Genomic DNA, 69,302 nt, shown 5'->3' on the forward strand with positions numbered 1-69,302 from the left:
TTTTTTTTCAAGTGCTTAAAAGTTTATGAAATGACATGTGGGGTTTGGTAAATATATCAAAGGATGCCTAACTAATCTTATTTTAGTTTACATCATTCAAATTAGCGATAAGATGTTTCTATTGTTATCGATTAAACTTTGATAAGATATTTTTATTGTTATCGATTGAGCTTTAATAAGACATTTTTTTCTTGAAACAATAATCATCTATACTATATCAAATGAAGTTGTGATGAATAATTTTTATTTATTTATTTATTATTATTATTATTTTTTTGTCCTTACATCTTTGTGATAATTTTCACTTTGACCTTATAACCTTTCAAAATGTTTTAAATCTTTGTGGAAAAAAAAAACAAAGAGATGGTGTCATTTCAACTGTTATAATTTTTAAAAAAATAAAAGAAAAGAAAAACAAAGAGGTGAGTGCCCTTTAAAATGTTAATATTTTTATTTTTTTAAGAAACGAAAAACAAAACCACGGAGAGGTTTAAAAATATTTGTTTTCTTGAAGATAACATGGAGATGAAGAGGGGGGGAAAATCTTAAAGAAGAATAAAGAAAGAAAAAAATAGGGAAAAAAAAGATGCCTAAAACATGAAAATTGAACGCAAAGCTTAGTTAGAGCCGGAAAAATAGATGGACCAAAATGAAATCAAATGCAAAATTCATGGATAAAATTGTTGTTTTGGGGCAAGTTTGAGATTGAATTTGGAATGGTTAAAAGTGATTAAAAAAAATCTTAACGGTTTTTATTGTTGACAAAAAGATTGTTAGTAAATCACTTTTGAAACACGCGTTCATTTCTTAGTATCTTTAAAATCTGATCTTCTAAAAAGGAAGGTTTGGGTTCTTAGAGCTTATTTGATAGGCAATCTAAAAACATAATTTTGAAAATAAATGATTAAAAGAAAATAGAGTTTTATTTCATGTATTCTATATATGTTTGGTAATTAGTAGATTTAGAAATTAAATTCCAATTTAAACAAATTTTCAAAATGTGTTTGAAAATATATTTAGTTACTCATTAAATATTAAGTTGAGTATAAATTATTACTAATTAATCAATGAACTTTTTTATATTAAAATTTTGTATAATTATTATTTTGTAATATCATATAATATATAATATACAATATATTACATATTTTAATTTAACAAAAATAATTGAGTTTATAACATAAAATACTATTTTGTTATTGTTTTTATGATTTGTAATATAGTTTTGTATTTTAAAATTTTGAATTCAAAATCTGGATATACTGAAAACATAAAAAAAAAAAAAAAAAAAAAATTGTTTAAAAATTTATACAGTTTGGATCTTAGAATTCGGAAACAATTTTCGAAAACAAAATCCAGACTACCAACCAAATGCATATTTACTGAACTCAGTGAAAATATAAAACAGAATTTTATTTGCTTACGAAACAGACCATTAAATATTGGAGTCCATTTCATGACAAAGTGTCTAGTAGTTCACATACATATTCCAAAACTTAAAAATAAAGTAATTAATAGTTATTTAAATTTAAAATTTATTTTGTTTATTAACCATGATAAATCTTGTAGAGGTGAAGGCAAGCTGGTTTGGTTGGATTAAGGGTATTTTTTGGACCAATTCGATTGGATTGAGAATCTAAAAGGTCAGAATTTTATTCTCTAATCCAACCCAAATTTTAAAGGTGAGAAATTATAGAATATGTCTAAACGTGGCTTGGAATTAAGAATGTCTATTTTTAGTTTTTAATGAAAAATGTCTAAACGTGTGTAGTCATTTATTATGTTTTCCCACTTTACCCTTTTTTATTTTGAAAATGCATCCTTTTAGTCATCCCTAAAAATATCTCTATGGAAGGTGTATTCCTAAAAAATCTCATGATTTAATAAAACTTTTAGTCGTTAAGTTCAAGGTACTTGTGTGCCTTACATGATAATTATATACTCAAACAAATATTTTAACCATATATTTACCTGACTCAATATGAAGTTGCAACATTATTTATTTTTTAGTTCAAAATATTATTCTTCAAAAACGAGATAATGTACATGATATGATTTGAAAGGTTGGTGGAGGAATTTATTGTCATGGTGGTCATATGCCAGGTATTTTCTTTGGAGATTCGGGAATGTTACATAATTTTTCGTGTTTTTTTTTCGAAAACATTATTTATTTTTCTAGGCTTTTGGTATGGGTAGTTTACATTTTATTAGATATTGTTTTTAAGTTATTAGATTTGTTTTTAAAATATACCATAATCATAGGGATTCTAAGAGTAAATCTATCCATTTGTAGATTTTAAAAAAGTCAGTAAATTTAGTCATTTGGCTAATTTTCCAAACTAAAATAGTTTTGGCCATTTTTTAAAAACATCATCATATTTTGATCAATTATCCAGTCGACCTATTTTTTTTAGCAAACTCGAGACCTAACTCAATCCAACCCTTATAGTTTTGGTTGAGTAGTCTAAATTGTTCGGGTTGTCGAGTTTTTTGAAAAATATTGAAATTTATTTTTGAAAATAAAAATAAAATATCAAAATCATCTAAACTCATAATAAATAAATGAGTATGAAGGAAATTAGATGTGAGGATTTCCATGAGCAGCGGAATGATCGTTTCAAATTCCTCTCGAAATTGAACAATAACAATTATAGTCAAGAAACGGAAACTTACAGGTCATGCTCATTATGAAATTACAGCATGCTTTACAATAAGATCAAGGGATAACAAATACATACCTTTTAAGACTCATACTTCAAATGCCCTCGATCATGAACGCTCGTTCAATCTCCAAGACAGCAACACACGAACGTTGGAATACAACGACCGCAACACAACACGATCAATCAGCAAACATGAACTCAACGAACTCCAAAATCACGAATCCAACGAACAACCTCAAAAACCTTGAGTTGAGTTGAGTTGAGTGAGGACGCCACCACAATGGCTATCTTGATATTCTCGGTGTGAGAATCCAGAAGTGTGGGCTCTGTGTGGACTTAGTTAGAGGAAGATATCGGAGGAATAACAATCGTGTAGACGATTAAGCAAGTGGGAGATGAGATGTGTCTATCGTATAAACTAATGCTCAATCGTTTAGAAGAAGACAAGATATCGTATAGCAAAAGGCCTACGATCGTTTAGCTACAACCAGCTGAGTGAACTATCTTGTAATGTCACTCCACGATCGTTTAATCTCTCTTTCAGCTATCGTTTAGTGAAAACAATTCTAACTTGACAGCAATCTGTGAGTGATTTCTGAGAATAGAAACTCTTGCAAAAAATCAACTAAATTTAGGAACACATTTTTCCTTTTATCTCATGATTACCATAAAACCACCAATAACCTCCCACTCAATTGGTTATTAGAGAAAAAGAGATAATTATCCAATAATTAATATTATTATAAATATATATGATAATCAACTTACCATATTATATTTATAACCTATAGTTTTAATATTTCATCTCATGAAACATATAACCATAGCTCTTTTTCTATTTTATGGTACTTAATGTAAATCTCATTTACATTAATCCTCTACTTGATGTATCTCATACATCACACTGATCATATCATATATAATCAAATTTCCTCTTATCAATTTGAACATTTTAAATCAATACCAAGAACTGATTCTCAACTTAGATCCATTGAGCTACCAAGGGGACCTTATGAACCTGTAATTTAAAGCTCCAACAGTACGTGAATAACTAATTAAACTCTTTAGTCATGGGATCCACCATCCGTTAACTGTCAGACACTCCACTAAATACCGACAACTGCATTCTTCTTACTACGGATATATTTTGTATCACACCCCATCTCAGACAACCCTCTGAGCCTAGGAAAGGACGTAACTGCAGCAGTTATTAACCCTTTCGTTGACACTTACTGCCTAAAAACTCTTTCGGAAATAACTTTGATACCAATGTACATATTGAACAATCAACTGATTAAGTAGGCCCATTTTATTTTACAACAATGTAACATTTAAAAAAATCCAAGATTTAATTACGCTACCGGAGGGGGGGATAAAACATAAAACAATAAAAAGTCCTCACATATACTTTTGGGAAAGCAATGCATAGTCAACAAGAACATTACCACAAGTTCATTATTATTTTCCAGCCAAACCGCTGGACAATCCCCAGCTCGACCGCTGGTTAAAACAACCAACTCCAGCTTGACCACTAGTTATCACATAATATAAACATCCCCATTACTTTCACACGTATACTAAGACAACAACAATTCCTGTGGAAACTTTCCTTGTACCCTATTATCCCGCCAATGTGCACATCAACTATTTTTCCGCTAACTATGCTTAAGTGACTTGACTATATTTCTTGTCGGTCGTCACCGACTATCATTTTCCACTGACCGAAGCCGACTATATTTTCCCGCCAAGTACCTTTTTCAAGCGTGCTAACTATGTATCCCGGGTACAATTTCAGTTTCCAAAACAAACATACAAGCAACATCTCAACAAGCATATTAATCAGATAAACATAATGTCGCAACTTTCCTATGTCTATCCAATCTTATATGCGTTCATCTAATCACACATATGCGTCCATCAAAATGCCGCAACTTTCCTATGTCTGGACACCATCAACCGACGTATGCGTCCATTTAATCTTTCATTGTGCATCTAATTGACACAACTTGGTCACTTATGCTAGATGCTTGCAAGCTCATCTTTGGCCGCATATCCTTTCCTTTCGCATGGCTTACCTTTGCTCTATGCATTCAACTAGGATAATGACCAACACTCTTTCAACGCATACTACTAGCTTGTCCTATGCGCCTACAAGCCCTCAGATGTCCAACGCATAGTACATGTCCAACGCATAGCACCTCACCAATGTATAGTGTTGCCACATACCATCGGGTAACACTGCCGCATCCATCGCTGCATACCATCGCATAGTACTGCCGCGTCCATCGTCGCATACCTCCATCGCCGCATGCTATCCATCACCGTATGCCTTGCACCGTATCACCGCATGCCCTTGTATCATCGCATGCCCTTGCATCGCATTACTACATACCATCGTGTCCAATGTCCAGCGCCCTTGGATGCGCAACTTGAGGCTGTCGCATGCATTGTTCTAACCTTTCAATATATTTGGCTGCCGCATGCGTTATTCTAACCTTTCAATACATTTTGCCGCATGCGTTGTTCTAACCTCTCAAGACATTGCATGAGTTTCTCTTGGCCATACTTTGGATTCCTTCAACGTCCCAAATAACCTCTAAATGATCAAAGTCAACGCATGGACAGCACTTAGTCAATTTTCTTGCTTCCAACGCATGGGTTATACTTAACCAATTTTTCAAGCTTTTCCCCAAAAGTCATGCTTTCAAATTCACACTTTTCTTCTACATTTTCACCCTTTTCTCTACAATTACACATTAGTTTCCACATCAACCTACTCATCACACTAGTCTCAGTAGGGTACATACTTAAATAGAGAAATTAGGGTTCAGGGTTCACATCTTAGCCTTGAGGCAGCTCTGGGTGCACGTATGACCTTGTGATTTAGTTTACACTGCGGGAGGCATTCTTTGTTCAGAGTAACCCGCCGTTTTAAACGAGTATTTGGGTACAGAGTTGGTATGGTTTTCAAATAACGACTGAATGCTTTATAATGTGCTTATGAGAGTTGATCATGCCACTTTTTTTTTTTACTAGCACATGTTTGAGATGATGCTGAATCTTTTATACTTTGTTCAATGATTTGATAAACTTTATTGATGATTTAGAAAGCGATAGCTTATGTTTATATTAAACTACCACTCACTGGGCTTTAGCCCATGCCTTCCATATTTTATGTTTTTCCCCACCCCCAGGTAGCGACAAGTTCCTGGTGCTTGCTAAGTCGTCAAACGCCACTAGTGTTGTTAAACATCTGTTGTATTGTTTGAGCATGTATTTGAGAGTATTCCAAAACAGCTAGAATTTGTGAGTTGCATGTCATGGGAGGTTTTATTCAAAATAATCCTTACTGTTGTTCTGTAATATCTTTAAATAGTACTGTGATTTAAATTTAATCAAATTCCTAAACTCTGTCAATGAACATAGATTATTTTTTGAAATGAGTTTGGAAGTCTGGGTTTGATCTTGAGTACAAGATATGTTAAGAGTTGGGACGTTAGATGTCATAGAGAAAAGTGACGTTTAACGTTTTCACACTTCGTTCTAGAAGTGAAGGGAAATCTAGAACGGGGTGTGACACCTTAGGCTCCCCCTAAGACAAAAATCATCTTTAATGTTTTACACTTATCAATCGATGAACTTATAAAGCGGAATACAATGAGCAAAGATCAAAATACAATGTTGCACAATTCGGGCAATATACATCTACTGAGATTTTTTAGAGTTGGAAATAAAATATCCCACATATAACTTTTAGATTAGGAAAGAAAAATGTTACGTAGGAAATAGTTTTGTATGAAATAGGTGTTAAGACGTCATTTGAGACAACAGCAAGAACCACCACAAATTGCCTTAGAAAAAATATAGAGCCAACCAACAAATCTCCAACATGTCATATCAAAATAAAATCTAGATGTTTTAAGATTTAATCGTTGAACAGATCACAAATACTTCAATTTGAAATATGAAAAAGAACTTTCTACTTATAAGGTGGCTAAAATCTAAAAGATAAATTTCATATTCTAATGTGGCGGGGACAATTTGAGTAACAATTTGAACATGTTTTTTTAAGGAGAAATTGGGGTGGGTAAAAGAAAAAAAAATGGATAAATTAGAATCTATTTAACAAAATAGACCAAATTGAAAATTTTAAAATGAGTAGATCAAATTAAAATTAACCTCAAATCATTAAAATTAGACTCTAAACCATTATAGGAACTAAATTCAAAATTATGCTCCAAACTAAATGTATTAAATTCAATATTTAATAAACTAAAAATGTGTTTGACATACTTCTAGTTATTTTTAATTAAAAAAATGTTTGGTTTAAATATCATTCGGTTCACATATTTTCAACTTTGTTATATTTAGATCTTATCTTCAAAATATCTATTTTAGTCCTTCAACTTTTTGAAGAGAATAGAGAAGGGACAAGAGAGTGATTGAGTGGAAAGAAAAAATAAAAGGATAAGCACCCAAGTTTGAAATAATATAAACTTGACACCTCATTAAAAATTACTATATCAACCAATGATCAAATTAATAATATTATTTAAAAACAGTTTTCAAATTTCAAGGACAAATAAAATCTTAAAGACCAAATAAATACTATTTTTAAACCCAGAGGCAAAAGTCTATTTACAAAAGAAAAAACTATAAACAATTTAATATATATGTTACTATAAATTCAATAGGGTATGATTTAAAGAACAGTACACTACATACTAAAGAAACTGTGAAGAGACAAATGGAAAAAAAATTTAGTACTACAAATTCCTTCGATTTATTATCTAACATGTCATTAAATAATTTATTAATTTATTATTTATTTATTTAGTGCATTCCACATAATTTTTAAATGTCACTATTGTGGCAAGCTATGAATGAAGGTACTATCGTAGTATTAGAAATTTGTTAAGAAACAAATCTTATTTTCAAAAAAATTGAAAACAAAAAACCAAATCAATATTATCAAGGTTTAAAAGTTTCAATATAGTCTTTATATAATTTAATCAAATCTAACCATCATTTTAGGTTGTTGCCATATTGATAAAAATTTTATGTAATAAGGAGCTAAGGTTGGTTTTGTTGGTTTTATATTATGGTTTGAATGTGAAACCCTAATACTAAATCCAAGGTAAAAGGTTATTTGGAGAAGGAAAATCTTAAGTAATAAAGATATTGAGGCAAGGGTGAAAGCATTAGTACTAAATTATATCAAAAGGTGGCAAGTGGGCCAACACATATGGAGGGCTTAAGCACATTGAACGCAAGAGTGCATAGGAGGATGGAAGCAAGAAGACTTGGGCAATGGTTGTAGGCTTGTATGAAACTAATGCAAGGGCATGCGGACACGGGCAAGGCATTCGTTGGAGGCATGCGTCGAGCAAGCATGCCAAGCACACAGCCCATGCGTTAAGCCGAAGGACACAGCCTATGCGTCGAGCAGGTATGCCAAGCGCCCTTGCCTATGCGTCGAGCGGGCATGCCGGACGCCCATCCTATGCGTCGAGCACTGTCGAGCCTGTCGAGCAGCCATGCGTCTATGCCTTAAGCCAAACACACAGTCCATGCGTCGAACGGCCAGCCTACGTTGCGAGCGCATTATTGAACGGCCATCCGTCGAAGAGCCCTGCCGAGCAGTAATGAGTCAAGGCACGCCCATGCGGCCGAGCAAGCGAGTGATGATCAGTGCCTATGCCAAGCAAGCCGTGCGGACATACCTAGTGAACCATGTGTCGAGGATGAGCGGCCACCCTATGCATTGGTGATGACTGACTCATGCGATGGCTAAGTGGGATTTCGATGGAAGTGAGTTGGCTTGCTATACGTTGTGGACAAAAGAAAGGTTAATTGATGGGGAAAATAATTCCAAGGGGAGATGACAATATTTATGAAATGTGTTGATAAGCTTAACAAATTAGATAGATGAACATGTTAAGTATTTAAGTGATTGAGGTGACAAAAGGAGGTTCACACAAAGCTCTAAGCATGAGGTGGACAAAGGAGATTACATGCAAAAGAGGTCTTATCACCTTAAGCAGGAGGTTACATATAAAATGGGGATTTTGGCTGGAAAATTAAGGTGAGAACAACTCAAGGTTGTGCTGGAATAGGCTAAGTGTTGGCAGCTTCAAAAAGGGACAAATGGGAGTTGAGTTGTCACAAGGGGGTGAGTTTGGGATGGCTATAAATAAAAGGGTAGGCGAGAAGAATGCATTCATGCCATCACCAAAAATCTCTGTGTTGAGAGCTTATTTAGAGTGTTACGCTTGAGTATTTAGGCTGCCAAATTAATTGGGGTCTGAAGGAGTTAAAGTTGCATTGGTGAAGCATTGGAGCCAGCCCGAACGCACAGCTAGCCAATGCATCCAGCACACAACGCGCACGCCTTGCGCCTTGCAGCACTGCATCCGTCCATCAACGCGCCTCGCACGAATGCATCACGCAGCCAGCCCAATGCAGCAGCCACCATGCGATGCATCACGCACGCCTAACGCAGCAGCCCACTGTGCGACACAGCACGCCCACCTGCACACAGTCAAATGGCCAGCTACCTGCCACAATCCAAATAACCTCTAAAGGGGCTAATTTTAGGATTTTGACTAAGTTTGGAGTGGGGTAAGCTAGTATTTTCATTACATAATGGTATTTTGACTATTTTTGCATTATTTATTGATATAACAAGTGTTAATTGAGGAATTTTCATTGATATGGAGGAACTCTCAAGAAGGTATTCTCAAAGTGGTTTTAGTAGGAATCTTGCTTACGGTGAGTGGTTATTTAGTTTTATGCATTGATATGTGAATAAATGCATAGGTAAGTACAAGATGCATGCTTATGATGTTATGTTACTTGTCATGATATTTGCCTGTGTAATTTCTATGGAAATTAAGATTATTTCCCGAAACACATAAGTTTAGCATGCTTAAAAATAGTACTGTGGCAGAAAAATATAGTCGGTCTCGGTCAGCGGGAAATAATAGTCGGTGACAACCGGCGGAAAATATAGTCAAGATACCTAAGCATGACTAGCGGGAAAGAATTGTCGATGTGCACATTGGCGGGGGAAAGCAAGTTATAGGAAAGTTTCCATAAAAAGTTGTTATGATTGATGTGAACATGCCAAGTATAGCATGAGACTGGAAGATAATGATTGAATAAAACTGCATATGATCATGCATAGATTATACTGAAATTGTGATTATGTGAACTGGGCTTATTAGCTCACGCTTTTCCAAATATTTTCTTCTATTTCCCCCTCCCTTCCCCCCCAAATTACAAAGCGAAGCGTTTAGGAAGGAGTCTACAACCACCAAAACATCAAGACTTGATAATTTCTCAGGGCACGGCTCGGATCATGTAATAGAAAAGTATATGAAATTGAGCTATATGTATGAAACTTAGATAGATTACTGTAAACATGTTAAGGTTTTTAATAGATAAAGGGGAAAATGTTAAATTAAAATGTTGTCTTGGAATGCTACTAATATGTCATCATGCCCTCTCCCCAATCTTGAGGTTTAAGGCTTGGGAATGAGTGTGACATTGAAGTTGAGTAAAAATATAAAAGAAAATTGGTAGATTTTTCAGCAGGATATTTAAAAGACAATTTAGAAAGAAAATAAGCCTAAACTATATAAAAAGTATAAATAAAAAATTTAAAGTTACATGAACATGCACCAAATTCTCATTATTTATATCTATCTCCATAATGTGTGATTACTGTCCAAATTGTATTCAATTATAAAAATCTCATAGTGGTATTCACACAAAGCACATAAACACCAAATGCAAAAATTAAAAATTAAAAATTAAAAAAAAAAAAAAAAAAAAAAAGCAAGGAGGAAAAAAAACCTACTTTATCTTCCTTCGTAGTATTTTAGGTTTTGGTTTAATTCGATTTTATAATTTTAAAATGCGACTGTTTTCGAATATAGAAAAATAGCCAATTTATTTATAAATATATTAAAATGTCATTATCTATCGATGATAGATACTACTGATAAATTTTGATAGACAAACATCTATCAGTGTCAGTAATAGACAATGATAGGTGTCTATTAATTCTATCACTGTCTATCATTGATAAAGAATGACATTTTATTATATTTGAAAATATTTTTCAGAAATTTATCATTTAACATAATTATTTTTAAACTATTCAATTTTGTTGATATACTTAAAACATTTTGTTATACTTTAAAAAAGTTGACCATTTGCGTTAATTAATTTTTATTTTAAGCTCTTTTTCTTCTAAACTTTATGTTTAAGAATAAGAATCAGACCTGTCACTTTTCTAGAAGTTTAAGGACAATAATGGACTATTTAAAAGTATATCTAAGAACCGAATTAAATCAAAATTTAAAGTTTAGTCATCAAATTGAACCCTTTAAAAGTAGAAGAATTTATATAAAAATAATTAAAGAAAAAGTAAAGTAGCAAAGCATAACCATTTTGTATGCTTGAGAAAGAAAGAGAGCTAACCCAACACATATTATATTAAAAATAAATAAATAAAAAGTTTCACAATCTTCTCTTTATCAAATAAGATCAAAATAAAATGTTGTATTATTCTTAACTTTTTATACACTCTGTTGAGTTAGACAGGTTGGAAATTTAAAATCATACATTTCTATATATATTTTTTAAAAAAATTAAGACTAATTAAGGGGTTGTTGTTTTGTTTCATTTCTTTTTTCTTCTTTCTCTCTTATTATACAACTATGATCAAAAAAGATAAATTTATTTCCATTTAAAACACTACCTTAATCTCTATACTTGAAAATTTATTGTATTTTAGTTTATATTTTTTTTTTTTCAACGAATCTTTAAAATAGTATCAAAATTAATTGGAGGCTAATCTTCATAAGTTAAAAGAATTATAGATACGATCCTTACATTTTTAATATTTAATATAGTTAAATTATAAAATTGATCCATGTGGAGTCCAATCACTCATAAGTCTAGAGTAAAAAACTACCAGATAAAGTAATAGAATAAACTCTCTAATGTGTGTTAATCCTCGTTTTTTATGTAATACCTAGCAATCACGAGTCTTAAATATCTTTCTTGGCTCTCAAGAGTGCTCTCAAAAATAGTTTTTCCCCTTAAAATATCTTTTAGAATTAGGCTGAAAAAGATGTATAAATATATATGGAAAACCTAATACGTCTAATATTATTAAATTACAAACTTGATCCATATGGGCTAAGCATAGTATATGGTTCTTAAATTTTAATTTCATCCCTCAGGTTTAAACTTAGTTTCAAATTTTTCAATGTATTTTAAAAGTTTCAATTAAGTTGTATAGTCAAATCACACAAATCATTTGTATCTACAATCTTTTTTTATAAGAGATCTAAATAACGTTTTTTTTTTTTTTTTTTTACCAAATGCATTATAATCAATGTTTAAGGTTCGAAATTTAGTAGAAGATAAAAGGAAATATATTTTTTTTGAACCCTTTTTAAACCATAGAATCAAATTCATAATTCAATTTACTGAACATTTATGAATTCTAAATATGAATATAACTCGATTGATTTAAATATAAACAAGAGACCAGAAGTTCGAATTTCCCGATAAAAAGTCTCCCACAATTTCATGTCAACTAGACGAAGGAATAATATTAGCCAATTTGCATTCAATTATAAAAATCTCATAGTGGCACTCATACACACACATCACAACACATAAAACACCAAATGCAAAAAGATAAAAACAAAAATTAAAAAATTAAAAAATTAAAAAAAATGTACCTTTGCAAAACATTTCCATGTGCTTTGGAATGGCAAGAGAGAAGAGACCCAACACACAATATCAAGCCTTGTTTGTTAGCTTCACTTGCCAAGCTGTATTATCACATGACAGTCCAATAATAGTATGCCACGTGTCATTCTGTCTACACCTTAGCTACACATACATCACAGACACCCTCCCTTTTCAGCTTTAATTATCATAACCCCTTTTTTTCCCTTTGGGTTTTTCCTTCTCTTCATTTATTCATTCTTCTTCTTCTTCCTCTCAAATTCTCACTTTTTTTTATAATTTTTATTTTTTTCCTCTCTCATCATTGAAAATGGCTTCCATTTTCTCTCTCTACATCCCCATTTTCATGGCCTACACAGCTTCTATTTTGCCTTTCTCTTTAGCTTCTTATCCCAATTACTCCCCTACCCTCATTTCTTCTATCTCCGCCGCGCCGGAGTTTTCACCGTTTCCGTCGCCCTCGCCCTCGCCGGCGTCTGACATTTCTCCGCTCTTTCCGACACCCGGCGGCGCTACACTTCCTCCGTCCTCTTTGCCTACCATCCCCTCCAGTCCCAGCCCTCCGAACCCAGATTTTATGGACGCCGCGCCGGCTCCGGAGATGTCTCTTCCGCCGTCTCAGTCCTTGCCATTCTCCGCCGCTGTCTCTCTCAACTTCGATGGGTGGTGTTGGCCGGTTTTGGTGGCTCTTACGACGGCTCTCGCGGTGGAGCTCTGCCGGTGACTGGTGAGTCGCCGTTGCTCGGCTTTTAGTGGACGTTGGAGTGTAGTTGTGTTTGATGGCACTAGTAATTCTCTTCTTTTACTTTTATGTCTTTTTGTTACAATATATAAATTTAATTTTGTATTTGAGTTCAATTTTTGTTTTTTCAATTCCATATTTGGGGGGGTTTTTTAATTGAATTATTATTTTTAATGTTGAGTGAAAAAGAAAAAATAATATGTTAGAGTAGAAATGATTGGCCAAGTTGAAAAATGAGAAAAAATTGGGAAAAAAATTGAATATTCTATACTTTTTTCTTAAAGTTATATGATTGGTTTCATGTCAATGATAGATATATCACATGAAGTTGTATGACCTTTAAAATATATTAAATCACGAGTATTTGTATTAGCTTTCTTTATTTTCTTTTATCTTCTTTTTGGTGTTCAATAATTTCAACGGTGAAGATTGAACTATCAACATTTAAAAGCGTCTATATTTATTTAGGGGTGTTCATATCCAAAATTAGTGTTATAATAGTCTATAGGTTATAATCATCTGTATTTATGTTGTGGACTATTTTAATCTGAATAAAAAATAATAAACGTTATAACAAAGAATGAGAGGATAGGTAGGAAATACTAAGGATTATAACAAGAAGCGATTTCAAATAGTATTAGTGTAGTTAATTATGTGTTATAAATAGTTGTAAATACAATTATATTTCGTGCCTCAAAGATGAAGTGGGCTATAATAGCCCACTCCAGTTGGGGGTTGAAATAGTTCTTTAAACATTATAAATGAGATATTGTTTTGGTTAGGGAAAAAAACTTAATTTGTTAACAATTTTATTATTAAAATTTCTACTATCAAGACCAATCTTATCTTTTCATGGAATGTAAATGTGTAAGAAAGTACATAGCACAATACTATATATGTATGTATATTTGGTATATCATAAGCACAATGAGGTATATATATGAAGTCTACCTAAAATTAAAAGCACCTTAGGAAAAAAAAAAAAAAAAAAGTTGTCCTTTTGGCTTTCTTTGCTTTTTCCTCATTTTTCAACAACTCAAAAGCTTGTCCTCTCCTCCTACCTCAAAAATAAAAATTACATTACAAGGTTTAAATATCTTATTTTAATATTTAAATTTGGTTCTGTAAATTTATAAATGTTCTATTTTACATTTTTAATTATAATTTTTTTATGAAATGTGAGGGTATTGGTGTCAAATCTATTTACAAATCGATTTTGTTTGATAAGTATTTGATTTTTAGTTTTAGTTTTTAAAAATAATTATTTTTTTTACAATTTGTTTACAATCAATGATCTTCCTCTTTCAAAAAATGGCATCTAAACTTTAGCTAAATTCCCAAAAAAAAATATTTTTTTCCAAAATTTGATACGATATTTTAGAACATTGTTAGAAAATAGGGAAAAGAAATTATAACTGGAAGTGATATTAATATACTTAATTTAAGAAAAAGAAAACAAAAATTAAATACGAACTTAATTAAAAAATAATAAGATACTAGAAAGAAAAAAAAAACTGAAAACTAATCAAGAGAAATAGAATGGTACGGAATGATTCTTCTATTGGAATTTGTGCCTCTTTGACATTTCTTATTTAAATAACTATTTTCTTTTAGAATTTCACTTCTCAAATAATCATTACTTAAAACATTAAAACAAAGTACGCTTTTGTAGTTGACCTTTGAACTTTACACATGCATTGCATGCATGATTAGACACCAAAACAAACTCTTAATCAAGTTTCACAAACACCAACATTTTGTCCAATAATTATGTTTACTAGTTTATGAACAAATAATTTGAGTCAATATTATAATTTTTTTCTAAAAACAAGTTGAAATTTCCGAAAGAAAGATCACAGATCAATCAAAATTATTTGAACTATGATCATCTAACCAATATTAAACAATGAAATAAATCTACAAACATCAAAAAAATGTTTTATCTTCATCATAACCAATAACAAAAAAAAACCCATTAAATTTCCGTCAGCATACCAACATTTTTAAAAATTTGATATCAAAATAAGAGATGAGTCAGTATTTTCATTATCTTGTATGAAAAATTCATAAAATATAAAAAATAAACAATATCACTAATATAAATATATTATAAAAATATATATATATATACTAAACTTGTTTAAATATCGTAAAATATCTATATACTAATTTAAATATTTTTTATTCTTTTCTTTTTTAAAAAAAATTTGAGATTCGACATATTGAGATATTGACATTTCAAACCTTAATTCAATTTCATGCCAAATTCAGGTCCATGCTTGACCAATTTTTTTACTCAATAAGTTGGTCAAGTAGGTATGTGCATTTTGCATAGTCTATTAAGTGCACGTGTACGACTATATGTGTGACATGTCAGATATATAAAATCAGGGAGAAGATGAGGGAGTGAGATGTTCCAATGATGATTCACTCCCTCCAAAAACAGGACGCATGAAGCAATCATCAAACTTGTACCAATAATAATGGAAACATTTAGTTGGAGATCTCATAAACGACATGAAACTTTCTGGATGAAATTGGTTTAGTTCGGTGGTGCTTGATTCAATATCATTCTCATCAACCAGTGGATCATTTAATTCTCGAAGTAAAGGATAATATAAATGTGCTGAGTGATTATTTCGAGGAATCATTCGTCTTACTAAGGACTTTGTCAATAATCCAAACACCTAAACAAAACAGTAAAACATATCAGAAAGATAATTTATCATTATTCACATTCAAATTCAACACTACGTCATATAATCGTTTGATATCAGTGTTCATTTGGATTTTGGATTTTTAGTTTTTGCAAATCTCTTATTGTCTTCTCCCCATTTCTTTACAATAACAAAGTTTTAAAAATGTACTTTCTTTTTAGTTTAGAAAACTTGTTTTTGGATTTTGAAAACATGGTTAGAAAGTAGATCAATAGAAATAAATAAATAAATTCATAGGAGAAAACAGTGTTTAATTAATTCTTTATAAAAATTAAATGGAAAAGGGATAGCGTTGTTTCTCTTACCACGTTTGTGAAGAGAACAATTGAAATGGTACTAGTTATCATTATCGAATCCCCTTGGTCCTTTTCGTCTGACCTTGCAAACTGCATATAGAACAATATATACAAATTAGCTTAATCGCATGCATTCCAAAAGCAAACAAAATTCTTTCAAATAAGGGGTCAAACAAAGAGTAAAATAAGGCAACGACGAGGCAAAAGATTTATAAAAATTATGGCATGGCAGGAGTATATATTATATATGCGATTTCTTGAGAACTTCCCGTTGAAAAGATGCATGGTTTTTCCTCTCATCATTGTCCATTGACTTAAAAATGGAACTTCATATTTATCTAATATGATAACAAAGCCTATAAAATCAAAACATGTATTCTATTGAAAATTGAGATTCAACACAAGAATAGGAAACTTAAACAACATATTTAGTTTTGAAATCAACAGCATCAATTCTCACATACTCCTAAATTTGGAGTTTGAAAATTCCCAAAAGAGATTTCCTGTGCAAAGCGAATAAGGAAAGGGAACAAGTATCACATATATCTTAAATCCAATGTTTTATAAGAAAAAAAATCAAGATTTTCAAGTTTCCTCCTAATCATAACTAGAGTTCTTAGAATAGGAATACTGCATTTATAAGAAATTGAATGTGGAATTTTTTCCGTCCTTATACAAAAGTTGAATGTGGAGTTCCAACTTCGAATCAATAAAAAAAGAGACAACAAAAAGTAGTCATAATACTTTACATACATACATACATACATGTGCGTGTGTCTGCATATTATATATAAAAGCAAAAGATATGACGGGAAAAAACTGCAACGAGTCAAAAATTATTGTTGCTATTGTACCTGATGATAAGCAAGTGCCACTGATACAGCACCTCTCATGAGTCCAGCCCACCAAATTGTAAACTGCAGAATTTTACCAATTAGTCTCACTCCAACCAAGCATGTTTGATTTTAAAATTTAATTTAATATTTTTACATGCAATCTTCAAATCATCAAAAATAGTTTTGAATAATTAAAAAAATGTTTCAAAGTAATTTGAAAAATGACAGTGATTTTAACCATTTCAGAATCACTCTAAAAAATACCCTTCCCTAAATACTTGCAGTAACATGAAAGTTAAGTTACCTGTTGTTTAAACCCAATATGGTCTTTTTTATGCTTTCTGGTCAAGTTGGAAATGAAAGAGAGTGGGAATACAAAAGCTGCTCTTCCAACAAGAACAAGACCTAGCAGTATAAGGCTTGCTCCAACTGATTTCCCTGGGCTGTCAAAGGTGATGGAAATGTAAAGAACAAGATGCACCAAAACACACACACGCACAAAAAAAGAAAAAAAGAAAGACACTTTGAAGTGTTCATTTTCTGACATATTTCTCCCGATATAGTTTTAAAATTCTAACCCTACTAATAATTATGTATGTCTACAATCAAAATTTTATTATTGAAATCTTAATTAAAATTTTAAAATGGAGAAAGCAGTTTTGAAAGCATATAATTTTTAACCTTAAAAAATAAAACATAAAACCTTCTCAAATGAAGCCTTTGGAATATAAAAACATATGTTAAAATATATCATATGTGATATGCACACATAAAGTTTCAAGTTACGGAAAAAAAACACATGTAAATATTTATAAAAAAGCAAGAGGCATATGATTGACTACTTTAACTCTAAAATATATGTAAGCAGTTTGAAAAAGGTTATGGAAATATAAGTAATAACACACAGCTAATAAGAATACGTGGACTCAACTTTTAGACTTTTACCTTTCTCTAACAACATTCCACTTCTCAATATCCAATGCATCCATACCAACATAAAGGAAGATGAAAATCTCTGCAACGAAAGATAATGTTGCAAAAGCATGGCTGCAAATAGCAATCAATTGATCACATCAGTTGCATGAATTCTTCAAGATAAGCTCTCAATTACATGAATTAATAATTGAAAATGTGGTTTCAAGCAAAAGAATTTACGTACCGTGGTATTAGTCTGGAACTGCCAATCCCATTATCGGAACTGTCATTCACATTATTCCAAGATGTGTAGTGAGACATGACAATCCCACAAAAGAACACACTAAGAATACCACTAAGAAGCAACAACTGCAATAATAAACAATGAATATGTCATCCCTAAAGAATTGTAATAAAAATTCAAACTGCAAGTAAAGATGTTCATCATTTTTGACTCGACAGCACATAAGAAGACTTACTTCAGCCATCATATACGAAAGGTAGGCCATCAAAATCATTGGAACAACTTCATAATCTGTAGGGTGCCTGAAATGTGTTATATAACATCTCTATTAATAAACCAAACACAACTTGCAAGTAAATGTAATTAACTGCACGGATGTATACCATGACTGAATGTAACCCTCCATACAATCTCCTCAATGAGCCCTTGAGATTGTTACAGAACAAGGAAAAGATAATATACATCCCTATATTTATTCATTTAAACGATTGAAAAAAAGTACATTATTCATACCTGCCTAAGGATAGCTTCTTTATGATAAATGCACATAGCAGCCCAACCTCCAAAAAAGAAAATTATAAAGTATAAAGAGAACAAATCAATGTAACCAAAGAGAAAAAAAACGCATAAAAAGAACAATTAAAGAAACATATTATTAGACCATGAATTTAAAGTTTCCATTTTAACTTACATTTATGTGATTTAACTAATTATAAGAGTTCAATTGTGAAAAAAAAAAAAAAAAAAAAAAAAAAAAATTATAAGAGTTCAATTGTTTTATGAACTTTCACTGCAGGAGCAGAGCAAAACATATCTAAGAGAGCAAGAAAATTATATATTGTAACTTTTTTATATTTAATATTTCGAGTTAAAAAAATTTAGGCAAGCTAACTAGAGAAAAACTATGATATCTTTAATATTTTAAGTATGTTTTTTGAATTTACAACAAACTATGGAGGAATTGCCCTCATCCTTCCTTCTTGGCTCCACCCCAATCTAAAGGAACAAAACCATTACCACTAGGAGTACTAGGTAGCTTAATTTTGTCAAAAGTTTATTTGAAGGGATGCTATATTGATGTGGAATTTCTAATCAACTAATCGTTTAATACCCAAGTTAAGAAGAATATGGGACATCTAGAAAATAGTTAACGAAATGATTTTAGACGAGAGAGACTCACTGCAATTCCCAGTAATGTGCTTCCCGAGAACAACCCAAAGAAACTTCCGGCTAACTGAATGGCACTTGTTGAAGTGATGTGTGAGAGGTCAAATTTCTTGATTGCATTGAAGAGTACCACTGAGGTAGCATCATTGACCACACCTTCGCCAAAGACCAGACTATAAAGTAAAGGTGTCTCATCCTGTTTAAGAACCTGTAACATCAGAACCAAAAGAAGTTAGTGCATCTATTATATGCACAGCTATTCCATTGAAAACATTTAAATGTACGTACTTGCAAGGTGCAAACACTATCTGTTGCTGTTAAGATTGCCCCAAGTGCTGCAAGTAAAAAATAATGAATTAGTAATAATAAATAATAAGACTAAGGAATGTGAAATTATGTATGGAAGAACAGAGAAAGAAGGTCGATCAAAAAAAGATATTAAAGTTGCTTCTCGAATTTAATATCTCCAGTTTCCATAAATATTATATCATGACATTATACCTACTGCCACATGCTGTATTTGATAAATGCCTACCAAATATATTTGATCAATAGGATTATAAAATTTATACTAAGATCTTTGGGCATGGGTGTGAATTGAAGACAGAAGGACCTATCCCCTGTTTCAATTCTCACCATTTAAATAAAAGTGGTGGAGAGAGGGGTCAAATTACTCAACAACTTGCAAGAATAAATGCTATAAGCACAAACATGTGTACTGAAACAAGTGGAAACTTATTCTATCTCTAGATATTATCAGAGGCACGAAAACAAGCATTGGCCAAATTAAAAATGTATAGGGTTGAAATGTACCAAAATAATCTTGTGTGTCCACTAAGCCAACATCCAATTTCTTGAGTAAGTTGAGGGAACCTGTGTCATAAGTTTTCAAGTTACATTCTTGATAATTCAAAAGCTATTAACTTAAGTAGTCATGGTGATATGATGAAGTTTGCATATAAGTCATGGTGATTTTTCCCCCATTTGGATATGGGATATATGTATGAAATTGTATTGTTCAAGGATGCAGAATGTACCTAGTGATATGATGAAGAATGATATCACACTTCCAAAAGCACCAAACAATATGATTACCAGAAAGTTGCGGAAAAACTGTTTCTTCTTCACCTGAAACCTATAGTAGGTGTAAAAGTTAATTTAACGTACAGCCAATTGCCTCATATGATCATGGTACTAAATTAAGAAAAGGAAAACAAAGAATACAAGATTATCACGCCTGATTCCAAAAAATTTACCAAACAAAAGTTCAATAGAATGAAAGTTCTGTAAGATTATGACAACTTACCCAGCATTAAATATTATGGGTGGAAGAAGGTAAATGAAGAAAAGCTGTTCGTTGAATTCTAAGATGTGAGAACTTTTTCCTCTAGTCGTTAGGAGAACGATAATTCCAGTGAAAATTCCCTACAGAAACACAGGACCAACGTCAGATAAGGCTAAATGAACGTTCTAGTCCCCATTGTTCAGATGTTTTTAATTTAGTCCCTATTTTCAAAGAAGTTTCAATTTAATCCCTTATCTTTTAAAATGTGACTTATAATAAGCTTACGTAGCATGATCCTTGGTGAGTTGACAGAAATTTAGAGTAAAAGTTGAACTATCTTAAAGAGTAAAGTTTCTAGAAGTTGGCAAAAACTTTGACTGTGGTCCTCCTAGGTAGCTAAATTCCTCCTCCAAATTTCTCTCCGTTCATTGAGTATGATGTCATATATGCTTACCATAGGCCAATGTTCAACAATAACTTTTTAAACAAAAAGGACTTAATCGGAAAAAAATACCTAAGCATTAGGAGTTAAAGCAGTCATATAATACAATGACGTAACGAATTCATGTTAAACACATAATTTGACAAACTTATATATGCTATCATCTGGTAGAATCATAGCACATCATAATTTTGTACTTCAATACAATGAGCTTTAAACGCAAACTTACAATGGCTAGGGAAGTAATAGAGTCATTCAGCCAACGTTTCTTCTCAAAAAGACGAACAGTTAGATAACAGACAAAGAGTAGCACCGCAAAAAACGTGAAGTGCGCGGCTTCCGGGTCTGCTTTCACCCCCAATTGCCACAGAAAAGCGAATGAATCCATTAACCCAAGAGCTCAGTCTTGTAAATTCCAAAAAGAAGATCACTGCAAAAATATTCAAATCCTTCGTATAAAGTTTTAGAAAATTTTCATATACTTAAATCTAACTTCCAGACTTCACCAACATCACAAAGAATTATATCGATAACTAAATTCGTAGCAGCCTAGTGTAATCCTAGAATTCAAAAAAATTAAACATCACCACTCCACTAATGAAATTATTCAGCATGCAGGTATAATCTGACTACAAAAGCCACAAAAAGCAAAGAATGATAATATATTCCACTCCAAAGATAAGTAAATGAACATAATGTCAAATGCTGAAGCTAAAAATTAAAGAAAAAGAACCACAAACCTAGAATCGTCTTCCTCAGAAACCTATAAGAAATCAAGAGTAACTAGGATTACATATACATGTATATATAGAGAATCGAAGGATGTGAATTGAAACCTTGCAGTAGAAGGAATCCAAATGTTGACGGAGTTCTTGGCGGAAGAATCCTGATGAAATATGAAATCCATGGCGTATTGTAGCGAAGATTTCCTCTCCGGCGACGGAATACAATCATCTCTCTTTGCAATTCCATTACAAAGACGGAGTTCTTCTTTGGCGCCAATTTTATTATTTTTATTTTTATTTTGGGATATTTGTAATTCTAACCTATTTTCCTCCAAATATTACAAAAATAACCGCCAAACTAATAATTGCAAATATAACTCTATATTTAGTGATTAAGGGTGAGTTTAGTATACCTTTTAGCATAATCATTCTTCATTGTAATGCCTTAGGATTTAATTAGGTAATTAATAAAATAAAATTTAATATGTTTAATAATAAATTTGTTTGATTGCACTCCATTCAAAAATGATTTTACGCTAAATTACTATTTTAGTTACTTTGGAGGTGGTTGGGCTCGGACATAGAATTAGTTTACATAAAAATCCCTAATTATTTTGTATAAGGTAGATTGGTACATATTTGAAGGATTAACATTTGTGTAATATTCGATCTAATTTATTCCATTTATGAAAACCTCAATTTGCACCTTAAATGCATACTATTCGAGTCCAATTAAAATAGTTTGTACATCCTAAACACATATTATTCAATTTCACATACTGTTATAACCTCACGTATTATTTATTATAATCAACTTTGTATCCCAAATAATTCCTTTGAATTTCATTCTTTATAATTCATTTACATTTAGATGTCTAAATTTATTGTATATGCTTTCATTAAATATAAAAATTAGTAAGTATTTGCTAGTTTAAAGTTATTTAGTTTATCAAAATTAGTTCCGTAATAATAATAACAATAGCTATGCAGGATAAGATAAATATATAATATTTTTCAAAATTTATAGAAAGAGAATAATGTAGATTAAAATTTTGTTGAAAACATGAATCATAAACTAATAATATGGACTAATTTTAAGATCAATATAAATATTAAATTTAAATATTTAAATTATGAAGACGAAAATGTTTAGCTGTAATAAATATGTTTCTTTTATGTTTTGAATGTTTTTAGTCAAAGTCAATCACTAAAGATTTTTTTTTTTTTTTTTTGACATTTTTCTCTCGTGTTTCTTGAAAACTAGTTTTTAAATTAATTTCTAAATGCTTTTATTCGTGGTAGATATTATTTTTGGAAAACTACTCGTTTCAAATTCAAAAAGAATCCTTTAAACTTGTCTTTATCGACGTTGTTTATTTTAAAGAGATGAGAAATCGAACCTCTAACTTTTCTTACATATCAATTATCACTAAGCTATGCTTATTTTTTCTATTTACATATATTTAAAAGTCTAAAAAGTTAACACTTTTCAAGTTTATGGACTCATTAGTACCAATCGTTCATGAACCTATTAAAGATTTTTTTTTTTTAATAATTGAAGACTTATTATACCAAAACAAAACTTATAAGACATAACTCTCGAAGTGGGTTATGTATTAAATTTGTAATTTAACCTTAATTAATATACAAACTAATGAAACTATAATAGTTTTTTTTTTTTCACATTATGTAGGATGGAGGATTGACCCTTTGATCTCAAAGTTGATAGTTCATACTTGATGTTAATTGAACTACGTTCATTTCTACAAATTATAATAGTTGTTAGTCAACTTATAATTTAATCAATGATATATTAAGATTGAAGTCAACAAATATTGAGATTTATCTGTGATTATTACTTTTTTCCTTCTTGGCATACATTTTACAAATTTTACAATTTTGATATCTCTAATAATTGCACACTGTCAATCCAAGTATAACTCAATTGGCATACTAGTAGTACTAGTGTACTTAGTAACCATAATTGACTGTGTACAATCTCAATTTGTGATTGGTCTAAAATTTCTCATTCAATAATGACCATCAAATTAATTATGATACATTGTAGTCGAAAAATTTTCGTAAAGCATACAAACATGAATTACATTACTAGCTATCAAACAAATAAATATATCATGTATTATATAGTTGTCCTTGTGGTGTGACAGTATTTAGACTATAATACTGAAATATAACATTTACGTACATCACATTTAAATATTATCGTAATATAGATCAATAAAACTTTTACATACATAGTAGAAAAAAACATGCATGAGTAAATAAGAACAATTGCCAAATGAAGCATTGTTGACCTAGTACATATTTGCATATGCAGCATGAATGTGAAAACATTGATTAACTGAATTGATTTGTGTGTAATGTGACTTTTCTCTTCTTTTTTTATTTATTATTATTGATAGAAAAATGAAAATAATAGAATTGTAATGACGAAAATCGATGAAAAACTCTCCTAAATAAGATGAAAATTAAAGAAAAATTTTGTAAAAGAACCTATGGTTTGATATTACTTTTTAATAACTAAAATAAGTTCGCTCAATAGTAATTGGTATGATCTTCTATTCTAGAAGTTGGAAATTCGATCCTCCATCTTCACAATTATTATACTAAAAAAATGTTAGAAATTTAAAGATTTTTTTCCATTAAGCAAACTATAACGTTAATAAGAACTTCCTCCAAAATTGCTCCATGATGTGGATGTATCGCTTGAACCAACCCCTATGAATTGGATTCAGTAAAGAAGTTGGATAATCCCCTATCATGAGACCATAAAGGAGACTCATCGGCACTGCAGAAAATACATCGTCAAAGTCACATGAACATACCTTGAAGCCTCCATCACCAATCACCCCCTCTAATATCTAAACATAGCCCAACCAATTAAACCACATCGGAAAAATTTCCTATACTACAATAGTATGGGTACTACTTCCACTTATTGTGTGCTACATCAACTTTCTCATACGATTCAAAGAAGGGTATGATCAACTCGTTGATTGTTGGGAACTCTCATTCCTCTGTATTTGAAATATGCCTTTCTAAGAGCATTACGATATGCAGCTCATGAAGTTTATATTGGTTTTATTCTTATTGTGCGCCCTGTGAGAGCGTTTGGATCTGCGAAGGTAATCGCTCGGATGTTCTCCTAATCCAACCTGGGAATGGGCTGGAGGGAATCGCAACATCGAGAATGTTTGCATCTTGTTACAAGGCTCATTTTGAGTTGTGTGTCATAAGGGGATCTATCTGATCAAGGGTCGAGGCACAAGGGTCTTGGTACTATACAAGAGTGAAGAACCTTGAGGGTGACTACAATGAGTAGAAATCTTACTCACTGACCTAAACGATGAGCAAACACTCGAATGTGAAAGCAAAGGGTCACCCAAGAAATAGACGAGCTCCAAGGAAGGAGGCAAGAACCATACTTTTCAGAGAAGTGTCGGTCCGAATTTTATCTAAACTATGAGAACAAGTAACTCATGCCTATATATAGGCTCATTCTCCAAATGGCATGGGGTCAATCCTTTAGGTTGTTTAAATAAATTGGGTGACAAATCAGGCATAGCAGTACTTCGAGATATAAACCAGGGGAACAAATGTCGAGCATACGAGAATGTCGTCCGTTTTCATTTCAAGGAAGTCCCCGATAAAGGAAAGAAAGGGTTGTAAGTAATGGCGCGTTCTGCTTCTTATTTAGAAAGGGGCACTGAAATTGTTTCTATTGGGTTGTGCGTGGCAGTTGGTATAGATGAATAAAGACGGGCCGCTTCACCGAGACCTATTCTCTTAATAGACGATAAAGTGGAATAGGAAAGGAGTCAAGTTGACTAATGAATGCCTTTTGGGACAAATGATCAAAGGTTGACTACCATAGTAAAGTCCACCCCTCCCACTAACATAGAAAGAGATTTCCATAATATAAGAGTCTATGTGAATCTCTTCACAACTAGGATGAGTCGAGCTACCACTTGGGATGAGAATGGCTCAGCCTACATGATAGATGGGACCCACTGATATTAATGTAAGGTCTACAAATATATTTGGATGCAAATTTATAGTGTGAAGAAGGTGAGTATATGATGCTCACCGTACTAGAAAAATTCCGAGCCCTCTCCTCAACCCCACTTCTCGCAGAAGCATGCCTCAAAGGGGTATCTCCAACAATCAAACCTTACAACTAAACTCAACAAATATAATTTAAAAGTTACTCCGCCTTCAACTGTTACATTGGAATCTAAGGCGTCCGCAGCGCCCAAACAGAAAATGGTAAAATCTCTTGGATTGGCATACTGTGACACGGCGAAGCTTACACCATAATTTCTAAAAATATATGTACAGGTCTGATCCGCAAGGTTTGAATTTGACTTGAAAGTTAAGAGACAAACTTGTAATTTGACCTAATATTTAACTTTTATTATTGAAAATTAAAAGTGCAATTTTTTTATTTTTTTATTTTTTTATTTTTTTTTTGAAAATTGAGGGTTTTATTTGGGTTAAACAAACCCATAAAAAGAGATTTAACATGCCACTTCTTTAAAAATTAATAACATATATAACTCGATGTCCTGTTTCTGTTACAGTAAACTTATAAATCTCGATACATACTAATTTTTTACACATCTTCCAAAGGCATGTTTGAATGCCCTTGAAAGTGTTTAAAAAAAAGTATTTTTAAGTTTGAAGAAGGGGAGGGAAAAAATTTAAAAAAACACTAACTAACTAACTTTTTTATGTACTTAAAAGGTCATATACACAGACTAACTGTTGTCCATCTTCTGTGAAAACTATACACAGGCTACAGCTTCCTTTCTCTCTAGTTATTCTAGGAATAACTGATTTACAAAATTTCATGTGTTTTCTATACAATCTGGCCATCAATGGATATACTTTTCAGTTGGTGAACCAGGGATGAAAGATACAAAACCTCTTCCACCAAAAACAGGCCGCATGTATCGATCATCGAACATCCGCCAATAGTAATGGACAGAATGAGTTGGAGTTGTCAACAGCATTCGTAAGCTGGTAGGACGGGGAATGTCTGATCCTCCAACATCGGATTCGGTATCTTCAACACCAGGCAGAAGAGGGTCATTCAGCGACTTCAGTGGAGAATCTGCTAGAATTATGCCATCTATTTGTCTATCATGCAGTGAAAGCATGTACCTTACAATAGGTTTAGTTAATAGTCCAAATACCTGCCACATGATAAGAATTAGCAATCACTTTAAAACACTGAACTACAATATTATTTTGTTGTCAGCTATCACTTCAAAACAGTAACTACAAAGTTATTCTAATGAGCAAGAGAGGTAATATTAGAAATGTTCAATCCTATAATTTTGAGTATTAATTGAGTAAAGTTAGAATTGTTATTAGGGTATGAGTAGTGACATATTGGTATATTAATACGTAGTAACGATAGTATATTTTCAAAGAGAAATTACGACCAGCTTTCAAGAATGGCAATCCTCTCCCAATTACTGTAATGGACCACCAATTCCAAAGATTATGCCTCCCTCCTCTCAAACTCCTAACTCACTCTGTTTATAACCATCCACTCTGACCAACTTCCTTGGCAAATAATACCACATCAGTAAGCAGTACAATCAATAAGCCTAAGACCACATTTTCAATGTCAAATTTCAAAGGAACCTCAATGAACTAGGTGACAATGCAATATATTATATATCATGTTAGGGACAACAAAGCCATATATATATCTCCTACAATGGTATGATATTGTGAATTTTGGACATAAGCTCTCATGATTTTATTTTTGGTTTCACAAAAAAAAAAAAAAAAAATCCTAACTTTGGCTTCTTCATACTAATGGTAATATTGCCCATCACTTAATGATTGTCCTCTTTCTTGGCCAATGTTGGAATTTAGGAGCACTTGAACAGTAACATGGTTAGGATTAAGTGAAGTAATCAAAATAATGATGCATTAATATCTCAACTCTATAAATCATTTCGCTTACCACATTAGTGATGAGGACAATTGTGATTGTGCTAGTAATCATGATCGCATTCCCTTGTAGTTGCGTGTGCCCCGACCTTGTAAACTGCAAATATTACAAATCACGTATCTAATCACAAAAAACCCCCACTTTTGTAAGAGTCCACACATTTTTTAGTATGCAAAAGGCTTCTAGTATAAAAATGATTGATTGCACATCAGATATATGAAAATATATTAGTACCCAATTAGATTACAAATTATTGGCGAAAAAAATTATGAAACAACCCCATTTATTTAGGTGCAAGTATCATGCCAGCTAAAAGCATAGATACTTTAGTTTGGATAACATGTTTGTCTCAAATACATTTCCATTACACAAACATTTGAACACTTCGTAGCATAATAGACATGTTTCAAACACTAATTGTACAAAGTGAATACGAGTTTGACAATTGTTACATATGTACTAAATATTGGGTAAGCATAATAAATGGTAATATAGGATGCAAATATTAAATTTTGAGAGCAAAACATTAAAGTTGTTTTTTAAATATATCAATGCACAAGTTTATCGACCTTAAATTTCCTTCCTATATGAAAATGATATATATTTTATATTTTAATAATTGTGTCCGTTGTGTCATAGATTTTTAGAAAATGTTGTGACATTGTATTCGTGGACTATTCGTTTCTTGTGTCCATATCCATGCTTAGATTTAATCTAGCATCAAAATTCAACTTTCATTTATTGCCCCAGAATCCCCCCCTGAAATCTGGGCCTGTAGCCTTCTACTTTCCATTTCCCTCTGAAACATTTGGATACTCACCACCCATCATTTCATCATTCCCTCCATCTTCCTCCTTAGCACCTCTCTGTTATGCTACATTTCTTCAATTCGTCCCTTACATTGGTTAGTTCCTTTCTTCCAACACCTTCTGCACCCTTGATGAATATTCCCCAATAATATACTAACTTAACTTTCATCCCCCCCCGCGGTTTCTGGTAGACAGCAGTCCCAGTCATGTGCTTTCTGATATCACTTGACAGTAACTACTAACTAGGAAAGGGCTCTTCATTGACTCAAAAAAGTAACTGTAGGGTAAGCAAAATGTAGAGTCTTACCAAACCCTCCCCTCAAGTCATATCAGAATGAGTGTATATGACCGAGGCTTATCATGGGGATTGATAAAGTCCAAATAAGTGTTATTCAAAGATAGCATCTTCCCTAATTGGTTACAGAATGAAACCTTTGACCAATTGGACTGCTTGACCACCTTATAAGAATATTTGGAAAGAGAACAAAAATGTAATCACACAAAACGGCTCTGTAAATCGAACAAAGATAAACAGATTCCTATCGAAAGACCACCTTATAAGAATATAAGAACGTATTTCAATCATACCATATTTAAACGAACTTGGTTGCTCAACCAACTTTGAACTGTAAGCAATCTAATTAAATTAATCCAATTCTAATTTCCAAAGCTAATTAGGAACCTGACAGGCCCCCGATCACTAAGGTATATGTGAGAAAACGGATGAGGAAGGGAAATGAGCTGGTTAGTTAAAGGGCCGATCACTAAGGTATATGTGAGAAAACGGATGAGGAAGGGAAATGAGCTGGTTAGTTAAAGGTGAGAGTGAAGGTGAGAGGACTATATATATATGTGCATGTAATAGGGGGTAAGGCATCGGGAAATTAGTGAATGTAATTCTCTTAGAGGCATTGGAGACATAGGGAGCTCTCGAATCTCCCTTGTTCTGTTGATAAATAAAATTGAAAGGTTGAGACCTATCAATTTTGGTTTCAGAGTCGTGGATCTTGGGTATGGTGGGGAAGATGAAAGGAAGAGTATCAGCCGTGGAAGATAAGCTGGTTGTGAATTGGGGTTCAACTAGACGGGTGAGAGATTCGACAGCTTACAAAGACAACACGAACTGTTGATATCACGGTTCAACACAATGATGGAAAAAGGAACTACCTCGTCAGAACGAACAGTGACGGATAAAGGGAAAGGAGTGGTGGAAACAACTTCTAAAGAACCAAAGAAGGAAGGTGAATCGCAAGTAGGAGTGCACGCACCTGGGAGTAAGGAGGTTCCGTTGTTTGACATGAGGTTGAGGAAGCTAGAGGTACTCATCTTCAAAGGGAGGAGGAAGAGAACCCCGATGGATGGTTACATCGAGTGAAACGGTACTTTGTGGTTAATCGCTTAACAGAGGAAGACAAGCTAGATGCAGCAGTACTCTGTTTGGAAGGGGAAGCCCTAGAGTGGTATCAGTGGGAGGAGGACTGGAAACCGATTGGAAGCTAGAGTCGATTCTGCGAGCTATTTGTCGAAAGGTTTCGACCAACGAATGAGGCAGACCGTTATGCTCGTTTGATGCGTCTTCAACAGAGGAAGTCAGTAAAGGAGTATCGTCGTCGATTCGAGCAGTATTCAACGGGACTGAAAGACCTGGGAGAGAAGGCCTTAGAGAGTAAGTTTGTTTCTGGGCTGAAGGAAAAGATCCAAAGCGAAATGAGAAAACTAAACTCATCAGGGATCAAGAAGGCCAAGATGACTATGGGCCAGTTGATTAAGGAGGACCAGATGATCCAACAGAGACAACTAAAGGGAGTTGGGCCGCCCGATAGTGTGGGGGGGGAAATTAAGTGGGCCAAGTGGGTCAGGAGCGACGAGCGGGTCGAGTCGGTCATCAGGAGCCAGCAATGCTCGATTGTTTACACTAAGCCCTAATCGTAAAGCAAGCGCACTTGGGAGCTCATCGACCACAATTACTCAATTCGAGAAGGTGAGAGCAAGGGCACGAGGGGCCAACCATACTGACGTTTGACAAAGGAAGAGATGAGAATTAAGAAAGAGAAGAGTATTTGCTTCAAATGTGATGGGAAGTTTAGCTTTGGGTAAAAATGTTGGAAGAAGGAATTGCCATTTTTGTTCATTCAAGATGGGGAAGATATGTCTTCATGGGACAAAGAAGTTGACAGGGAGCTACAACAACCCGACGATGGTGAGGCCTTAAACCAGGTAACAAATGACAAGTAGCTCACTTATCCCTTAATTCCATGGTAGGCTTGAATTCTCCAATACTTGCCATTGATGAACTTCTTGATGAGTTATTCAAGGCCACCATATTTTCGAAGATTGACTTAAAGTCGGGATATCACCAAATCCGAGTCAAACCGGCCGACATCCATAAGACCGCCTTCAGGACACATGAAGGGCACTATGAATTCTTGGTAATGCCTTTTTAGGTTGCGAAACGCTCCTTCGACTTTTCAAGCTATCATGCATGATATCTTACGTCCGTATCTGCGTAAATTTGTCCTCGTGTTCATTGATGACATTTTAATATACAGCAAGTCCTTGGAAGAACATGTGAACCACTTGAAAATAGTGATGCAAACTTTGATCGAAAATCAGTTGGTGGCTAACGAGAAGAAATATCATTTTGCAGCTTCATGGATAGAGTATTTAGGACATATTGTCTTCGTTAAAGGCATGGCAGCTGATCTGGAGAAAATTGAAGCCATGGAGAAATGCCCGGTCCCCATAAATGTTAAAGTTACTCCAGGGTTTCTTGGGATTGACTGGTTACTATCGTAAATTTGTTGCTAACAACGGCACCATTGCATTATCACTGACTCAGTTGCTAAAGAAAGGAAATTTTGTGTGGAACTCTGAGGCTGAAGAAGCTTTCTATCGCTTAAAATCGGCCATGATTGTTGTACCAGTGTTGGCTCTACCAAACTTCAATGAACCATTTGTAATAGAGACGGATGCTTTAGGTGTAGGCATGAGAGCGGTACTAATGCAACAGAAGCGACCCATAGCCTTCTTTAGTCAGGCCCTTCCCCTTACGCACAGGATCAAGGCGGTTTATGAGCCACTTATGGCCATTGTGTTGGCAGTGAGGAAATAGAGACCCTACCTATTGGGACGATGATTCACAGTCTATACTGGTCAGAAGAGCCTAAAATTCTTGTTAGAGCAACGGGTAATTGCAAGTGAGTACCACGTTGGATAGCTAAGCTAATGGGATAAGATTTTACTATAGAATACAAACAAGGAATGGAGAATACAGCGGGGAATGCTCTATCTTGTTTACCACCAGCAATGGAATTTGGTTTACTCAACCTCGTGGGAGGACTCAAGACGGCTGTTTTAAGGATGAGATTGTGGCAGATGAGGAATTAAATGGCATTCATCAAGCCCTTTTAGCTAAGCAACCAACTACCCCAGGTTATTCCGTGAGGGAAGAACTATTGTATTACAAAGCACACCTCATTCTTCCAGCCAACTCCCCTACCATTCCTCTTTTATTAAGAGAATTTCATAACAGCCCTGTTGGGGTCACCAAGGAGCTCTTAAAACATACCAATGGTTGGCAAAGGAGGTGTATTGGCACGGGCTGAAAGCGCGAACGCGAAAATTTGTATCCGAATGTGAGATTTGCTAGCAAACGAAGTACCTTACCCTAGCCCCAGCAGGGTTACTCCGAGCTATACCAATTCAGGACAAAGTTTGGGAAGATATCGAAATGGATTTTGTTGAAGGCTTACCAAAATCAGATGGGTTTGACACAGTTATGGTGGTGGTAGACCAATTATCCAAATATGGGCACTTCATCCTTCTTAAGCATCCGTTTAATGCTCAGTCAGTGGCAGCAATATTCATCAAGGAAATTGTGAGGTTACATGGTTACCCTCGCAGCATCATATCCGACAGAGACAAGATTTTCACAAATTTGTTTTGGGAAGAAATCTTTAAGGCATCAAGGACACAATTACGGCGTAGCATGGTGTCACAATCTAACTTTGAGATAGTAGATTGGCGACATGTGAGTGTCAACACATCTGGCAAAGATAGAGGGTCAAGAGAAGTGTGATGATGCAACCGAGGAGGACGGTGCATCATCCAACACACCAAGATAAGTGGGCAAGCATGTCATGTTAAACATTAAGCAAAAAGACAAGCAACCATGTCATCAGTGGTGTCAGTGACAAACTCAGTGGGAGCCAGATGGGGCCCCAGGCCGTCACCTCGAAAGGTGGGGTTTCGTCGCGAGTTTGAACTAGCAGCTTTAGAGTTAGATGCATATTGATAAGACATGCAAGTCCGTCGAATTTCATGTCAATCGAAATTCAGAAGGGCGCTCTACGTTGGTGAGTGACCGTTCGTCACATTTCATATGCATAGGTGGCAAAGAGAAAAATGTTCAGAATGCACTATAGGGAGAGGCATGGTGTCAGCTCTTCACCACCCCTAGGCCCTGTGGCCTAAGTGAGCTACCACATGGCACATGCGTGTCATGGCGTGAGCGAGCATTACAAGACAAGTGCCTTGGGCGTCTGCTATTGAGAATGGGATCTCATGGACAGTGTCGGACGGCACGGGTGTGCCGGCATTGCACCCCTTCCCATGGGCCAGAGGTTTGATGTAGCACCCGGTATGCCATTTCGATTCGACAAGGACTTGGAAGGGTCTAAGTCTCGATTATGTCTGAATGGATGGATGGATGTCCGAGAAGTCCCGGGTTGGATTTTTGCCCATGGATCGGATGATGATAGTTCTCGATAAGCGTGCCCAAACAGGAGAGAGAGAGCTGATGACATCCCGACACTCAGGATGGCATCCTAAAGCATCAGTGGGACTCGATAGTTCCCGATTGGCCCAATACTTGCCCGACTTATCCCAGTAAGCATTGTAATGGCTCGGTAAAGCTCGATAGGCAACCATTAGGCCGGTAGAAGCCCAATAGGTGCCGAAATAGGTCGGTAGAACCCGGTAAGCATTATTATGTCCCGGAAAGTCCTGATAAGTGTCTGAATCACTCGATAAGCCCTGGTAAAAGGTTATAAGCCTGTTCTAGCCCAACGAAGGGTTTGAACTCATCCCGATGAAGTTCCGAAGCGATGTAAAAGTATGGGGGACGTGTTGTTGGGTACCAAGATGACGAAGAGAGATGCGACGTTGCATTGTGATGACCTTAGCCTCATATATGGGCAAGGTCAAGCCTTAAAACTTGGCCTAGAGTAAAGGCAAGTCGGCTAGAGTCGCACATGAGGGAAAATACACATACGGGCGATGTGTATGGCCGAATGAAGTTCAGTTCCGCATGAGTTCAATTCGGTTGAGGATGGAATAACCTCGCCTAAGGTCCGATGAAGCTTCAAAGAGTCGAGTAAAAAGTGAATTGGGACTTGAGCATCCCTTAAGGCTGACCATGATCACGGGTGAATCATGGTGTCGCACGGTTGGAGAAGTATGACCGTGACACACAGCATGCCACCCACAAACTGATGGGCAGTCAGAAGTGGTGAATCGAGGCCTTGAAACGTATTTGAGATGCTTCGCAATGGGGAAGCCCAAACAATGGTCCAAATGGATTCCTTGGGTAAAATTCAGTTACAACACTGTCGTACACTCGGCCACAAATTGTAAACCCCGAACCCTATTTCCCTACTTAAGTACGTTAATAAGTAGGATAATGAAGACTAAGTTTGAGAGAATGTTATGTGGTAAGGAAAAGGCTTGAGAATGATAAGGGAAGGGGAAACATTTTAAGGGTTGAAGCATAGATCTCTCGGGTAAGAACTTACTTGTGTGCCTAGAAGGAAGAAGGAAATTTGCCTAAGTGTGAACCTTGCGTTGAAACCTTGATGCGTTGAGGACCAAGGTTGGCGCGGCAACCGTGTGCAGCTATGGTGGGGTGGTGTGGCGCAAGGCATGTGCTGATGGCGGCAAGGTTTATGCGTGCACGAGTTAGCAAGGGTCGAGAGGGATGCCATGCGGTAAGCATTGGCCTATGCGTTAATAGTAGGGCATGGACGCACGCATGGACAAGGATGCTATAGGCGATGTGGCTTGTGCGTGCGATAGTATGTGATGGTCAAGCGAGGATGTGCGTTGCGCGCAAGAGGGGCGCTGAGGCATGCGCTGGTCAAGTGGTGTACACGTCTAAGTGGGGCTATGCGATGCCGAGGCTAGTGGGTTATGCGATGAGGATTGGTATGCGTTAGTAAGATGGTGTTGAGCATCCATTGAGAACTTCACCATGGATGCATGGGGGAATGTTGGACGCATAGGGATGGTTGTTGAAGCAACCATGTGCCCAACCTAGGTCATATACGTTGATGGGGGAAGTCTTGGAGAACAAGGTTGGGTTGACAGCACAATGGAGTACATGGCTCAACCAAATGAAGCACCGAACAAGCCTAGAAGGAGGTGGACGCATATTAGGGCGTGCAATGGAAGCCTATGCGTGGATATGACATGGCATGGTCCCCTTCCCCAACAATCCCATAATTGATCTTAGAGAAATCTCTACGTTGGTTGCAACTTCTAAAGCTTTTACCTTAGGTTCGATGGCTTCCAGTCTGACCGGTTCTTCTCCCCCTTCTTCTTTTTCCTAGTAAATTAATAGATTCAACTCACGTTTCTCCTTTAGCTGGAACCTATGCTCTGGAGAGTACTTCTCGTCACACCTAAAACACAGTCCCTTCTCTCTTTTTTCCATTGCTTCTGAGTCCGTTAACCTCCTCAAAGGTCTCTCTCTTTTTTCTGCTTTGTCCTCTGGGAGGACCACACTTTTGAGTGTTTCATTTCGGGCCACATTCTCCCGTTTTTTGGGCTCGCTACCCGTACTCTGTTTGTTGAACCCTTTTTGTGCCCCTGTTGGGCTTGGGCCCACTTCCTGTTGTGTCTTCTGTAGTGCCAAATTTCAATCGCTCATTGCTTGGGATTCCTTCATACAAGCCTCCAGGCCCACCAAGTGTCGACTTACTACCTCTGCCTTAATCGAGGGAGTTAGACCATTAAGGAAAGTCTCCTCCAACATCTCCTCCGCCGTAGCTAGGATCGGCACTGCATATGTCTCAAACTTCCTCCAGTATTCTTTATACGTCCCTTCTTGTTTAATCCACAGGAATCGTGACAAGAGGGTCCCTTCTTGAGTGGGTTGAAATCTTTCGTACATCCTCTATTTCAACTTTTCCCACGTCCGTATTGGTCTCCAATTGTGAGACCATCTAAACCAGTCTACAGCCTCTGGTGAAAAGGCTATAATGGGGACCTTAATCTTTTCCTCGTCAATCAACTCATGTATCTCAAAGTAGTGCTCCGCCGAATAGACCCAGGAGTCAAGATGTTCACCGTTGAATGTGGGCATTTCTAACCTTTTGTACTTGTGGCGATCGTTTGACCCTCCACTAGACATTATTTGCGAGCTCTCTCCTTCTTCACCCTCCTTGTTTACCTTGTGTTTCAGTGTATCCCTTGTTACGCTCGATTGCTCCTTCCCTCGCATCCCTATCAGTGATTGTACCGCCACTATAATCCGTTCCAAGCTCTTCCTCATCTCCTCCATCGCTTCTCAAAGTTCCAGGATCCCCTTTGTGTTGTTATCTACCTTCTCCTCCATCTTGCGTTTCTTCTCTACTCATTTTTCCCAGATTTCCGAACTTGGCTCTGATACCAATTTTTTAGGAACTGCACATGCAATAGAGTTATCCCAACAAGATTCCCGATAACAGGGCAATGCCCTGAGATAGATTTTATTTATATACTTCTAGGGAAAATTACATCAGCATTCATAAAGAAAAGAAACAAACAAAACACATCACAACTTAGCTGCCTAGCACATTCAAGAGGGTTGGTATTCCTCTCCCCAAAAGAGATCCTCTGCTTTCTGATCCTTTGCCTACAGGGTGCCTTCCTTTTTAAACCCCTCTACGCTGGTCCCCCCTTCTCATTTCTCCTAACGAACGGTAAGAAATATTCTTATTTTCCCTCATTCTCCCCATAACTAACTTGTCAGCTATATCCTTTTATTTAATTTCTTCCTCTCCCCCATTATTTCCTTTTTTGGCCCTTCGACAATAGGTCTTTATGACGGGAGGTCTTACAGACTCTTTATGATATTGCTACTCACTGAGCTTAAGGCTCGCGCTTTTCTTTTATGTTTTCCTTTGCAAGTAGCAGAAGAGTCCAGGTTGCTATGAGAAGTCGAGGTCTGCCACGAATGTCTGCCACCCCCACTAATACGTTATAAGCAAGATTTGGGTGGTTGAAGTGGATCAACAGCTACGAACCCGTGATGAAGTGTTACAGCACCTGAAAACAACACTTCAGAAGGTGCAACAACGGATGGTCAACTTAGCAAACCAAAAAAGACGAGACGTGGAGTATGATGTAAATGATTGGGTCTATTTGAAGCTTCGTCCTTATCGACAATCCTCATTGGCTCAACATGCTCACCCAAAGCTAGCTCGTAGGTTCGTTGGTCCTTATCAGATAACTATGTGAATAAGGAAGGTCGCTTATCGCTTGGCATTACCATCAAATTCAAGGATTCACCTTGTTTTCCATGTTTCGCTCCAAAAGAAAGCAGCATGTTCCAACCTTCCGGTGCTGCCACTTCCCCCTACATTGGCACCTGATTTGACTTATGTTTTACAACCAGTAGAGGTCTTGGGCATGCACAATTCACCTACGGAAGAAGGAGCCTTTGAAGTGTTGATTCGTTGGGAAATGGTTTAGTTATTGGGTGAATATGTTGGTTAGGGGGTGTGGGCCCGAAAGAATATTGTTAGTTAAGGTTAGAAGAGTGAAAGTATGAGGGCTATATATATATGAGCATGTAATAGGGGTAAGGCATCAGGAAATTAGTGAATGTAATCGTCTCTTAGAGGCATTGGAGAGGTAGGGAGCTCTCGAATCTCCCTTGTTTTGTTGATAAATAAAATTGAAAGGTTGAGACCTATCAGAACCATCAATGCAAGTGTTCTTTATGGTTTGCTAATAAGATCTAGAATAAGTCCTTTCATAGTTAGGCAGTAAAATTCCAAGAAATTTAGAGCAATGAAGCTCACATAACTTCCAGAAGAGTACCTGATTATAAGCAAGGGCCACAGATACAGCGCCCCTCATGAGCCCAGCCCACCAAATTGTAACCTGCAAGGAATTTCCATAAGTAACTAACAAATACACAAAACAGTTTAAATAACAAAAAATGGGGTTAATACAAGTTTGGACCCTAAACGTTCAAGGTTGTCGTATAATTTCCTGTATTTTGACAAATTTATAGTAAGTTCATGAACTTTCATTGTCGTATTTATCTTGTCCCTACAATAAGTTTGTAATAGGTTCTTAGACTTTCAATTTTAGAATATTAGGAATGTATTATTAAAGGATTAAGTGGCAAGCTCATTTTAGGTAAGGCTACTGTAGTGTGGCAAAGATCCATTAGCACAAAATAAGTTTAAAAACCTGTTAGAAACTTTTCAAATTATAAATAAATCTAAGGACTTATTAGAAACTTTTTCAAATACATGAACTTATTAGGCATAACATTACAGTTCATAGGCCAAACTTATAATTCAACCAAAATATAACTACCTGCTGCTTAAACCCAATTTTGTCAGTCTGGGACTTTCTAGTCAAGTTTGATATAAAAGAAAGTGGAAATACAAAAGCTGCTCTTGCAACAAGGACTAAACCAAGCAGTATTAGACTCACTCCAGCCGATGTCCAAGGCCTGTCAAAAAGCAACAAATTATGTAATGCAAAAGAGCAAACAGAGAGCCTGTTGCATAAAGTACATGGATGTCCACAACACTCAAAAGCTATATGGTTGACAATTTCAACCTTCAATGATAGTTAAATTATCCCTAAACTTATAAGCTTGAGCTAATAGACCAAGTAATTTTAATCTTAATACTCATATTGACATTACTTCTTACTTTATGAGCTCAGAAATTAGCATAATGCCCAACAAATGGCTATCAATATTAATCAAGGGAGAAATGACAATATAGGAGTTTAAGCACAAGATTTCCTACTCTAATAAGTTGTACCATGTTGAATCACGATGAACCCATAAACTTAAACCGACATATTATTATGCAAGCAATTTATATTTAAGGCTCATATCTCTTCGTGGTGGAATGTTTGAGTTCCCGCTACATGGAAAGGCTATCGGTTGACGGGTAAGTTGAACTCCTCAAGAGGGGCTCTTAAGCCTTGGAATAGGGAGGCTTTTGGAGATTTGAAGACCAAGAAACAAGATTTGAAGGCTATTAGTTTATGAGATTGCGAGATGTATGTGGAACCGCTTCTTACAGGAGTTTGATTTTGTGTTGCCTCGTCAAATAGGTATTAGAGATTTAATTGGGAGCTCCTCCTCAATCTGCCTTTTAGTGAAAAAGGCTACTTTTTATGGCTTGCAAGGGTGTGCTCTCTGTTATGAGGTATTTGAGGGGAGAGGAATAACAAAGTTTCTAAGGGAGTGGAGAAGGTCCTTGTTGAGGTTTCATATTTCTCTTTGGTTTCGGTTTTAAAGACTTTTTATAATTATACACTAGGTAACATTACTCTAGTTGGAGGCCATTTCTCAATGAAAGCAATTGTTTCTATATATAGATAATCCTTCCATAATCCTTTTTATAAACTGCTTAATAAGACCTGTAAGAATGATGAATGTATGAATAATAGCATTACAAAGACAAAAACTAACTTAAGAATGTCACCTTTGGCCAACAACTTTCCACTTCTCAATATCCAACGCATCCATACCAACATATAAGAAGATGAAAGTCTCTGAAACAAATGAGAACGTTGCAAAAGTATGCCTACAAGAATCAATAAATAACGGAAGGGGAAAAAACCACATCAGTACTTGGAAATTTTCAAATACATTATTAGACTATGAAAAAGAGGTATCCAAAGAGACCGAGAGAAATAATTAACATACTTGGTGGTCACTCGTGAACTTTCAGTCACATTATGCCAAGTGTAGTGAGACATGACAATCCCACAAAAGAACATGGTAAGAATACCACTTAGATAGCACAACTGCCATAAATAAGCAATTGCATCATCACATGTTAGTGAAAATCAATGATCTGAATTCAAAGTTGACATGCATTTTGACTTAACATGTACATATTTTTGAAGTCTTACTTCAGCAGTCATATACGAAAGGTAAGGCATTAAAATCATCAAAGCAACCTCCCGATCAGTTGAGTGCCTGAAATTTTGAAAAAGTTCAAAATATAGCACTTGACTTCAATTTGATATTTATAAGATGACAGATACAAAAAGCCTCTGATCCACTCCAAAATAAGCATGTTTGTCAGCAATCCCACTAATTCAAAGTTCTATAATTAAAACTAAATCCTTTTTATCAATGGCAAGGGTCACGTTTCATTCACTACATTGGAATTCTTGACTAAAAGAAATGAACTTAATGAACAGAGGAAGGAAAAGAACTAAGATATTCTATATTCAATAATTGAGAAAAGTAAAAAGAAGGAAAAAAATGATTTCTTGCCTGCCAAAGTACAGTTTCTTTATGATGTATGCACTGGACAGCCCAACCTGTGAATTAAAGTAGAGTCTCAACTTCCTAAGAACCAAAAACTGAATAATAATATAACCAATAACTAAATGAGAAATACCCAGAAACCTATCTCTTACACTTTCCCACTAGAAATCTCCCTAGGAACCCACCTTTTCCCACAAGATTAAAAGTAGACGCACACTTCATAGAAAACGGATAAATAAATTTGAAGAATAAAATAGTTATTCAGCCCTCTAGGGTCTTTCCAGTAAGCAGCCCTGCCACTCCCCAAATAGTTAAACAAAAGTAAATAAATAAGTATAAAAAACATTCCAATTTCACACAAAACACAGCCCCTTGACCTTCCCACAGCATAAGATATTTGTAACTCTTGCACCTTCACTGTCTTTAAGTTCCTAATAGAGTTCTATACTATTCTTCTTCACCTATGGCCCTTCATTTTAGATACATTTCTCAAAATATGACCAATTAGACATTGGCTCAAGGTTTACTCTTTTTTATACACCTATAACTTGTGACCACCTCAAATAATCTCACAAGACAACCATTTGACTCTACTATGCTTGCTTATCGAGAAAACTTGTGATTTTAAATATTAGGTGGGTGATCACCATGGTTTGAACCTATTCCCTCTAGTCCCTTTACTATTTCTTTGTTCCCAATGACGATTAAGTCAACTCGTGGTAGTTTACTTGAGATTACTGCCAATAGGACAGGAGAAAATCAGAGAACATATTGAAAAAGAGACTCACAATCACTCCCAGCAAGGTGCTCGTAAAAAATAAATAGAAAAAGTTTCCAAGAAGCTGAATGCCATTGGATGAGGTGATGTGAGAGAGGTCAAATCTCTGGATTGCTTTGAATAGTACAACAGAAGTAGCATCATTAACCACGCCTTCACCAAAGACTAGACTATACAGTAAAGGAGTCTCATCCTGATTAAGCACCTACAGCATTAGAAGAAAAATTAGCAAAATGTAGCACATTGTTGGGTGACATATATATAATCCACCAAAATCAAGACGTACCTGCAAGGTGCAAACACTATCTGTCGCTGATAAGATTGCTCCAAGGGCTGCAAGAGACGAATTAAAAATAAAAATAAATTTAAAAAACTGGAAGGGGACTCTAGTTCTAGACTATCCCCATAAGCAAAAGAATAATGAGAATAATGCTCAGGCTTTCAATACACAAATTAGATAAGAAAGAAGTTCAGAGATATACCAAAATAATCACCCACGTCTAAGAAGCCAATGTCAAAGTTCTTGAATAAATGGAGTGAACCTGTTTCAAGGGTCTTAACGTTAATTTCAATAAAAGATTGCAATCTAAGGCATAAACACATTCTAAACTAATGCAGTCATGATGGCCATTTGATAAGTCATAAGCAGACATTTATCATCCATAAATACTAGTCATTTTCCTATATGCATATAATCTCCTGAAGATATGTTGAGCCAATTGTACGTTACATAAGAAGTATTATGTTGTTTCATCAACAGTTCAATATTTATTTTTATGAAAAATCAAATCTTCATTGAGGGAAAAAAAAGAAAAAAAAGAGAGAATACAAGGTCATCTAAAAAAACAAGCCCACAAAAGGTCCCACTAAAGAAAAAGGTGCGATATAAAAGAACATTCAAGAAGTATCCCCTTGGAGGTGGGGGCTATTTCTCTTATATGTAGAACAACCACTATCTGTAACTTTTTGCTTGAGAAAAGCACAGTATGCGCCACTACATCATTAGCGTATATACTTTATGTACTTTTTACCTTCAACTCACTGTCGAAAATTTCAACTCACGTATGCTATCCATGTGTCATTTGCTTAAAAAATAATTCAGGATTTAAACATAACCTTTTTTTCAAGTAAATATATGGGGGAAAAAACTGGAGAGAACATTCAAGAAATTGTAGAATATCCCAATAACTTCAGATATACACTATCACTAGATGGTGAAAGTTTTGAGGAAAGAAAAAGATATGAGAAACTACCTAGTGATATGATGAAAAATGAGATCACTGTACCAACAGCCCCAAACAACATGATCATTAGAAAGTTTCGAAAGAACTGTTTCTTTTTCACCTGAAACCTGAAACAGGAAATAAATTTAAACTTAGGAAACTATCAGCATCTTGAGAAAGAAACAAAACTCGTATGAGTAAAGACAATTTATAACTGAAAGGCACCAGTACAAGCTACATCCATAAACAATAATTAGTCAACAGTCTTTTCTCAGATTAAAAATCTTTTAAGGCATTATTGCTGAAGACAGTTTGTCCATCAGTGAAATCATACAACACAATAAGGAGGCATTATGATTAACTCAGAACTAAAAATTTACCATATAGACGTGTCATATTATTAAGTTAGTGAATACATGCCAAATACTATACTTTTAAAATTGATGTCACAGAAACTTAGTAGCCCCTGGACCACAATTGTAATTCAAGAACTTTTCAAGAGTGTACTTACTTGTAACTGCCAAATAAAATATTATACAGATAAAGTAACAGCATAGCAAAAGACACTTGAACCAATGCAACAAAACTAATAAGGAAATGTAGGAGATGCACTTTATATCTGATTGATCCATACCCGGCATTAAAAATTATAGGTGGAAGAACATAAATGAAGAAAAGTTCTTCACTAAACACTAGGATGCGTGAGTTTCTGCCTTTGGTAGTTAATAAGATGAGAGTTCCAGTGAGAAGACCCTGTAAACAAGAAAGAAATATCACAAATTCAATTACCTAGGCCAGAAGATATATGAATCCAAATACATGGATAACTTCACAAGTTTAAATATCAATTTTCAGGTGGAATGAAATACATTGACAGGAACGTCACAATTGCATTAAAATGCAACTCACAATGAAAATGGCAGTGACTGATTCATTTATCCAACGACTTTTCTCGAGAAGATGCCCAATTACAATACAAGCACAAAGAAGTAATACAAACAGTGCAACACGATGCTCTTCAGGGTCTGCTTTCAAAGCCAACTTCATCACAGCGTTTCCGAAATACGAATCCATGAAATAATTTGAATATTAGGAAAGTCCTCAGCGCACACTGCAAGAAACTAAAATCATAATGTAATTGTAGTAAACATCCATATCATCATCCAAAAGAGGTTCAATCAAATCTCACACAATTCTAAAAAAACAACAGCCAAGCCGTTTCCCTCCCATGAATTTTCCACGAGACTCAACATCAACATACATGTTTTAGAGGGCCCAGAAATAAATATAGATAAATTAAATTAATAGTATATATAAATTTGGTTCTCTTCCGCAATTAAGTTTGGAAATCCATTGCCATTCAAAATAACATTAAGGAAACAAAAGAAAAACGGTGTTAACAGGTTTTCATATCTAATTTTACAATAAACTCCAACAAATTATCGAGTCCGTACCCAAAAGAAATATCACGAAAGGGCCAGCCTGGGGTAGATTTCATGAACTTCCCACTTAAAATGAACATTACTTAACCCTTAAGAATCTACTACTTTCTTTACCTTCAATTCACTCCTTCAACTAACTACACCAAAAACAAAAGAACTTCAGAGCAACGCCACGAATCAAAACAATCAAACCAAGCATAACATTTAAGGATTCTTACCTCAAATCAGAAATGACAACATCAAGACAGCCGATCCTGTTACACATGCAATCTCTAAAGAAAAAATGGAATGAAAATGGGAAGAAGAAAGCAGAATTTGTTTACCTTATTTCTACTACCGCCAAAAGAATTGAGAGAAGAGGAGTCCAGTCTAAAAGTAATCCAAGAAATATCTGAGGGAAGGGAGTTGAAAGTTGAAATTAGAAGTAATGGAGACTTGTATGCGAAGGAAAATAGGATGAAACTTTGGTGGTGTTGAAACGATGGCCGTAGGATCAGAATATGGAATTCCAGTCCGCCAATGTTACGGTGACTGTGACTATGAATTTTTAAATTTTTGTACAGTTGGTTATGCTGGCCCACACTTGTTACGTGGTTTTGGATTTTTTTTTTTTTTTTTAAAGGTTTAAATTCTATGTCGGTCGGTTCCTTAAAAAAAATAATAAAAATCTATTCTAATCTTTAAATTTTAAAAAAATTACTTACGTTAGTCCCTATAATTTAAATTCAATTAACCTCTGCACCCGATTATGAGATGGCTAGTATTTTCAAATGACTAAGTTGTCACATAAGTTAGCTACGCTAAAAAATCTACGATTTCAATTTTGAATTAGGTGGCAAAGCGAATTTTATAGGAGATTTCAAAAGTTATTTTGGATTCAAAATTTTGGTCGTATCACTATTTGGACATATTGATCATTGACATTTTACTTTATCTTCATTTTGCTCGGTCCATGATAGATGCAATTTCATCTTTCAAAGTTAACGAAATCTTAATAGTATAGACCAAAATAAATATTTTTACAAGTTTAAAGACTAAAACCGACATTTTTTTTTAAGTTTATTGATCAAAATAGAAAAAGATTCAAAGTTCAAGAACCAAAATAGTTTCTTTTCCCTTTTTTTAATACTAATTCATTTTTAGGTTAAAGATACTTTTTTTATCCCTGAATTTTCGTTAAATTAATAATTTAGTCTATGAACTTTCATGAAAGTAACAATTTAGTCCCAAATTTTAGTTGACAACAATTTAGTCTTTATATTTTAGTTGGCAACAATTTAATCCACACTCTTTCGAATTTGTAACGATTTAGTTACTAAACTTTAAAAAGTATCGTAATCTTAGTCAATGTAATTTACAAATGGTATCATTTAGTTCCTACCGTGATTTTTTTCCATCGAAATTAATATTAATTTTTATTAGATAATGATTTAGTCTTTATATTTTCATTAAATTATTCTAATAGTTTTCACGATAGAAACTAAATTATTACAAATTATAAAGTATAAAAGTAAATTGTTGTTTATTTAGTTTATGACTAAATTGATGCAAGTTTAAAAGTACAGGGACTAACTAAACTTTAATAATTAAATTGTTACTTTCATAAATGTTTGGGGATATCTTTTTTAAAATAACCTTAGTTTATTACTACATGCATTATTTGTGATTTTTATTATGCATTGATATTTACGTCGTACAATTCATATAATTAATTTATTCTTGTTGTTTTATATAAGACTCTTAATACTTTTGTATCATTAAAATAATTTTTTCAATAATAACTCATGGGTACTTTTTCTCTCTTTTAAAATCAATATAATAAATAACCACGCCTAACAATCTTATATATAATTTTAATAGATTAATTAATTAAATAAATAATAAATATTGAGGAAAATTAATTAACTTATAATCAGATAATTAATGACAAAGTAGTTGTAATATGAGTAATTTATAATTGAAATTAATTATATAATCTTAAATGAATTTATATAACTAGGATGCATAAGTCAATAAAAAAAAATCTTAAAATAATACTTAATAATAATTATTAATTACCCAATCATCGTGATAACTAATTAACTATATATATTATTAATTAATGAAATTGATAGTTCAATTACTAAATTCGTTGCAGTTTATTGAAAAAGCTAAATGTATGTGTATATTATAAATTAAATTAAAAATTTAAGTATATATTTAATCTTTTTAAAAATAGTATATATTTGTAGAAATTATTTTATATCATACTATTGAATTTTGTAATTTTTGTAAATTGTAAATTTTATTTGCACATATTAATTATTTTAAAATAACTACAACTAATAATATAAAATAAAAGATGAGAGATGAAAGCATATAGAAAAGCCTACGTTTTTTTTTTTTAATGAATATTATAGGTACGTGCAGATATTATTCCTATGCCAACTTTGTCTTAAATAAAAGTAGTTCAAATCCCATTTTAGTTTTTTAACTTTGAATCTTGTTCTATCGTGGTCCTTAAATTTTAAAAAATGTTTATTTCGGTCTCTAATTTTTTTTTTAAAAAAAATGTTTTTTTTATTCATGTTATTAAGTTTTTGTTAGCTTTTAAACACCCTATAAGTTAACCACACTTAAAAATCTAGGATTTTAATTTTGAATTAGTCCGTTAAAATGATTTTCTATTGGAGATCTCAAAAGGATTTCATCCTTAAAGAGTTAAGGAATCTTAACCACGGTGACCAAAAAATATATTTTTTTAAAAGTTTAAGATTAAAACACACGTTTTTAAAATTTAGAGACCAAAATAAAACAAGAATAAAAGTTCAAGATCAAAATAGGATTTAAACCAAAAAAATATTGTATGATCTCTTACCGATTCTCTTCTTTATTCCCGTCTCTAAACTCATCTTTACTCCCATCCTAAAGACATAGGATAAAATGAACTAGATATTCCGAGGGAAGAGGGAAAAAAAATCATAAAGATTTAACTATGACCCAATCTTTATAGTGTAAGGATGGGATAATTGGTGTATATTTTACATTTTAACTTGAAATTTATGAAAATTTCCCACCAAAAATAAAATAAACATGCCTATAAAAATACTCATAAAATTCTTGAAAATGAACTCGCTTTTCTAAATTTACGGTTACACGACCATTTTGATTTTCAATTCTTTCCATGGTCTAATGTTAGTTTTCATAACAAAAAGTGTGTATTATCATTTTTAACTTTGAAAACATGTTTAATAATATTGTATTTTTTTTAATTATTATTATTATTTAACGCATAAATTTAAGAATTATTAAAAAACATGTGAACGAGGGGGTGTTTTAACCTAAATTAAGGAAAAATTGACAAAAAAAAAAAGAACGAGGGTTGGAAGTTTGATTTTGTATTTTTTTTTACCTATTTTTGAAAAGCAAGTATTTTTTTTAACCTTTTGAGGATGAAAATGATGCAACTAAATATTAGTTGTACAATTACTCTTATACCCCTTATTAAATTCTTAATTTCAATTTCAACCACCAACCTACCAAATTAATTCGCATTCTCCACCTACATTTATTCACAAAAATTAATTTATTCAAAAATCATTAACAAAAAAATTATTCACACAAAAAAATTTCTATTACTCTCATGCCCCTTATTAATTTCTCACTCTCAATTTTAACAACCAACCTACCAAATTAATTCACTAAAAATTTTCCACCTAAATTTATTCACAAAAAATTAATTTATCCAAAAATTATTAACAAAAAATTATTCATACAAAAAATTCTCTAACAAATTTGATTTGTTTACAAATCCACAAAAAGTTATCTTCACCAAATGATTTTCAAAACGAAATTTTATATACTCCATAAGAAGGTATGTTTTATGGGAAAATTGACAAAAATAAATGATAAATGACATTTTTGGAGTTTGATTTATATTTGTTTTTTGATGGTTTCTTCTTTTTTTTTTTTTTTTTATAATGCCTGTATTTGATATTTATAAATTTATTTAAAAAAATGAAAAAAAATATAGCAATTTTTTTTTAAATACCCGGTTGGACTTCAACGGGTAGTAAAGAAATGAGTTAAAATTAATAAGGGTTGACCAGATAAATAGCATAATTTAAGTTTCCATTTGGACAAATAGCAAAAACTTTTTAAAATTGTAAAAATAGCAAACGAAATATAAAATTAAAAAATAAAGATTAGCAATTGTCAAAACTACCCCCAATGGAATTCTAAAGGTTTGAATATTTCAAAATCGTTTGAAAATAACAAATACAGTCTACCTACTCCTACCACACATTACACACTCCATTCTGAAAAGAGGTCTAATCCACCATCGCACCTCACAATAATCAATGAACTTTAACTAAAACCCTAACCAAACATTTATTGTGCAAAACTCTTCACCTTCTTTAGACGGTTCACGCTTTAGACGGCAGATTTGACCTCTTCACAATAATCAATACGACGACATATTGGTTACAATAGCGTTTATCCACCAGCTTGCTCACAATAATCAATACGGCGGCATATTGGTCACCTTCTCCACGGTATTGCAGACACTTCAGACACAATTATAAACACAATTACAGACGCCAAATTCCTTCACAATAATACCTTCACCTTCTTCAGACACTTCTTCGACATTTATCCATTCGACGCTTCACCTTCTTCAATCCTCAGACGCTTCACCTCCTTGAATCTTTTAGACGTTTCACCTTCTTCGATGCTTCAGACACATATTGGTCTCCTTGAATCCTTCACCTTCTTCGACGGTGGCAATAATATCTCTTTCACCTTCACCTTCTTGGCTTTCTTTCTTTCAGAAGGCGGCAGACGATTCACCTTTGATGGTGGCAATAATATTTCTTTCTCGACTTTCTTTCCCTTCCTTTCAGACGCTTGACCTTCGAGAGCTTCTTGTCGGATAGCTTCAAGCGGCAGGTACAATGGACATTGTTGCACATAAGTATTTTTCCATGGTTTTCTCCACGGTATTGTAGCTTCTTGGCCATTTTTTCACCATTTTATTGGATGCAATCTACTTAGGTCTGGCATTTACTTAAATTTCCTAATTTCGGACAACATTTCGATTCCCAAATTTCTTATAATCCATGCATTGCAATCTACTCTTCCTCTTGTTTCCACATTGAAGAGATGAAACCAGTGTTGGTCGTCACTCTTTATATTTCATTATTTTCCAAAAATAAGAAAATATTTAATATTGGTTTTACTATTAAGTATTTAGATTCGAATCTTTTGGGATATAAAAAAAATGCCCTTTTTTTAGGAGCCGAAAACAGAAACGATGATATAAAATATGGCCCTTTGGTTGTTTGTATTTAACTGACAAGTCTGTCATTTATCAAACATTAGAAGCCATGAATAAAGAGAAAGCTGAAGGAAGAAGTAGAGCCAGCGAACGATTAAGAGCAGCTGGAATAACTGGTGGAAAAAAACAAACAAGCAAAGAGCCAATAGTTCTCAACAATGACGACGAGGTATGTTTTTAATTTACTTTTAATGTATTTGAAAACATCAATTTTTAATCATACATATAAAACAGGGGGAAACAGAGACAATGGCAAGGGGATCAGGCCAAAACATGCAACTCCAATAACTAGCAACAAATGAAAGCGCGATGCTTCTGCAATAGAGGTGAAAATTCAAGCAAACAAACCAAGGATAAAGAGCAAGGTTAGGATTATTTGAAGAAAAAAAAAGCAAGGTCAACAAGAATGTTGGTTGAAAATCTCATAGATCTAAATTATGATGCAGGCTGTGAAAAGGTTAGAACCAAAGAAGAAATGGAGAAAGGAAGTAGTAGAAGAAAGAGAAGGGCAAGATGAACAACATGGGGGAAAGGTATGATAATGTACATTTATAGTGTATTTGTTAACATATATATATAATATAATTACTAAATAATGATGAACTAATCTATTAATTACAATGTATTTGTTAATTACAGTGTATTTATTAATTTCAGTGATAGGGAAAGATGAACTAATCTATTAATTACAGTGTATTTGTTAACGTATATACATAATATAATTACTAAATAATAAAACAGGATGAACAAGATAGTAATGAATATGAAGAGGAAGAAGAGAAGCTTGAAGGAACATGTGAAAATGTGCACGACGAAAGCAAAGACAATGAAGAAGAACAGTCACAAAGTCGTGGGGAAACAACACAATCAGAAAAGAGATCATCTAGTGGAGAGTTGGACAAGAAGATGGAAACAACGAAAGGAAAGAAAGTAATCATCTATGGAATGGATATATGTGAGGTATTCTTACTTAAATATTTATTAATATTTAAAAATATTAGGTAATAACTAGATCTGATAAAGGGAAAGGAAAAGTAGGAACACGCCAAAAGGGAAAAACAATCGAATTGATAGAACCACGTAAGGTATTTTTACTCAAATATTGTGTACTTGTTTTTACTATTAGCATATTATTAAGCTTGTGTTTCTGGTTTATTTCAAATGTGTTAGGACTCTTTGTATCTGATGGATAGTGCAACGAGAAATGAACCACTGAAAATAAACTTGCAAACAAAGACTTCTGTAATTGATAAAATCAAGGATAATTTAAGTGACGAGTTACAATATAGATTTAGAGAAACCGTTTTTGGGCAATTCCTTGATTTTTCCATTACAAATCAATCTTCTCAACTGTTGTTACACCTAATACAAAGACAATGTAAACCAAAATCATCATCCCAGCTGAAATTCTTCATAGGGGGTAGAGTAATGAAATTTGGTTTGAGTTTGCATTGATAACTTGTATAAATTGTGAGGAATTACCAATAATTGATACAAGTGGGATAAAGGGAGGAAGAAATATAAGAAAAATGTACTTCGAGGATATGAAAGCTGTGAGTAGGTATTTTCTTAACATAGCTTTTAATGTTAACAAGGCATGATGTGATAGTGATAGGATAAAAATGGCGAAATTTTATTTCTTGGAAAGTTTTCTTCTCCCAAAACAAGACTCGGTGAATGTGAATATAGACCATATACTGATGGTTGATGATGATGACCTCTTTGATAACTACCCATAGGGAAGGGTTGCATTTAATTTACTTGTTGATGTTATGCATAGAGCAATACACAGCAAAGGTAAATCAGGAATATCAATGGGGGGATTCATATTCCCAATCTTAGCATGGGCATACGAGGTCATACCCATCTTGAGCTCGTCACAAAATTTCTTTGCCAGGAAGGTTTCTAACAATGTTCAAAGAATAGTAAATTGGGTTGTAGACAGTCAACCCAAATGGAAGGATCTTAAGTGAAAAGTGTTTGATTCAAGGTATAAATATCTATACAACAAAATATACGTAGAGTTTTAAATTCTAATCTGTAAACTAACATCTTGTTCCCTTGTTTACTTGACAGCTTGAAATTTGTCCATTACTTGCAACCCCACATGAAATGACTATGCCATATTTTGCCCCATTTATTGAGGAGGAAAAAAGGGTGTTGCAAGAGGTCGAAGAAGAAATGAGCAAATATAGACCGAAGGAGAGAGTGGTAGAACTATCCTTGAATAGAAGACTCGGTTTATCATATGACAAAGATGAAATGGAACAAAGGTTTGAAGGAATAGAGAAAATGCAACAATTAATGAACACGATGATGAATTAAAGCTTTGATGCCATGAAGAATAGTCAGCAAATCTTAACGAAGAAGATCGATGACTTGGTGGAGTCATTAACCAAACTGATTGACTACATGAAGACTACACAAGCTGTCCAATCACATGCATCAACAAGCAATCTTTTTATGTTATGTACACTAACTACACTATATTTATTATTTTTCATAGTACAAACCTATTATGAATTATATGGAAACATCTTGCATCCCAGATCGAAAAGGAACTCGATGGTATTGAGAAAGAACAAGAAGAAAAAGAAGAAGAGAATGAGTTGGTTGATGGTTCTAATGCTTCTACAATGGTTCAAAGAAAAGATGACGATGAGGACGAAGAAGGCAATGGAAACAATGATCATGGACTGAAAATACAATCAGTAGTACACAAAGAAACATGCCATGGAGATAAAAACAAAGAGTTCGAAGAAAAAGGAAGTAAAGAAACAGAGGTCAAGGTGAGTTGATATAAGCATGTTGCATATTATAACTTTTAACAATACATGGAAATTAACTAACATAATTGATTGAGATAGGATAATCAAGACGCTGATGAAGAAATCAACGAAGTGATACGATCAATTGATGAATGAGAGATTTACAAGAAGTTGGAGATGTCAAACAAGCGAAAGACAACAATATTGGTATGTTCCTTTTAAACTGTACAATCCTGATACCTATCATCTTTTAACCCAATATTAAATAAATTATTTCAACTTTTTAACGTGTTAACAAAATGACACAACTAAGATCCTTCAAAAGGTACAACCATTGCGATGCACGGGTCAACCCCCATAACCAAAAAAGCAAGAGGTATAATACTACAACTAATGTAGATCTTGAATATATAATGTGTATTTCTACATATCTCTAACAGATGTTGTCTCTTTAATAACTAATAAAATGTCAAAAAGAAGGTGGAAATGACTGATAAGCTTTACAACATTGATGAAAATAACCCTACTACAAGGATCATACTCAAACATGTAAGAACAATTGATCTTGTAAATTTGATCACTATTATAATTCATTAAGTCCTAACAACTAATTGGTCATTAAATGTTATTAGTTAAACGTAACTAAGCAAGAGTTGATCATGATGGCTAACCAAGAGGAGGAGAGAAGACCAAAGCAATGGGAACTAAAAAGGAAACTACCAAAAGTGAATGATGCGAGTCCACCAATGAAGGCATATGGATAGATGCAGCAAGAGGAATAATACGAAAACCTCAAACCACGGATGAAAATACACCCCCAGATGGCCCATCATTTGACTTGAATCTAAGCCAAGCTTGATCTTGCAATGAATGATCAAAGCAACTAATTCTGGCTTTTTATGTGATTCCCAATCTGGATATTGAAAGTAGGATACATTTAGATTTTGTGTCAACTATATGGTCGAATTCTATAATCTTGTTTTGGTATATGTTTTAAACTTTAGAACTTTTTAGTAGTCTTGCTTCCTATATTTAATGGACAGAATAATTTGAATATGTTGATGCAGCTGTTTTGGTTGTTGTCTAAACGTTTTAGGATTTAGTAGTCTTGCTTCCTATTTTGGTATACAGTTTAACTATTTTGGATTCTGAAAATATGTTGAATATGTTGGTGCAGCTGACTAAATGTTTTAGGATTTAGTAGTCTTGCTTCCTGTTTAGGTATACAGTTTAACTATTTTAGATTCTGAAATTATAATAGCTTTGGATTTGGTGCAACTGTTTTGTACGAGTTTGTCTGGGCAGCCCTATACTAAATAACCTCGGTAAAGTCTTAGTTGTCCAAAGGTCATATACATAAATTATTTGTATGTGAATTGAACTTTTCACATTACACATACATAAAGTTTAATAAAAACAAACACACTGTAATTATAAAGCATGCAGCTCAATCTCCAACTCTCAATCACTAAAATGAACAATGAATATATAAAGTGATTTGGAATTGTTATCATTACTGTTTTGATATATCAATAAATAGTTTGGAATCAATCTATTAGTAATATTTAACTTTCAATCCATATACAATAATTGGTATATGATTACTATTTTTGTATATAATCTGAATATTTTGAAATGATTTTACAAACACACTGTAATTCTAAAACGTTTAGCTCAATTTGACATTATGAATAATACCAAGGACTAAAGAGTGAACATAAATTAGTAATATTTAACTTTCAATTTTATATACAATATTGGTATATCATTACTATTTTGTATATAATCTGAATATTTTGAATTGATTTTACAAACACTGGGTAGGCGATCGTATAACATTTTTCGGATATATGATAGGCCTCCAATTTAGTAGGCAAATCATATAGCATTTGGTAGTTTCGGGTAAGCGATCGCGGGGTCTTCGTGGGCGATTGTCTAGTGTTACTCAGTGATCGTGTAGCATAGCTAAGCGATTATGTAGCTGAGCTCAGCCGATCGTGTAGCAGAGCTAAGTGATCGTGTAGCATTTGGTAGGCGATCGTATAGCATTTTGTTACTTAACGATCGTGTAGTCGAGCTCAACGATCGTGTAGCATTTGATAGGCGATCGTATAGTATTTTGTTACTCAGTGATCGTGTAGAAAGCTAAGCGATCGTGTCGGCCGAGCTCAACGATTGTGTAGCATCTGGTAGGCGATCGTATATCATTGGGTAAGTGATCGTGTAGCATTTAGTAGGCGATCGTCTAGCATTGGGTAGGCAATCGTATAGTATTTTGTTACTCAGTGATCGTGTAGATAGTTTAAGTGATCGTATGGTATTTTGTAAACGATCGTTTGGACTTGTTAAACGATCGCCTAGTCTCTGGGAACTGAAAGTACAAAGGTTTGAACAAACAACATAAATTAGTAATATTTAACTTTCAGTTCCATGTACAATCATTAATGCAAATAGCAATTTCTTCCATAAACAATATTAAGTTTGAACATCAAAGAACTGTTTGAAGAAGGAATGTAAAGTAGAACAATACTAAACAATATAACACTATAGGTGCATTCAATGTCGTATGGGATCCTTGCAAGACCTACAATTATGACCCCTCTTACCGCACCGACTACAGCGGACTGTAGCTTTGTTTTATAAACAAGAAGTGAACCTTTTTTTCTTAGGCCTCTCAGCTGGACGTTTGACATTAGGAGGAAGAACTAAATCATTGCCAATTGCATGATTGTAGTGAATTGTTGAACATTGCCAATACGTCGCGTGTCCTTTCTGTATAACAAACATAGATTGGAAACACGATAGAAATCATGTGCATATAACTATAGTTGAAGGTTCCTACGAGACAATGCAATGCATGCAGAGAGCACAGAATCATGTTTAGGTCCCACCACCGACATGAGCAAGTACGATTCAGAATGTTAACAACAAATTGGTTAGAGCGATAATACACTTCAAATTCATACTGGTTAATGGGGTACAACTACAAAAAAAAAAAAAAAAAACAGAGACGATAAACTTACAATTTTACTATTAATAATAGGCTCAATCGAATACAAATATTGTGTAACTAAAAGAACACTTACATCCATTGACAATTCAGAATGCTGGAAACTCTAATGACTACGACATTTGCAAAACCATTTTTGAACCAAACTACAGATAGAATCAAGGAAACCAATAACGGGTAATTCGCGTGCTTCCTTTAAAGCCGAATTCATGCATTCAGATATATTGGTTGTCATTAAGGAATATCTTTTCCTCCGACAAAATGCCCTAACCCATTTGGATTTGCCAACATCCTATAATTCAATCCTAATGGACGGAGCAATCTCATCCAATTTCCTCATGTAATACTCAAATTCTCCAATTGTATATGCTCTTGCACATATATGGAAAGTGTCTTCAATTGGACATGACTTATGGTTATTAATAAGGTTTTTATACAAATGAAATGCACACAACCCGTGTTCAACAAAATCATAAACAGAACTAACACCCTTGGCTATACTTTTATGACCATCAGACACAATAACATGGTCGTTAGAATCCCCAAAAACAGCTTTAAGATTACGAAAAAACCAAGACCATGATGCATCATTCTCAGAATCGACAACGGAAAATGCAAGAGGTACGATTTGCGAATTGCCATCAAGTGTACAAGCAGGCAATAATATCTCCATAAATTTGTACTTTAAACATGCATCATCGACTGAGATAATAGGAAAACAAAATTTCCATGCATCTATATAAGCAGCATGCGCCATAAAGTAATACTGTAACCTACCTTCATCATCAAATTCTTGTGTTGTATATGTTCATGTAAGTAATAAACATTTAGATTGATTATACAAGACAAAGTAGAGTGTATATAATTGCTTAAACTAAATATAGACGAGAAACATACCGGGATTGTTTTCAATCAACGCAGCTGAAAATGGTGACAAACCAGCGTATGATGACTCAGGAGTCCCCCTGAGGGAATTGAGGGCAATCTCATGACCTCTCCAAGCTTTATCATAACTTATATTTACACCATGTTGTCTTCTCATATAGCTTACAAATCACACGGTCGGCATGGGACTTTGTCATTCATTTTACAAAATGACTTTGTACATTCAGCAAAAATCCAGGATGTTGCTTGTCGATTACCATCTTTAACAATGTCAATAGAACATTTATGGATATCGATGAATTTCCGAACAATCCACACACCACCCCTTCTATATACAGATGCACATAGATACCATCCACAAGACATATCCTTACAACGAATTTCAAACGAAGTTTTGTTTGACCTAGTAGTAGTAAGTTCGAAACTGTTTTTAAGAGCAAAAAAATAAATTGCTTTCTTCAATACTGTCAACCTCGTACTCTATTTTTCCTACAAAAGCGAGTAACAAACGTGTTAAGTAAAATTATGAAAGGAGATAAAGAAAGTAGGAAGATGGAGGAAGAAAATTCTAAGTGTTAGAAATACTTAGATGCGTGTCTTAGATAATATAACAAGTGGGAATTTGGTTAAGTATGGAAGCAAAGTGTAGGCATGTGTTGATGGAGAAGTGTGGACGCATGAGGTTGGTGTGTAGCAACCAAGGCTTGTAGAGCTAAGGGTTGAAGGCAAGGATAAGCGATGCATTGGTACCAAGGGTGAACGCGTGAGTGATGATGGAACACGAGACATACGCAGCGGAATTAGGATCTAACGCAGCAGAATTAGGATCTAATTACACTCTAATTGCTTTTAATTTAAAGGAAATTATGCATGCAAATGAAGGAAAAACAGTAATAAAATTACCTTTGTTAGCTACCGAAAATCGCTCTTCCCTCGTTGAATCTTGACCCTAACATGAACGGACCACAACTAGAGTTGACCTACTATCCTCTGGACTCAGAACCGAGTTGTGGGACCCGGTGGATGAAGAAAACCGAGAGAGAGAAAAAGATGTAAAAAATAAGATGGAATTTTTGGTTTTTGGTTTTTCCTTTTTTTTTAGCCAATTTTGAAAAACTAAATTTGAAAAAATTGCAAGAGTTTTAAATCCAAATTCAAAAGTCTAATTTATAGAAAAAATCATGCAACTATTGCATGAACCAAATCCATAAAAAGCCCAACACCTATAATCCATTATCTTAGTGGGCTTAATGTCTCTACTATAAGTCAACACCTAGCCCACTATTTTGTTAGTGGAATTATCCAACAAAAGTTTGGATTTTCCCACTAAATATAGTCAAAGGGCAAAATAGTCATTTGGTCAAAGTCAAACTTTGACCAAAAGGTTAACATTTTGACTTTTTATGATTTTTTCCATGTTGACTAATTTTGACCTCCGAGCATGAATCCGCATTCATTTTTCTGAAATTCAAATCACATTTGAATATAAGGTCGGTCAAAGTTTGACTTTTCAAAGTCGAAAGTCAACTCTTTGACTTTTTACATCTTTGACCATTTCCATTATTTTCGAGCTTCCGAATATGAACGTATCCATATTCTTGATATTTAAATCACATTTAAATATTAAAGTTGTATTTCTAAACTGAAAAACCCGACCACTATATCACATATACTTGTCGGTTTCTCTCTCTTCACCTAATTCGAACAATTCGAATCATTCTATCATACTGTTCTAAGTTTATTTCATATGAGCTAGTAGGTGAACCTAATGGATCTATAGATCATGGGCTCCAACAATCCGAGATTAGCTGGCTAAACTCTTTAGACGGAGCTAATCAACATTCGTTAACTAACGGGTTATTCCACTATAGTCTAGTAGTTGCACTCCCCTCACTATAGATATATTTGTGTCCATTTGATATAACCATGATTAGTAAGTTAATCCTTCACAGACTGTTCGTAATCTCGGCTGGGTCATAAAAACTGTTTTACCCCAAGACTACATCTTGTTCCTTAAGTTCTACTGATCCTCTAATGAACAGATGTTTAAGGTCCAACCTATAAACCGAATCCCTCTCGAGCTAAGGAGAGGGTGGGGCCCCTTGTTCAAGACCTGGATTCAGTACTAAAGGGAACAACCTATCTACTATCCCTATAACAGGTAGGAGTGAATTCCGTCTTGCACCCTATATTCCCAGCTATCCACCCGATCTTACCCCTGAAATGGGAGACTTATTGGGCCAACGATATTAAGTTGCCCTCACCTATGCAGATCTAAGGATAATTCCGAGTGAATAGGAGTTCATAGTTAGCTTAGGAATAAGATTGAGTTACCCAGGTCATCAATTAACGAAATAGTCAGTTTATACATAAAATGACATTTAGAACGTAAAAAGTGACTATTTCATGGTTCAGTCTTATGCAAACTCATTGCATAGGATGCCCCCACTCATATATCTCTATATGAACAATTCAGGATCACATCGTTTGTACTAACTACAAAGTGGGTCGCATCCATAGTGTCCCAAGAATAAGGCGCTCAACCTTATTCATATATTATAGACCATTTTGGCTATATATTTGAACTTGATCCACATTTATGTCACTACATAAAGTTCAAACTACATTAAATAGCCTCGGGGCCTTAGTTTATTGGATTCAAGATTACAATTTCAATAACAACTTTATCGAAAAACAAAACAGAATATGTTTATTAATTTATAAACTACGAGTTTTAGGTCATAAAATCCAACAAATGAAAGCTATGATGCGATGGTAAGCAGCCGAAGGAAATGCGTTGGTAGTTTGCGGTGATGCGAGGGCATGCGGTGAGGCGAGGGCATGCGATGATGCAGTGCGAGGCATGCGTCGATGGATGGCATGCGGCGAGGAAGGCATGTGGCGTTAGATGCGGCAATGCTACACTATGCATTAGTGATGTACTATGCGTTGGTGCTATGCGGCCTATGTGTTGGTGTTATGCGATAGTAGTACTAGATGATGAGCTAGACGATGGAGTATGTGATGCATGCTAAAGTTATGTTATGAAACGAGGAAGGCTTAACGCATGGTTGATATGATAGGACAACTATGCGTGGGCTAGGACATAAGTTGGCTTAGAAGTATGCGACTAAAGGAGGAACGCAAAAACCTTTAAGTGAGCTATGCGTTAGCTAGATTGGGTGATGCATTGAGAAGGAGGTATGCGGCCATGTGGTCGTAAGCGTTGGCTTGGGAGCTGACCCTTGCGTTGATAGCCAAGAGGGAAATATCATCTTGAAGATTGATCAGCTAAGCTAACTGTCATACTCAGGTTTGACATTATCCTCTAAGAATGAGGTAGCAGCCTGATGTTAAAAGGAGAGCATGCAGCTGTTAGTTTAAAAAGAAAAGCCCGACTTCAAGCAGGAGTTTGGAGAAATTCACTCGGGCAAATGAAATAAATCTAAAGCCATTCAAACCCTGAGTATGTCTAGTTGTTGGGGTTGATACGTCGGAGGGAGATTCTAGCAGAATCGAGCTGGAGTATGAAGAATCCGGCTGGAGGTTGAATACTCGTGTAAGTTGAGCCAGTCTTGATGATTTGAGGATTCTGGCACAACCACGGGGAATTCTGAGTTGAAATTTTAAGTTAAGCTTGCTAAGACAATTTAAAGAATGTTTGTAGAAGGAACTTTCTTGAGAAAAGGCCTAGAAAATTAGTTATTAAAATTGTAAATTAAATGTGGAATCTTGAGCAAGCAGGCAGCTGCTTGGGTTGAACAAGCAAGCAGCTTAAAGGGCTTAACGACGATGATGGGCGCATGCGTTAGAGGTTGAATTGGTGCAAGGATGCATTGAGAAACATTAAACCATGCATCGCATATTGAAGCCATAAGCGCAAGGTTGCGTTAGAGTGATGGGCGCAATCGGACGAACGCATGGGGCATGCGTCGATGTGCCACAAGATGAGCGCATGAACTGAGCGATGGGCGCAAAGATTGCTATGTGATGGGCAGTAGGCGTGAGTTAAAGGCTTGGACGCGTAGGAGGCTTGAACACCTAACGCAATGTATGGACGCAACGCATGGACGCATGATATTAACGTTGCTACCTAGTCAAGTTAAGGCCTAAGGATTTGGCTAGATGTTCAACGCACAGTAAGCATATATGAAGAGGATTTCCAAAGACTGTGAGTGACTTTAAATGCTTTAAATGTTTTAAGTAAATTGTTAATGCTTATGAATATCTAGCAATGCATGTTTGCTGAAAGCTATTTATGACAACTATTCACAAATAGTTACCAATCAACGCATCACACATTAATGTTATATTTATGTTATGCTTTACAATGACTATGAGGATGCGTTAGTATGGGATGTGTTTGGGCAACTAAGTCATTAAGATATAAGAATGTGCAAGTAAGTATAAGTAGCTCAGTACTGAAGTACACGGAGAAGGTACCTCAGTCTTAGAATGTGAATAGCTCAGTATTGAAGTACACGGAGAAGGTACTGAAGCTTTGTCCTAGAATTTGAATAGCCCGATACTATAGTACATGGAGAAGGTATCCGAACAACTCGATATTGAAGTACACGGAGAAGGTATCTGAGCAATAGTACCCAAGGTATGACAAAACTTAAACTAAAATTATATGAATAAATGAAAAGTTGTTATTGGTAGTGTCGAGATCACTCCACTTTAGCTATAGGTTGATGTTAAGGGATTGAGTAAAGGTTCTCTCTCAACTAAGGATGCAAATTATAATTGTAGAAAGTGAACAAAAAGAGTTCCTTTTCAGTTAAGTATTAATGCAATAAAGAATGATAAGGAGTGAGCGAAAGGACCACTCTAGACAAATAAACAAAGGCATAGTCTAGCTAGATAAGAAAAAATACTATATGATGTTGATGATGACATGAATAATAATTGCTAATTTATGTTTCAGTTTTTTAATATGAAATTTATGTATGAACGTTATGCTTAAATGTTAGTCACTCACTGAGCTTCTAACTCATGTTTTCAAATGTTTTCCTTTCAGATAACAGTTAATGAATTGACAAGGAAACCTATACGGACGAAACCTTTTGTGTAGGTAACAAAACTTATGACAAAGTTCAAGCAAACAATCAAGTTGATTCTTGTGCAATCAACATATGGCCATTTTTTTAGAAAATAATATCAATGGCATATACACCTAATTTATTACAAATCGGAGAACAATATAGAAATTTGAAAAAAAATATATATGGTTAATAAGAAGTTTTAATAATATATGGGTATTTCAAATATAGATTTGATTTCAAAATCTAGATATTTTATTAAGGTGAGATAAATTCGAAAAGTTGTTAAACATAATCTAATTTAATAATAAAATATAGAGATTGTGTTATCTAAAAATTAGGAAATAAGTTTTAATATTATATGGATATTTCAAATATAAATTTAGTTTTAAAATGTGGATATTTTATTAAGATGAGATATATTCAAAAAGTGGTTAAATAAAATCTAAAATAATAATAAACTATAGAGATTATATTAACCATACGAGCAAAATGAGGAAGACAATCCACAAACAAGTCCGGACAAATCACGAATTTCAAAATTTGCGACCATGTGCATGTCATTCTTATTCCTAAGTGATTTTGCTATTTTTTCGAATGGAACCTCAAAAACCGCCATCTACTCCAATTCTTCAATTAATAATTGTTGGAATAAGTTTGATACCCGACCAAGCTTCAGCTTCTTTAAAAACATTACATTTTTGTTATGGATGAGAGTTCGGTAGGATAATACTATGGATGAGAGTTCGGTAGGATAATACTATGGATGAGAGTTTTTCCCAATACCGAGTTGCCCGATCCCAACCCGGTTTTTGGCCCGACCCCACCCGATCCCTTCCATGTCAATGTAAAACCTCATATCCTATCTATATACCTCAACCTCAAAATCATTCTAGAGTACAATGTTTTTTATCTATAAAAATCAATCAAGAACAATACCAGAAAAATATAAAACCAAAATCTTCAAAGAAAAAGGTGCAAATCTCCTAAAATGTGCATAAATACTTATTCGAGTACGAATTTGAAGATATGAACCAAAATGTTGAAGAAAAATTTTGAAAGGACTTTGAAGGTTGCAAAAAAAAGGGCTCCAATTGTGATTTTGAACCTTTTTCTATAATGGTTTTTTCCTACCATAAGTGGTGAAAAATAGATTCTTTCCCCTTTGTTTGTGCGAATGAGTAGGTTTTTCCATGTCATCTACCATTCTTTTCAAATAAAAACTTTCAATAGGCCATTTTTGTCGATTTTCTCTGATTTAATTGAAAGGAGGAGGAAAAGAAAATGGGAGAGCTTCAGATTAGCATTTTGGCACATTCTTCATCGCAACAACAACCCATGTAGAAATATTGTCTACACAGAAGCGCAAATCATATTGTTGCGGCTCATGCCTGAAATGTTCGTCATCACCAGCCACCATCAACAAAAAAATATTCACAAATTTCTTTCAGAAACAAGAACACAAGACTAATAATTTCGCATTCAAATTCATCCAAACAAGAAGAAAAGAAAAAATATGCGATCGAATCGATGAAGCTCCATAATAATAAGGAGATCATTGATTTCGAATCTGTAAGTTAAAATAATCGAAAAAACGAAGAAGAAAGAGTGTTAAAAATCCGAGGAGGATAGTGATTTTGGAGTACACGATGTTCGCGGCCGATTCCATTTCTGCAGATCCTTTTTCGCCTCCTCTCGTGCGAAACTGCGCAAACGACGAGCCCTAAATTGTTAGGGTTTCTTATATATATACGCACAATAACATAAAGATTTTGGGCAAACTGTAAATTTTTCATGAAACTAGCACTAATTTTATTTTAATTGCCACGGTGTACATTTTCGTTGAGTTTCTTTTCTTTTTTAAGTATCAATTTACACAATTACACTAATATTGAAAATGTCTGAAAATATCGATTTCATGGATTTATGAAAATATCCATGTTAGAAATTTTGAGAAACTTTATAAAAATTGTATTAAAATTAGTTAATGAAATTTTGATTGTGGTTTAATTAAGCTATAATTGATCATTTTAAGACAATATTTAGACATATATGGTAAATATCGATATAATAAAAAAATTTAAAAAGGAAAAAGAAGATAATATCAAACATTGATAATTAATTAGTAAAACTATCTTTCTAATCTCCAAATTTTAAAGAATGGGTGTGTTTGGTACTTTTTTAGTTGTTGAGTTTTTAAACATACCTTTAAAAGGTCTTTGAAATACTTTTTTGTTTGATTTTTCAAAAATAATTATATCATATTTAATAATTTTAGAGAGAATGTGATTTTTAAAAATTATTCTTTTAATTTAAAATGTAAAACAATTATTTAAAACAATGGTATAAAGTTATTTGAGGGATTTTTTTAAACATATTTTAAAAAATTCAAGGACTAAAAAGATACATTTTGCAAATTCAGGACCAAATAGATCTATATTTACTCATAGACCAAACGTACATATTCTTAAAAATTTTGAGACTAAAAAGGTCATTCTCCTTAATTAATTATAAAATTAAATGAGACAATTTTCAAAGAATAAAGAACAAGGATTACAAATTTAAAATGAATAGAAATAAAAAAAGAAATACAATGAACAACAAACATATTGTCGTAGGCGGCCGTGAGAGAGATGACCAAGGCAATTAGTAGAGATGGAGAAGAAGAATGAACACTCTTAGAACCGAGGTAGTAGGGGTTGAAATGGAGAGGGAAATTAAAGCTTGAAGGATAGAGGGAGTGGGAGGGGCAGTTGGATGGGTTTTTAGTGAAAATGAGAGAGATTGTGATATTTAGGGACTGTTTGGATCACAAATATTGCTTCATTGGTATAAATTGAGATTTGAATGTCTGGAATAATTAATGTTTGTGTTTGGATATGCAGGAGTTAAATATATGTGTTAAATTTACCATTAAATAATTACTTAATTAAATGCAAAAGACCAATCGATGTAGTCATTAATTTTAGTATTATTCAATTTATTGTTATATTGATTAAGTATTTAATCAATGAAAAAAAAATGAATATTGCTATATTAAACATTTATTTAAGCATAATTAAATTATTTAAATTAATTATTACAAATTAAATTAATTAAAATATTGATAATTGCTAAAATTAATTTATATTAATTAGTTAATATAACATAAAATATTAATGTGAAGGTATTAGTTGAAATTTATTAAGTCTAGATAATATATTTATATTTATAAATTAATAAAATTAATATTAATGAACAGTTTATATTAATTTATTTATTAATTAGGTTATATTTTTATTATTCATCTCCCAGGTATGAAAATCGCACCATTTTGTAAGGTAGACAAAACCTAAAGCTTTTGAACTATATATTAAGGTTAAAACTTAATTATAGTGTAGGCCCAATTTGGGATTTTTCCGATTTTTTAAGAGATAAACTGTAGATTGAACTGAAAAACTCCATTTTTAATGGATTAAATTGAAAAATTAAAAATTTTATAAAAAATCGAACCGAAGTAGTGGTTTTACTTCGATTCGTATCAATTTTTTAACACCTCTAACTACACTAATGGTCATGACATATGGCAGACGATAAGTCCACTCATGTGTTTTCACATTATTGAGTGATATCTTTATAACATATTGATCACACAATTTGGCCTAAAACAAGCTATCTCATCAATATACAATACTGAATCAAAATTGCATGACATAGAGTTATGAACTCTAGATTGATCTAGCCAGATTACAAATTTGGTAGTGTGATGACACTCATGCAAAAAAATTGTTGCAGTCGATGCCCAGTTGAACCACATGGTGGAGATGTGACCGAAAATTACATATATTGGTATCAAAATATCAAAAGGTGCTAGATTACTAGTGAAGGAGAGCATCTTTTGGTCAAGCTATACATAGTATACTCAATTTTCTATTTAATCTAAATTTATTTTAGATATTGTCTAATTCATTTTATATTCGCATAAATCGTGCTTCAGCTGCATTGGCGATATCTCAAAAGATCTACAATTTTTTTTCTTTTAGGGGATATATGGGGTGCTGAGTTGAGATAAGATGTCTGGAGTTTATATATTTGTAGAGTTCGTATATCTGTGGAGTTCACATGTCTGTGTTTGGGGTACAAAGTTATTTGGTTTGAGTTCATATGTCTATGTTTGGGGTGCAAAGATGAGTTCATATGCTTGGGTATCTGATGCAGTTTTTTGAACTCTAAAATATGCTTTTATGATTACTATTTACGTTTTGAAAATTTTTTATTCAATAATTCTACCCATCTTTGTTTGAATAAAATATGGATTGCAATTTTTTCTTTAATTTTTAAAACTTTTCTTGCTTTCTTTTTTTCTTTTTTGACAATGAACAACAATTAATCAATTACATTCCTTGTAGAAATGTGGTTAAATAAAATGAGAAATTAAAATGAAATCAAAACTTTTGATTCTAGCTAATTTTTCTCTAAGAATTTCATTATCATCTTCTTCTTTTTCTTTTCTTTTCTTTCTATTGTTGCTCTATATTTTCACTATGTCATGATTTTTTTTAATTAAATCTCCCCCATCATCGTAACAACCAATGGAATGTCATCACATTTCTTCAATAATTTCAGTTTCATTTCCTCTAAATTTGGAGGATCATCAGAGAACAAATCTCTATTTTTCACTAATTCTTGTTGGAAAATGTCACAAGGAATTTCTTTTCATTTTATGATTTTTTTTTGTTACATGTTACATACTTTGTATCTAAATATTCTTAATACTCATTTGATATGTGAATTCATTACCTATAAATATTGCACTTAATGTAGACAAAGTAATATTTTTTTATATAATCAACAACCGTACAACATACTTTAACAAACATCAGTTTTATAGTAGTCGGAAGTGGTTGTCAAAGTTGATTATCGAAGATGGTTTTTGCTGGAGTTTCTAGTCGGAGGTGGTTGTTAGAGCCTAAAGTTAGTCACATGAAGGAATATTGGAGTTAGTTGTCGAATTTTGTCATTAGAGGCGGTTTTTGAATCCCAAAGTTGGTCGGACAAAAGAGGTTGTTGAAGTTGATCATCAAAGACGAATTTCGTTGGAGATTGTAAATGAAGGTGACTATCAAAGCCCGAAGTTAGTCACATGAAGATGGTATTAGCATTGGTTGTTGGAATTTTTCATCGAAGTTGGTTGTCGAAGCCTTGAGTTGGTCGTTGGAGTTGCTCTTTTAGAGGTCATCATCGAAGGTGATTTTCATCGAAGTTTGTAATTGGAGGTGGTTGTCAGAGTTGGTCATTGGAGTTTGTTGTCGAAATTAATCGGTCATTGGAGTTGGGTCACTGGAGGTGGATGTTGAAGGCTAGAATTGATTGTCAGAGTTAGTCGCGCGAAGGTTGTTGGAGCTCGGAGTTGGTCAATCGAGTGTCATCGGAGGTGGTTGTCGGAGTTCATATTTTGTCGCCAGAACTGTCATCGGAGGTGGTTTTCGTATCCTGAAGTTGGTCGTCGAAGTTGTCATTGAAGGTTGTTATCGAAGCCCAGAGTTGATCGTCGAAGTTTGTTGAGATTGGTGTCCTAATTCTCCCGAAGTCTCGTTGTTTGTAATGATACACATTGTTTGATGAATAAAATAATTGTTATTTTATTTTGACATCTACTCATATCCAATAAACAAAGCTCCTTGGTTATCTCATGTGAACTTAAGCATGTATATGTGATATACAAGTGGATCATGCCTTAAGTGATAATCTAAATAGGTCTATAGTATAAGGATTAAGGTTAGATACCTGATCCTAGTGACACTACGGATACGATCCGCTTTATAGAGGTTTGCAAGTGTTGTAAACTATTACATATGGTAGATCTTGACCATTCATGTGGAGACATGCGAGTGGGGGTGTTCATAGTTCCAGATCAAGAGCAAAGAGTTTGTAAGCTTAATAGTAATCTTGAGGAGACCATCTATATGACTCAACCAGAGGGGTTCATAGTTTCAGATCAAGAGCAAAGAGTTCGCAAGCTTAATAGGTCCATTTATGGGCTGAAACAAGTATCTAGATCTTGGAACATCAGATTTGACATTGTTGTCAAATCGTTTGGCTTTGATTAGAACGTTGATAAGCCTTGTGTTTACAAGAAGATCATCAATAGCTCAGTAGCTTTCCTTGTACTGTATGTGGATGATATGCTACTCATTGAGAATGATGTAGGATATTTGACCGACATTAAGAAATGGTTAACTGCCTAGTTCCAAATGAAAGATTTGGGTGAGGTACAGTATGTTTTAGGGATCTAGATCATTCGAGATCGTAAGAACAAATAATTAGCCTTGTCTAAGGCGTCGTACATTGATCAAATGTTGATCAAGTACCGAATGCAAAATTCCAAGAGAGGTTTGTTACCTTTCAGGCATAGAATCGTTTTGTCTAAGGATCAATATCCTAAGACACCTCAAGAGATTAAGGAGATGAGGTGGATTCCCTATGCTTCTACTATAGGAAGCTTGATGTATGCAATATTGTATACCAGACCCGACATTTCTTATGCAGTAGGGATTGTCAATCGATATCAACCCAATCCATGATTTAATCACTGGATGACGATCAAGACGATCCTTAACTATTTTCGGAGAACGAGGGACTATATGCTCATGTATGGAGATAAGGATCTAATCCTTACAGGATACACAGACTTTGACTTTTAGACCGATTTAGATTCTCACAAATCGACATCGGGGTCAGTTTTCACTCTGAATGAAGGGGTTGTAGTCTTGCGAAGCATCAAGCAAGGATGCATCGCGGACTTCACTATGGAAGCCGAATACGTAGCCGCTTGTGAAGCAACTAAGGAGACTATTTGGCTGAGGAAATTCCTTTCAGATTTGGAAGTTGTTCCAAATATGTATTTGCCTATCACTCTTTATTGTGATAACAGCGAGGCTGTGGAAAATTCGAAGGAGCCTTGGAGTCATTGTCAGGGTAAGCACATCAAACAAAAATATCACCTGATAAGGGAGATTGTGCATCGCGGTGATGTGATAGTCACGAAAATCGCATTGGAGCACAAAGTTGCTAATCCCTTTACAAAGGCCCTCATGGCTAAAGTGTTCGAGAGTCACCTGGAGAGTCTGGGTCTGCGGGACATGCGACATCTTGTCTAGGGCAAGTGGGAGATGATACTAGGATATGCCCTAGTTTATTGTATATTGTATTGTGCATTAGTCTCTCGAATCATTAAGACAGATGGGAGATTGATATGATACTTAGGGTATGCCCTAGTTTATTGTATATTGTACATAATTGTATTGTACATTAGTCTCCCGATTCACTAAGACAAATGGGAGATTGTTGGGATTGGTGTCCTAATTCTCCCAGAGTTTCGTTATTTTTAATGATACACATTGTTTGATGAATAAAATAATTGTTATTTTATTATGGCATTTACTCATATTCAATAAACAAAACTCCTTAGTTATCTTATGTGAACTTAAGTATGTATATGTGATATAAAAGTGGATCATGCCTTAAAAGATAACCTAAATAGGTCTGTAGTATAAGGATTAAGGTGAGATACCTGATCCTGATGACACTACGGATACGGTCTACTTTATAGAGGTTTGCAAGTGTTGTAAACTACTACAGATGGTAGATCCTGACCATTCATGTGGAGACATGCGAGCGAAGGTGTCCTATACAAAGAGTTTGTATAAGACCGGACCACGAGATTACTAGACTCTATATATAACGTCATTGATATTGGAGAGTTACATCTCACCTAAACGACCATAGGTGACACGACCTCAATCCTGAGTGTTTTGGAAACTCCTACCTTTGACGGCAATCCTTTGATTAGTATGGGTGAGAGTGGCTAGATTGCCAACTCAACATGTCTACCTTTTTTTGGACTTATTTGATCTGGGAGCTGGAAACTCACTTACACAAGATGGAATTTACTCCTTCCCTAAAGCAGGGGTAAGTAGAGAGATTGATCTCTTAAGGGCTGATTCCGGGGTTGAACATAGTTACCACAACTTCTCTTTGAAAGAGAGGACCAGTCATAGTAGGACTATGACTTATGTTCATTAGAGGATTTAGTGGTACTTAAGGAGTTAGATGTAACTACAGGGACATAACGGTTATTGGCCCAACTGTACTTATGAGAGATCTATGAAGGGTTGTCGCATTGTTGATTGGTTAAGATGGATACATAATATATTTGTGGTAAGAAGAGTTCAGCTATCGGTCTTTAGTGGAGTGTCTGACAGTTAAAGGATAGTGGATCCCGTGACTAAAGAGTTTAGTCAGTTATTCACGTACCGTTGGAGCTTCGAGCTACAAGTTTATAAGACCCCCTTGGTAACTCAATGGATTCAGTTGAGGATCAGTTTGATTTGAAATGTTCAAATTAACAAGAGGTAATTCGATTATATATGATATGATCGGTATGGTATATGAGATACATCTAGTGGAGGATTAATGTAAGTGAGATTTACATTAAGTACCATGGAATAGGAAAAGAGCTATGGTTTATATGTTTGATGAGATGAAATATTAAAACTATAGGTTATGAATATAGTAGTTTGATAAGTTGTTATCATTTATATTTATATAATATTAATTATTGTATAATTAAATTATTTTCTCTAATAACCATTTGAAGGATGTTATTGGTAGTTTCATGGTAACCGTGAGATAAAAGGAAAATTGTTTTCCTATTTTTAGATGTTAATGTTAAGTTTTGTA

At 34.1% G+C, this 69,302-nt stretch overlaps 4 protein-coding genes across 4 annotated transcripts; 2 read left to right on the forward strand and 2 right to left on the reverse strand.

The window, feature by feature from the left end:
- The first annotated feature begins 12,630 nt into the window (after positions 1–12,630).
- On the forward strand, positions 12,631–13,330 carry LOC120069121 (classical arabinogalactan protein 26-like). The gene has a single exon (XM_039020808.1). It carries the CDS (start codon positions 12,745–12,747, stop codon positions 13,156–13,158), a length of 414 nt encoding a protein of 137 aa, XP_038876736.1. The 5' UTR covers positions 12,631–12,744; the 3' UTR covers positions 13,159–13,330.
- Positions 13,331–15,511: 2,181 nt separating this feature from the next.
- LOC120069119 (sodium/hydrogen exchanger 3-like) lies at positions 15,512–22,045 on the reverse strand. Its single transcript, XM_039020806.1, has 15 exons — positions 21,915–22,045; positions 21,308–21,508; positions 20,658–20,776; positions 20,389–20,486; positions 20,165–20,224; positions 19,640–19,686; positions 19,365–19,559; positions 18,698–18,744; positions 18,420–18,486; positions 18,185–18,309; positions 17,971–18,072; positions 17,330–17,468; positions 17,044–17,106; positions 16,199–16,279; positions 15,512–15,863 (listed from the first exon to the last, which is right to left on the reverse strand). The coding sequence occupies exons 2-15, from the start codon at positions 21,464–21,466 to the stop codon at positions 15,564–15,566; spliced, it is 1,602 nt and encodes a 533-aa protein (XP_038876734.1). The 5' UTR covers positions 21,467–21,508; positions 21,915–22,045; the 3' UTR covers positions 15,512–15,563.
- A 4,332-nt stretch (positions 22,046–26,377) lies between these two features.
- On the reverse strand, positions 26,378–43,191 carry LOC120069115 (sodium/hydrogen exchanger 2-like). The gene is made up of 14 exons (XM_039020799.1): positions 43,027–43,191; positions 42,752–42,870; positions 42,148–42,245; positions 41,377–41,436; positions 41,181–41,227; positions 40,905–41,099; positions 40,123–40,169; positions 39,753–39,819; positions 39,544–39,644; positions 39,320–39,421; positions 38,190–38,328; positions 37,683–37,745; positions 27,805–27,888; positions 26,378–27,019 (listed from the first exon to the last, which is right to left on the reverse strand). The coding sequence occupies exons 1-14, from the start codon at positions 43,189–43,191 to the stop codon at positions 26,699–26,701; spliced, it is 1,608 nt and encodes a 535-aa protein (XP_038876727.1). The 3' UTR covers positions 26,378–26,698.
- A 5,734-nt stretch (positions 43,192–48,925) lies between these two features.
- Positions 48,926–52,408, forward strand: LOC120069126 (cilia- and flagella-associated protein 251-like). The gene is made up of 7 exons (XM_039020813.1): positions 48,926–49,045; positions 49,323–49,409; positions 49,618–49,836; positions 50,953–51,087; positions 51,426–51,665; positions 52,125–52,193; positions 52,277–52,408. The coding sequence occupies exons 1-7, from the start codon at positions 48,926–48,928 to the stop codon at positions 52,406–52,408; spliced, it is 1,002 nt and encodes a 333-aa protein (XP_038876741.1).
- Positions 52,409–69,302: the final 16,894 nt, after the last annotated feature.

The sequence above is a fragment of the Benincasa hispida genome, unplaced genomic scaffold (genome assembly GCF_009727055.1).
Source record: "Benincasa hispida cultivar B227 unplaced genomic scaffold, ASM972705v1 Contig245, whole genome shotgun sequence".
Taxonomy (NCBI): domain Eukaryota; kingdom Viridiplantae; phylum Streptophyta; class Magnoliopsida; order Cucurbitales; family Cucurbitaceae; genus Benincasa; species Benincasa hispida.

Bases quoted from the DNA above. Each gene is read 5' to 3' on its own strand.
- LOC120069121 (XM_039020808.1), top strand. From the start codon at position 12,745: ATGGCTTCCATTTTCTCTCTCTACATCCCCATTTTCATGGCCTACACA.
- LOC120069119 (XM_039020806.1), bottom strand. From the start codon at position 21,466: ATGGATTCATTCGCTTTTCTGTGGCAATTGGGGGTGAAAGCAGACCCG. The intron at 19,560-19,639 runs GTACGTACATTT...CTGATGTTACAG, and splicing joins ATAGTGTTTGCACCTTGCAA to GTTCTTAAACAGGATGAGAC. The intron at 18,487-18,697 runs GTATGAATAATG...AACACATTTCAG, and splicing joins AAGAAGCTATCCTTAGGCAG to GCACCCTACAGATTATGAAG.
- LOC120069115 (XM_039020799.1), bottom strand. From the start codon at position 43,191: ATGGATTCGTATTTCGGAAACGCTGTGATGAAGTTGGCTTTGAAAGCA. The intron at 42,871-43,026 runs GTGAGTTGCATT...TCTTGTTTACAG, and splicing joins CAGTCACTGCCATTTTCATT to GGTCTTCTCACTGGAACTCT. The intron at 37,746-38,189 runs GTAGTTATATTT...AATTCCTTGCAG, and splicing joins AAATTGGGTTTAAGCAGCAG to GTTACAATTTGGTGGGCTGG.
- LOC120069126 (XM_039020813.1), top strand. From the start codon at position 48,926: ATGAATAAAGAGAAAGCTGAAGGAAGAAGTAGAGCCAGCGAACGATTA. The intron at 49,046-49,322 runs GTATGTTTTTAA...ATTATGATGCAG, and splicing joins TTCTCAACAATGACGACGAG to GCTGTGAAAAGGTTAGAACC. The intron at 51,666-52,124 runs GTGAGTTGATAT...GTCAAAAAGAAG, and splicing joins GTAAAGAAACAGAGGTCAAG to GTGGAAATGACTGATAAGCT.